We start from the raw sequence: 72,089 nt of genomic DNA on the forward strand, positions 1-72,089 counted from the left end.
GGTTATTTTGTCAAGGATCTGTTTTCAGGCCAGATGCTCTTCCAAGGGCCATCTAAAGATGGACTTTATCCTATCACTTTCGATTCTACTACCTCAACTAAATCGTCTCTTTCACCTTTTTCAGTTTCAACATCTACTTCCCTCACATGGCACAGAAGGCTCGGCCATCCCTCCTTTCAAACTATGCAGAAACTCAAACATCTATTACCAGCTTCTTCACTCCAACCCATCTTTTGCAAGGAATGCCAACTTGGACGGAGCAAAAAGTTGCCTTTCACACCTTCTTCTACGAATGCTCCAACGCCTTTGCATACCTTGCATATCGATCTATGGGGTCCTGCAGGTGTAGATTCAATTAGTGGTTACATATACTATGTAAACATAATTGATGATTTTTCGAAATTTTGTTGGGTATTACCTATCTCTCTTAAATCTGATTTTCGACATGTATTTTCAGATTTTAAAACAAAAATTGAAAATCTGCTTGCTCAATCAATAAAAATTATTAGAACAGATGGTGGTGGAGAGTTTATTCACAAAGAACTCACCTCTTTATTAACTTCATCAGGAATCACTCACCAATTCACATCTCCACATACCCCATAACAAAATGGGGTGGCTGAATCTAAACACTGTCATCTTCTTGATATTACTCGTACCTTCCTAATCCAAGCTAATCTTCCTCCATCATTTTGGTTAGAAGCTTTACTTACTGCAAATCACCTTATAAACCTATTACCCACTCGATCTATTGGTTATCTTAGCCCATGGGAAAGAATTTTCAACAACAAACCTGACTATGCCTCTTTGAAAGCCTTCGGTTGTTCGTGTTTTCCTTGGTTGCGTCCTTATTCATCTTCCAAACTTGCTTCAAGAAGTTTAGATAGTGTTTTCATAGGGTACAGTAGCTCTCATAAAGGTTTTAGATGTCTTCATCCCTCAAGTGGAAGAGTATACATTTCCAGACATGTAATATTCAATGAGGATCAATTTCCTTACCTTGATCTCCTGAAATGGTCATCTCCTGCAACTTCTATTTTAACTCCACCCTTGTTTCCCACTCCTTTTCCGTTGCTCAATAGAAACACTGCAAATCCCATGACTAATTTATCAGCTTCACAACAAGTTACTTCCATAAATCAAAGTCCCACTGAACCAACGACTACTAACTCAGCTTTACAGCAAGAAATTTCAGCTTTTCAACCCAATCTGTCAACTCCAGTTGCTTCACTTCCCAACACCCCTCTCTCTTCATCACATGTCCAACTACCCCTCCTTCCTTCACATGGGCACAGTACCCATTCTTCTCCTACTTCCCATATTAACCCTGTTTCAAATGCCAATTCTTTAACCCACAACGGCCAAACCCAACCTTCAGAAACTACCCACATTTCTTCTCCCATAAATTCTTCTATACCCATTCCTCCATCTTTAAATACTCCATTAATGCCACATCACATCATGTCTCCTCAAAACCAACTCATCACTTTATCTCCAGTACCTTCATCTTCACCAAATAGTTTATTACTACATGACACCCATATCTCACCCATTAATTTTGAAACATCTCTCTCACCTGAGCTTACCCCTTCTGACCCGGCTATTACATCTCAACCGTCAGTCTCTGCATCCAATATTCATCCTATGGTCACCCGAGGGAAAGCAGGTATTTTTAAACCTAAAATGTTACTTTCTACTAAATATCCTCTTCCTACTGCTCTTCTTATCAGTTCTACTTCTCCTACACCCACTTGTTACTCTCAAGCATGTAAAGACTCCAATTGGAAAGATGCTATGGCTTCTGAATATCAGGCTCTTCAAAAAGCAAATACTTGGTCACTTGTTCCTCCCCATCCATCTCAAAATGTTATAGGATGCAAATGGGTTTTCCGTATAAAAGAAAAAGCTAATGGTAGTATTGATAGGTACAAGGCTCGTTTAGTTGCAAAGAGTTTTCTTCAACAAGAAGGGGTTGACTATAACGAAACTTTTAGTCCAGTTGCAAAACCAGTCACCATACGTGTTCTTCTGACATTGGTCGTGCATTTTGATTGGCCTATTCGTCAACTAGATGTCAGCAATGCTTTTCTTCATGGTGATCTTCAAGAAACAGTTTATATGCAACAACCTATTGGTTTTAAGGACCCAAATTATCCTCATTATGTCTGCAAACTACAGAAGGCTATTTATGGACTTAAACAAGCACCTCGTGCTTGGTATGCAAAATTGGTTTACTGTCTCATGGCTCTTGGTTTTACTAAATCTCAATCAGACTCCTCTTTATTTGTGTGTTGCACCAATGGTATTATTCTTATCATTTTGGTCTATGTTGATGACATCCTAGTTACCGGAAATTCTATGAAAGCATGTGGACTTTTGATACAACAACTGGGCCTCTCATTTGCTATGAAAGATCTTGGAAATCTCCATTATTTTCTTGGGTTAGAAATAAACAGAAGTGACTCTGAAATTTTTATGAGTCAATCAAAGTATGCACTTGAGATCTTATCGAAGGCGGATATGGTTGGTGCAAAACCATGTACTACACCCATGACCTCATCCACTAAACTCTCTCCCACATCTGGAGTCCTATTAAAAGATCCTACCACATATTGAAGTCTGGTGGGGGCCCTTCAATATTTAACTTGGACCAGACCAGACATTAGCCATGCAGTCAATCAAGTAAGTCTCTATATGCATAAGCCCACGTCCGATCATCTTGTTGCGGTAAAACGAATACTTCGTTATATCAAAGGCACTATACAATTTGGTATTTCCATCACAAAATCTCCCAACTTATCTCTGCATGGATTTGCCGACGCCGATTGGGCTGGCATCCCTTCTAACAGTCGTTCCACTAGTGGATCTATCATTTATATTGGCAACAGTCCGATCTCTTGGTCCACAAAGAAACAACTAACTGTTTCACGATCATCCACCGAAGCTGAATATCGTTCTCTAACAAATTGTGCTGCTGAAGTAATTTGGATTTGTTACTTACTTCGTGACTTACATTGTTTTCTACCACGTCCTCCGCAACTTTGGTGTGTTAATGTATCGGCTATAGCTCTTGCATCTAATCCGGTCTTAATTTCACACAAAAATCAAGCATCTTGCTTTGGACTTTCATTTCATTCGTGAATTGGTTTCGTCCAACCTTATTAAACTACAGTATGTGGCATCCTCAGATCAACCGGCAGATTGTCTCACTATGAGTTTACCTACGTCACGATTTTCTATTCTTCGTACCAAGTTGAAAGTTCTTCCCAGCACTTCCACCTTGAGGGAGGATAATAGCAAATAAAGAATATATTATTATATTAGGAAATATATCTAAGATATTCTTGTATCCATACATATCATTCCATGTAACCATACTTAGAATATTGTGTATACTCTAATAAGAGTATTAAGACTATTATAAATAGTCATTGTAATCTCATTGATAAACACACTATTCTTCATTCAATCAAGGACCTCCGCGAAGAAGAATAGGTTCTTTGGAAGATCAAAGAAAAAACTTGTTCTTCCTCCGTAAAGAATTCTTCAACAATTCCGAACCTAATCTTTTCAAAACAGAGCGTACTGTACTTTTGTGTTTACGAGCCAAAGTATTTTATTTGAAGGGGTCTTACCGAAGAAAGAGCAAACTCCAAAATAGTGAATTTATCGAAATATTAGATCTTTTATAGGGATCTTCGTAATCCTATTTGCGGGAAACAAAAAGAGATATTCACAACTTTTTCCGATATTGAAGAACTTTTTGAAAATGTTGACTGTTTGGTAATTCATAGAAACCATGTCATCCTCTACACAATCGTTAGCTTCATCTAGTTCGGATTTACTTCCGAGTTGTCGACCCATCAAACATTTCAAGCCTATTTCAGTCACCTCCTCCCACATCAGGACCTCATCCAATTCCCTCCCATCAGCAGATCAGTACAGTCTAATCTATATTTAGACTTGCCTCCCTCAACTATCTTTGCATGCTTCCTCATTGAATGAACAAAATGAAGATATCTAAGTGAACCATTTAGAGAGTAATGACAGCACTTTTAGTCTTCTTCAGTGTAGCTTTTAGTAGTAGTATTTGGTATTTCCCAGTTAATATTAGTAGTTCCTTTTGCCTATACTAGCTAGTACTACTTTTGTTAGTTTGTAATTGTTTCCAGTACTATATAGTGATTGTGTAAGAGGCAGTTTCTAAAAATTGAAGAGGAGGTTTAAGAGGCAGCAATAGGCAGTTTCCAAATTGGGATGGTTTCCAATTTTTTGGCTCAATAGGCAGTTTCCAATTTTTTGGCTTATAATATATATAAATAGGGGTTGAGTGCTTTGTAATCAACACACCAACACAAGCAACAACAACTCTTCTTTAGAGAGAGCTAAAGAGAGAGAGCAAGTGAGAGAGAAATTTTTTGTTCATAGTTTTGAGCGGTGTTTAATTTCTCGGTTGTCGAAGATCTAGTATAGAAGGTTAAATTCTATACGGTACCATCTTGGGACGAACTTGCGGGCTGTGTTAGTCGTCTTCATCTATCCTTCAATAAAGATTTCTTGTTCGCCCGAGGACGTAGGCTTTAAAGCCGAACCTCGTTAAATTCTGTTCGCATATTTGATTTTGGCTTAGCTTTTAGATTAATCTTCATAATCGGATCAATTTCTAGGATAGGTTCGATAGCTTCCGCGACTTTTAGTTATAACAATTGGTATCAGAGCCTTGTTGAGATTGAACGAAGAGAAGATGGGATCGAGAAGTGGTACGGTCAAAGCAGGGAAATATGAGATAGAGAAGTTCAATGGGAAAAACGATTTTTCTTATTGGCGGATGCAGATGAAGAATCTGCTAATCTCGCAGAAATTACACAAGACGTTGACGGGAAAGAAACCAGGAGATATGTCAGATGAGGATTGGGAAGAGTTAGATCTCGAAGCACGGGCTACCATTATGTTGTGTCTTGAGAGGGATGTGGCGTTCCTAGTAGACGAAGAAACAACGGCGGCGGGTGTGTGGTTAAAGCTAGAAAGCAGTTTCATGACGAAAACTTTAACGAATCGGGTCTACTTAAAATCCAAATTATTCACATGTAGAATGGAAGAGGGTTCTTCTATTCAGGAATATGTGAATAGGTTTGACAGGATTATCTCAGACTTGAAGGATATTGATGTTAAGGTTGAGGATGAGGACCAAGCCCTCATATTGTTACTTTCATTGCCTAAATCCTATGAGAACCTTGTTCAAACTTTGATGCTTGTTGGTGATAGTCTAAGCATAGAAGAGACGAGAAATTCGCTATTAGCGGATGACCTTCGTAAGGTTGCTACTAGCAGTATGGCGTCGGGTGGAGTAGACAAAGAACAAGCACAAGGGTTGTTTGTAACGAGGGGGAGGAGTAATGAAAGGGGAATGGGAAAGGGCGGGAAATCTAGATCCAAATCTAAAGGCTCTTTCAAGAAAACGTGCTTTAGTTGTGGTGAGCTTGGCCACTTTAAAGCGGCTTGTCCAAAGAGAAAGTTGAAGCAAAAGAACGAAGGCTACAAGGAGAAACAAGAGATGCAAGAGGCGAGATATGTGTCAGAAGAGGCGGACGAATGTTTCTCGGTGACAGAGGTGTCTGAGAAGATCTTCGATAAGTGGATGCTTGATTCAGGGGCGTCACACCATATGTGCCCAAATAGGGAGATGTTTACTACCTATAGGAGTATAGATGGTGGTACAGTTATACTGGGTGATGATAGTATATGTAAAACTGTGGGACTCGGAACAATACGGATCAAGATGCACGATGGAGCGGTGAGAACATTGACGGACGTAAGACACATACCCGATTTGCGGAAAAATCTAATTTCCCTTGGTGTGTTGGAGCGGAACGGCTGTAAGATAATTATAGAGAATGGCTCCATAAGAGTCGTTAAGGGTTCTTTGGTGGTAATGAGAGGTACTCGTTACGGTAATTTATACAAACTTTTGGTGACAACAATTACTGGAGATGTAGCGGTAGGAATCAGTGGAAGGGATCCAACGGCTAGTACGAGGCTTTGGCATATGCGCCTTGGGCATATGTCAGAAAAGGGTCTATCTCTGATGTGCGGGAAAGGCTTGTTGAAGGACATGAAGAAGCCTTGCATGGAGTTTTGTGAGCATTGTGTGTTCGGGAAGGCACACAGGGTGACGTTCTCTACAAGCAAGCACAGGAGCAAAGAGGTGTTAGACTACGTACACACCGATGTCTGGGGACCGGCAAAGTTACCTTCCAAGGGTGGTTCCAGGTATTTTGTTACATTCGTTGATGATCATTCGAGATTTGTCTGGCTTTATTTTTTGAAGCATAAGAATGAGGTATTCAACACATTCTTAGTGTGGAAAGCAATGGTTGAGAACAAAACTGGTCGAAAGCTGAAGACGTTAAGGTCGGATAATGGGACCGAGTACACGGATGGGGCATTCAAGGAGTTTTGTAATCAGGAAGGCATTGTGAGGCACTGGACAGTAGTAAACACACCTCAGCAGAATGGAGTCGCAGAGAGATTGAACCGTACACTACTTGAGAAGGCTAGATGTATGCGCTCCAATTCGGGATTAGGCGTAGAATGGTGGGCGGAATCTGTTGCTACAGCTTGTTATATTGTGAACAGGTCTCCACATTCTTCTTTAGATGGCGGCATACCTTACGAGGTGTGGTCAGGTGAACATGCAGATTACGGGAGACTTAAGGTTTTCGGTTGTACGGCCTATTACCATGTTAAAGGTAACAAACTTGACAATAGAGCAAAGAAGGCAATTTTCTTAGGATATGCTACAGGAGTCAAGGGTTATCGGCTATGGTGTACGGAAGACAAGAAGTTTGTAATCAGCAGAGATGTGGTGTTTGATGAGTCATCTATTGTAGCTATGGCGAAAGCTACGGTGCCTAGTTGTGGTGATGTTGGGTCTACTAAAGCTCAAGTAGTGGAAGTAGAAGCCGAAGACCAACGGGTTTCTAGGAATCATGATCAGGTGGAGCATCAGGATAATACTCAGGATGAGGAAATTGATGAACCCGATCATGAGGAGGTTCAAGGGGAAGGTACACAAGTTTTACAACAACAGCAGCAAGATGTTTCGGTACACACTAGGCCGAAACGGTTATATAAGCCGGTACAGAGATTAGGGTCAGACAAACCTCTTAGGCAATACGGGCAGGCAAATTTGGTTGAATATGCACTCTCGGTGGAAGACGACGAGCCGGTCACCTTCAAACAAGCTATTACCGCGGCGGAAAGAGAGAGTTGGTTGGTTGCTATGCAAGAAGAGATGGAGTCTCTTCACAAGAACCAGACATGGGAGGTTGTCCCATTGCCCGAAGGGAAGTCTGTTATTGGTTGTAAATGGGTGTACAAGAAGAAAGAGGATTCTTCCGAAATCAAGGGTACAAGGTATAAGGCAAGACTAGTGGCCAAGGGTTATGCACAGAAAGAAGGGGTCGACTACAATGAGATTTTCTCACCGGTCGTGAAACATACTTCTATTCGGGTGCTATTGAGTATTGTTGCTCACAGGGATCTTGAGCTGGAACAACTCGATGTTAAAACCGCCTTCTTGCACGGAGATTTGGAAGAAGAAATCTATATGGCTCAACCTGAGGGATACAAGGTTGAGGGCAAAGAAAATCAAGTATGTCGTTTGAGGAAATCTCTTTACGGATTGAAACAATCCCCTCGCCAATGGTACAAACGATTTGATTTTTTCATGCTAAAGCATGGTTTTCGCAGAAGTGACTATGATTGTTGTGTATACATCAAAAAGCTTCGCGAAGGTGACTTTATTTATCTCCTTTTGTATGTGGATGACATGCTTATTGCTTCTCGAAGCATGGTGGAGATAAATAAGTTGAAATCTCAACTCAGTCAAGAGTTTGAGATGAAAGACATGGGCGCTGCAAAGAAGATACTGGGAATGGAGATTAAGAGAGAGTGGTCAAGTAAGAAACTGTACTTGAATCAGAAAGGTTACATCGAACGAGTAGTTTCTCGGTTCGGGATGCAGAATGCGAAGGCGGTGTCAACACCTTTGGCACCACACTTCAGGCTCTCGGGAAAACAATCTCCCACTACTACGGTGGAGAAGGATCATATGGATCGTATACCGTATGCTAGTGCAGTTGGCAGTTTGATGTACGCTATGGTGTGTACTCGTCCGGACATTTCACAGGCGGTCAGTGTGGTTAGCAGGTTTATGGCAAACCCGGGGAAGACACATTGGGAAGCTGTGAAGTGGGTCTTGAGGTACTTGAAGGGTACCGTTGATACGGGTTTGTGCTTTGGTGGAGACACATGTCAGGTAAGCGGTTATGTTGACTCGGACTATGCTGGCGATCTAGATAGAAGACGATCTACTACTGGTTATGTATTTAGGGTACATGGTGCTCCAGTTAGTTGGCGATCGATGTTACAATCTACAGTTGCGTTATCTACTACGGAGGCCGAGCATATGGCTATGGCCGAGGGTGTGAAGGAAGCATTGTGGTTGTGGGGTCTTCTGGATGATCTAGGGATTAAGCAAGAGTGCGTGGATGTATGGTGTGATAGTCAAAGTGCGATCCACTTGGCGAAGAATCAGGTTCACCATGCTCGCACTAAGCATATCGATGTCAGGTATCACTTTGTACGAGATGTCATAGAGGAAGGTGATGTTTCTCTCATGAAGGTACACACAGATGAGAATCCCGCGGACATGTTGACTAAAGTGGTGACGTGTAGCAAGTTTCAGCATTGTCTGGAATTGCTGCAAATCGGCTCGTGTTAAGTTGCCCGAAAGGGCGTAATGGCGACAAGGTAATCTTTATGTGAAGGGTTGGTAGAACTACGGTAGGCTTGATCCTGTAAAAGGGTACGTAGGCAACCATGGTCATATGGTGCAGTCGGATGAAGTTACAAAAGGAAGATATATCCTACAAGGAGTATCCTGGTGTTCGTCCAAAATTTGAAGTATATCAAATTGTGTACGAGGTGGAGAATTGTAAGAGGCAGTTTCTAAAAATTGAAGAGGAGGTTTAAGAGGCAGCAATAGGCAGTTTCCAAATTGGGATGGTTTCCAATTTTTTGGCTCAATAGGCAGTTTCCAATTTTTTGGCTTATAATATATATAAATAGGGGTTGAGTGCTTTGTAATCAACACACCAACACAAGCAACAACAACTCTTCTTTAGAGAGAGCTAAAGAGAGAGAGCAAGTGAGAGAGAAATTTTTTGTTCATAGTTTTGAGCGGTGTTTAATTTCTCGGTTGTCGAAGATCTAGTATAGAAGGTTAAATTCTATACGGTACCATCTTGGGACGAACTTGCGGGTTGTGTTAGTCGTCTTCATCTATCCTTCAATAAAGATTTCTTGTTCGCCCGAGGACGTAGGCTTTAAAGCCGAACCTCGTTAAATTCTGTTCGCATATTTGATTTTGGCTTAGCTTTTAGATTAATCTTCATAATCGGATCAATTTCTAGGATAGGTTCGATAGCTTCCGCGACTTTTAGTTATAACAGATTGTATATATAAATAACGTGTATCAGTGTAAGTGTTTAAATATACTATATAATTTTATTACCGTTTTCTCTTTTCTCTAGAGTCTTATCTTATTTGGGGTAGTTATTTTCTATTAGCTTCTGCTCTGCCTCATTCGTGGTATCTGGTTTTGTCTTTTTTCATTTATTGTATTAGTTATCTAGTTTCATCTTAGCATGACATATTGTTATTCGGCTCTTGCTTGGAATATCCAAGGATGTGGAACTTATGTGGCCATCAAACATCTCCACCTCCTTGTAACTCAGAATCAACCTGATTTTATCTTTCTTTCAAAGACTACAGGAATAAAGAAACCACTTTTAACTACCTCAGTTTTTCGAATAATTATCACCATCATTTTGTTAACCCAAATCATACTGCGGGAGGTCTCATTTTATTGTGGAGAAAACATATTCATACCTTTATTATGTATGTTGATTTCAACATGATTCATACATACCATTACCACCCAAATATTGACCAAAAAATGTATTTGACTAGTTTTTATGGCCATCCATATACCTCAGGGAAGTTAGAACCTTGGCATAAGCTCAGTAACCTTGGTCTTAACATATCCGACCCTTGGGTCATTATAAGTGATCGTAATACTATTCTCCCGCCAATTGATAAGCAAGGATATTCCTCCAAGTTCCCTCCTAGTGCTCACAAAATTAATTCTCTTATTAACAATTTAGGTCTCCATGATATACGTTTTAAGGGTTCACCTTATACCTGGTCGAATAAGCAATTCTCGCGCAATTTTATTCAAGAGCGTCTTCACAGATCTCTTGTTAATCCCCCTTTTTTTTTGAATTGTTTAGCGTGTGCCTCGAACCCTTGACCTCTAGGTGGAAGATTATACCTCTTACAACTCCAACCAAGGGTTGTTGGCTCTTGTTAATCCCCCTTGGTCCATGCATAACCTTCGTTGTTGTTTATATTACTTGCCCGAAATTGGTTCAGACCACTCGCCCATCATTTTCAAACCCGAATCTAAGATCTTCTCCTCCCCAAAACCCTTTAAATTCATTCATACATGGATGTTACATCCTGATTGCAAGGCTTTCATTGCTAAAAACTGGACACAAAATATTCCCTCAGATCATATTCAACAAAAACTTAGTAAACTCAGCTTCAAGCTCTCAGACTGGAATAAAAAAGTTTTTGGCCCGATTGACACTCAGATCAATTCTATAACTCGTGATCTTCCTAATAATATCCAATCGAAAGAGTATCATAAAAAGTTTAATGAGCTTAAAGATCTCTATAGGCGTTAACAGAGTCTCTGGAAAAAAAATCTAGAGATTCTAACTTTCATCTAGGGAATCAAAACACTAATGGTGTGTTTGGATGACGGAATCATGAATCCGCGGATTCTCTAAGTAATATTCTTTGGTTTGTTTGGCAACTAATAAGAATCCTATGATTTATTTTCATTTGAGTATTTTTTTACGCTTCTTTAAAAAAAATATTGAAGAAACCTTGTTCTCGAAACTCGTTTTTTCAAATAACGTTTCATTCCAGAACCCTCCGTTTTCTTCATAATTTTTTTTTGTTCGAGAATCGTTTTTTTCAAAAAAAAAAATTCATAAACCAACTTTTTTTTTCAAAAATAGTTTTTTCCTCGAAAAACGAGTTTTCGGTAATTAAATAATTATTTTGTAGAAGAAAATATTTTTTTATTTTAAGTTCTAGGTTAACTAATCCAAAATCCTAGCAAATTATAGGGGATAGAGTGGGATCTTGATCCAATACAAATTTTGGAATTAGAAATTCTTAGGATTCAAGAGTCCTAGGATTCTTGGTAGCCAAATAGACTAAGGATTCTTGATTCCTTCTAAATCCCACTTTTAATAAGAATCTTACTTAGGAATCCTGCAACCAAACACACCATAAGTTCTTTCATTCTCTGCCCATTAATCGCCAGCGTAATAATAGGTCGTTTCCATTCGAGACAACAATAACGAATGAACTTATGATCTGGACAAAATTCATCACATTTCCATGATCATTTCTCTACCATCGCTACTTCATCTAATCCGATCATGTTTGAGGAAATTGTCAGTTTATTTAAACCTCATATTTCTCAAGTTCAGATGATTTACTTATAGCCATTCACTCGGACGAAGAAATTTGTAAAACCATTCAATCTCTCAAACAGGAATCAGCTTCGGGTCTTGATGGCTACCCACCTTTCTTTTATCAGACATATTGGGAAACCATAAATTCCGATATTATTCATATGGTTCAAAATTTTTTCTAAAGTTCCATTCTTCCGTATAATTGTAATCATACTCATGTTTTCCTTCTTCCTAAAACCAAATCTCCTCAAACTCCATCTGAATTTCGGCCCATAAGACTTCTCAATACTACTTATAAGATTATCACTATGATTCTGGCTGATCATCCTAAGCCTCATCTCAATGAAATTATTTCTCCTTTCTAATGTGCTTTTTTTTCCGGGTAGACAAATTACTGATAATATTATCATTGCATATGAATTTCTTCATTCTTTCAAAAAAGTTAAAGGTCAAAGTAGTTAATTTGGTCTTAAGCTTGACATGTCAAAGGCTTTTGATAGAATAGAATGAACGTTCTTATTTAATGTTTTTAAGCAGTTAAATTTCTCATCTCATTGGTGTAATCTTATCGCAGTTTGTATTTCTTCTCCTTCAGCGGTCAGTCTCATTAATGGCATACCAGGTCCAACCTATTATCCTTCTTGTGGGATTCGGCAAGGAGACCTATTATCTCCTTTTCTCTTCATTCTATCGAGGGAAGGTCTCAACCGCCTTCTATCTACAGCTTCCTTAGATAAATCTTTCACGGGGTCTCTATTAAATCCATGAAATTGGATATCCATTACCTTCTCTTTGCAGGTGACTGCATCATTTTTGGGAAGAATTCCTTTTATGATATTCATAAGCTAAAAAATATTCTCTCTCCTTTCTGTACTGCCTCGGAACAGATGATCAATTTCAGCAAATCTAGTATTTTTTTCTCTCATAATACGCATCATAAATTCAAAAGAATTATTACTCGTCGTCTCAAAGTCAAAACTAATCAATTCATTGACAAATATTTGAGAGTTCAACTCCACATAGGCAAAAAGAAAATCTCGGTTTTCTCTCAACTTATTGACTCTATCCAGTCCAAACTCTCTCTTTGGCAGAATAAATTTTTGTCTCAAGATGGTCGCTTTGTTGTCATATCCACAATAGCAGCAACTGCCCCCTCGGTATCAGATGCAATGTTTTGCGATCCCCAAGGACATTTGCAAACGCATTGAGATCTCTCAAAGATCTTTTTGGTGGGGAAGGATTTTAAGTCCAAAATCGCATGATCAATGAGTATGATCAATGAGTCTAGAGACCAAAGATAATCTGAAATAGAAAATAAATCCACTCAAAGTAAATTACATGTCTATCCTTTCATTCTCTTTTACTATCTAACCTATCCTAAGTTAAAAAAAAATAACCTAAAATAAAATATACCATAATATTTAGAGATTCATTAAATGATTTCCTCAAAAACAAACTTTCCTTCCGGAAAAATAGTTGCCTTTACCGTTTAGCAGAATAATTTCTTTTATAATTCTATTAGAATTGGGCAAAAGCAAACCGAAGAGAGAGAGAGAGAGAGAGAGAGCATCGTCACTTTCTAATATATGAACTAGGTTTTGATTTCATTCATCATCGACGCCCAAATTAAACCGAGTGAAAAAGGTGAAAGCATCGAGTGGGAGAGAGAGAGAATCGATTGATGGTTTCATTCATCATCTACAGTAGTGAAGAGTAAGAAAACACAAACGTTAAAATAAAATGTTAAAAATGTTGTTAGACTCGATTAGAATCAACCTATTGTAACAAATTCATATCAGATGGTAACAGAATCAAGAAAATGCTAGTAAAATACTGAAAATGTAACAAAAACAATTTCACATAATATATTTTCATTACTAAAAAGTATTTGTTAACCTATTATAACAAATTCATAAGATGCTAGCAAAATATTCTTGCTTTTTAAACTACTGTATTCAAATTTATTCAACCGATGCTAATAGAATGTAAAAATTGCTATTAGAATCAATAAGATGCTTGCTAAATAGTATTTGTTTTTTAAACTACTTTATCAAATTCATTCATCAGATGCCAGTAGAATGTAAAATATGCTAGTAGAATCAGTAAGATGCTAGCAAAATAGTTTGCTTTTTAACCTCACAAAAGAATTTGTAGATGTTTAATTGGATCGAGGTAGAGATAAAAAACAAATCACAAATTCATACTTTCTTGAAGTTCAAGGAACAGAGAGTTACAGAGAGAGAAAATCGTTTTTGGGAGAGAGCATCTCGTTTTAGGTAAATGTTCATTGAATTGGTAGGTTAATTTAGACAAATATCAGTTTTGGAAATAATATATTTTCTTGAATTCAAAGAACATATAGTTACAGAAAGAGAAACTCGTGTTTGGGAGAGAGAAACTAGTTTTAGGTAAATATCCATTGATTTGGTAGGTTACTTTAGAAAAATATAAGTTTTGGAAATAAAGATTAACATTAAATATCCACCATAAATATTCTTTCATAAAATTTATGGAAAGAATAATTGTACTAACTCAACCATTATAAACAACCTTTGGTTTACCAATGGTTAAAAAATATTTATGAAAGGGCAAAATTGAGAGAAAATTAAAGGATTGATGCATGAGATAGTGAATTTTTGGACTTATTTTACATTTTCGATTTATTTTGGTTTTATTTTATTAATTGATTTAGGAGTGGATATATGACTAATTACCCCCCTTATTTTTGGACCTTAAACTCAATAATCCAAACAAAAACAATCCACTACAATAACTAGAAATCTATTTGTTCCTTGAAAACCACAGGTGGTCAGGGATTTCGAAATTCTCATTTCGAGAATCAAACATTATTAGGAAAACTAGCTTGGAGATTCAAAACTGAACCCTCTTCTCTCCGGATCAAAATTCTTAGATCTAATTAACGTATAAAAGATAACAGTTGTCTCAGAGCAAAAGCACATCATTTTTAGATTTGGAAAAATATTTTTAAATCTTTTGATCTTATAAATGTTACATTACGGAAATTCATGATGGTACAAACGTTAATATATGGACGAACCCATGGATTCCAAACATTTGTCCACCGGTTATCGATTCCAAAAATTTTCAATTGACTAATTGACTGAAGTTTCCCAACTCATGATTGAAAGTAATTGAAATTTTTAGATTCTTCACGAAAATTTGAACCCTATTCTGGTAAATTCTATTTTAGCTATTACCATACATAAGTATGGGCCTGATCAGATGAAATGGAATCATACCACAAATGGTATGTTCTCAATTGCATCTCTTTATAATCAAATTATGAAAAGTAATTCACTTACTTCCATAAAGGTGAGGTGGCATTTCATATGACATTTAGATGTGATTCTCAAAATCAAATTATTTCTCTGGAAATGTTGTACTAATTCATTTCCCGTTCTTCATAATATTGCGCGTTTTCTTAGAAAACCTAATATATGTCAAATCAGTGGAACACATTAAAATTATAGAACATGCCTCATTACAGTGCAAGCATTCTCGACGTGTATGGTTTTATTTTAACATTCATTTGGAAAACATTATGTCCATCTCTGAATGGACAACTACTTGGAAAACAACATTGAAAGACAATAACATTATTCATTTGCAATTATTTCCAATAATTCTCTAGAATATATGGAAGTCTCGATGTAAGGCTCAGTGAATAGTAATTCTAAATTATCTTAAATATCGCTCCAAAGAGAACCATGCCAAAACACATTCGGTTTCTAAATCATTAGATCATTGGGTACTACGTCCTTGTGACCATTACAAAATTAATGTAGGTGTCTCATTTCAAACTTATATCAAACCGATAGGTATCAGAATAATAATTCGAGATCATAATTCCTGTACAATAAATACTCGTTCTATCAAATCTCGAGCGAAGAGGGGGAAGGCAAAATTTTTTTAGAAGCTATTGGGTAAGATCGCTTGATGGGGACAACATCATAATTGAAGCAAACAATCAGTCTATCATTTCACGGTTAACACACAACAAATCCAACATGCATTGGACTTCACACGCCGTGATAACAGAAATAGGAAAATCCAAGAAATTTTTCAACAGTAGATAACATAATTGGTTTGTTCATAATCTATTTGTTTTGTTATGGGTGTTACCGTGTTCATAAAATAAAATAAAATAAAATAAAATAAAATTTCACCCAAAAAATCCACCTAAAAATCCCAAAAAATCAGAAGTGGGAATTAGTGAAACACAAAACCCTAGTTCTCGTCTTCTCTCATCCCTCTCTCTCCATCAGTGTGAGTTCATCTTCTCTCTATCTCTCCAACTCTAGGTAGTCTTCTAACTCTCTCTCTCTTCGTAACACTTTCTCTCTCTCTCTGAAACGAAAGATTATAGATTCGTAGAAGGTACTTACTCTCTGCCACTAGTCACTAGTCATTATATATTTATATGTTAATTCAAAAGCTTCGCGAGTTGTATATTTATCTTATCTTGATTTCTGAATGTAAAATTTGACGACTTCAGTTGATTTCATCTTAACTTTTATCTGTATTAAGGTTCGATTTCATCTGTATTAGGGTTTAATTTTCGTCATAGATTCATATAATTGGGGTCTTGGTATTACAATTTCATCTTAGTAGGGTTCGATTTCATCTGGACTCATCTTATTAGGGTTCAATTTCATCCGTTAGGAATTGATTTCCGTTAGAGATTCAATTGATTGAGGTTATGGTTCGATTACATCTTGATTCATCTTAATAGGGTTCTATTTCGTCCAACTGGATTCATCTAATTAGGGTTTGATTTGATTATTTCGATTCATCTTATTGGGGTTGTTTTAGCTGGAGTCATCTTTTTTATGTTTGATTTCATCTGGATTCGTCTTCCTTTTTCAGGATTTGTTTAAGGTTTGGTGATCGAAGCACCAGCATTTGGGATATCGATATCAACTCTGCACTTTTGCACAACTAGGGAGCTCGTTCGAAGCCCTAGTTTTCGAGAGAAGGATGTCTGGAACCATGAGTAAGCTTGATTCCTCCTTGTTTTTATTGTAATTGAAGTTTGATGTAACTTCTCGTTGCATATATCAGATTAGGTTCTCATGAGCTTTGATTCTCTTCCTATTTTAGATTAAGGGTTCAGAATCTGATTGACATATAATAACTGTTAATGTTATTCTTATTATTGTTCTTATTCTTGATTAATAGATATTGAGGACGATATCCAGAAGAGCATCCAGTCCTTGGGGTTGGAATCCGCAGGTAGTAGAAATTATCTTTTAGTTATGTTCTGGTGGGTATTCAGAGTAATTATGAATTGATTTCATGTAACTTTGTAATGCTTTTCGATTGATTTAGATGATTACAAAGACGAAGAGATGACGGTTCCTGAGGAAGTGAAACCTGAAACAATCGAAACATCGGAAAAGATGGAAGAAGGTTTTGTTTTTTGCATTGTTTGTCTTCTTAGTTGCATATGACCATACACTTTTATGCAGAAGTCTGTCTCACCGATGAAATAGTGCTTAGGGTATTCTTGTTGAATTATTATCTTTATGGCTCTGTCACACAGAATAGAGCTATATTCATTTTAAGATTGTTCATTTATACAAAATTATATAAACGTTGGATTAATTCATCTACTGTTTGCACCTAGACTGAATTATTCATGGGCACCATATCACTCAGGAAAGAGTCTGATTAGAGTAAATTTCACCAGCATACAGAGAATAAGGTAGTTTTTGTAGGTAGTAGGTACTAGTGCTGATCTACGTTAAAATCAGAAAATAATAATTTTCTTATAGGATTACTCTAATGGTTCCATTCGGGACTGGCATATATATCGTTATTCTTTTTCCTATGGTCGAGAATATGGAGTTACTTTTCTTATTAATAACTCTTGTTTTCTACTTTTATCTACAGATAATATTCAGGATGAAGTTCAATCTACTAGTCAGCCATTGCAGGAGGAGCCTAAAGGTAATAATAGTGATTTGGTTTGCCTTTGTGCTGTTTCCATTATTTGGCTTCTATACAAGTTCATCAGCATGACGTAATTTAACGCGTCTTATTCTGTTCTGCATTTCTTTCAGTTAAAGATAAGGAAGTGACCGCTCGAGTGGACAATGTTGAAGAAGTAGAAGAGGTGGAGAACCAGAAACGACACTTGAATGTTGTGTTCATTGGTCATGTTGGTAAGCAGTCTATTGAATTGGTTTTACTTTTCCATAACAAATGTTAATCTCATATGAATGCTGTCAGTGCTATTTTTTTTTTCTTTTTGTTTGATACTTGCGTGATTTTTTTGCCTTAATTGTTTATTATTTATAGCACTAAAATAATGTGTTGGGTCTGTCTGAAATGCAGATGCAGGTAAATCAACTTGTGGGGGCCAAATTCTTTTTCTTAGTGGCCAGGTGGATGACAGGACAATCCAGAAATATGAGAGAGAAGCGAAGGAGAAGAGTCGGGAAAGTTGGTAAGTTCGTTGCTTGTTCCAGAATTGTCCACGTTTAGCTTAATCTGATGTTTCATTTTACTGTTATTAATATACAATGGAAATGTCAAACTACTTTATACTACAGATTGTGTTCACCACAAAATTTCTGTCTGCTCCCGTGAGTGATAGAGAAAAATGGATATTTTCGGGGGCTCACGTAATAGAGCCTGTTGCACTTCCAAATTAAGATCTATCTAACATGGATGGCTGTCAGCTAAAGTAGTCTGAAAACGGTACAAAGCAATATTGTTAAATCGTAAATCTTTAGTGAATCGTTTTCTATTTAAAAATCGTATTGTAGTTTCATATCGTGACTCATAGTATTTAACTATCATAATACTAATACTATAGCTGTAGACTCATATTCGTATAATAGGAAAAACTTGTTTGTTCATTTGGAGTTAAAATAATTGCACAATATCTTTTTAGTTTATTAAATAATATTGTTGACCTATGAAGAAAAAGTCGGGACTTATCCCTGATTTCTCCTGAGTACCCATCTTGCCGACTTGACTAGGGGATCAAAACCCTAGTCCTATGGAATTCCGAGTAAATCCCCGACTTTGCCCAGCTAGGACCGAGTCGACTAGTAAGGCCAGTCGGATTATTTAGCTGACCCTTTTTTTCAAATCGACAGAGGTGGGTTTAGGGTTTACTCATTCGGGTTCTTCACCCTTCCTCTCCCATCCAAACATCATTCTAACTAGAGTGAAGTAGATTTTGAAGTTTGCTTCCTCTCCAAACAAGATTCAAGTTTCTCTCTCTATCTTCTCAATTTTTTTTTACTATTCTTTATCTCTCCAGAATTCAGATTTTGCTGATTGTTTCTAAATACACAAATAAATGTTAGTTTTTAGTTTTTTGCACTTCATTAATATTGTAGAACTTGTTGATAATTAGATGTGTTCTTCTTAGGGATGAATTTTTAGTCTTTATACTTCACTAAAGCACAAATGCTTATATTTATACCTATATATAATTATATATACAAAATAAATTATATATTTATATTCTCCGACTAGTTCCGCGTAAATACGACTAGTAGCGACTAAGCCTAGTCCCGGGTCTGCCGATGACCGACTATTCCCCCTTGCCGACTTCTCTAACATAGTTGTTGACACAGTTTACTGGAGAGTAGAGGTCACTTGTGGTAAAGTTCTCTTTAATGTAAATCGTGTTCTCCATGAACTACGTGTGTGGTTTCAGTTTCGAACACTTTTGAAGAGACAATAGCAAAAACAAACAAGATACATTCCCTTGGTTTCTTTTAAAAACCGCTGGTTTCTCTTCACGCCAGGACATCGTTTTTTATCTTCAGTTTTATGCCTATAAATCGTGGGTTCAAGTTGAGTCCTACTATTTAGGGTTTAGTCACTATTGAAGGAAGAAAATCGTGCGATTCAGCCAAGAAACAATTGGTTGCCCGATATCGTTTTTTTGCATGACTTGTACGATTCAACTCGTAAATTGTACGATTTTGACATCATTGGTACGAAGTGTAAAATGCAACGACCTAAGAGAATCTCCATAGGGGACACAGCTGTATGCGTGTATCTTCTTGAAACTTTGAAGTAAGTGATACTTGAGTATTTGCTTATTCATAAGGAAGTTTCTTTTGAAAACTTTGACTGAATCTTTATCCAAAAAGAATTTCATTTGTTACTGTTAGTTGCAGTCAATATGTTTTATTCGATTAGCAGTTTAGTTACTACCAATACTTTCTTTGGGTTCTTTTTGTTTTTTTGTTATCCTTCTAAGGTTCATTTATTGTTCTTATGTAACTGTTTTGACGTGAACTTAAATCTTCTCTCGTCTACCAGGTACATGGCATATATAATGGATACTAACGAGGAGGAGCGTGTTAAGGTATGATGTGTGCTACCGTCTATTATGGTGTTCAAACTGTTCCTCGCGGCATGTCTCTTACTTGAAGATTTTCGCTAAAGCAAGACTTCACACAAAAGTCTTAGGGGGTCAAAACTTTTGTCTTTGTTGTTTTTTACGGCTTTGCAAAAGAGAGACTATACTTTCTCTGTTCTATCATATTTGAGATTAGTAGATACAGTATCAGTAGTTGCTACCTATATGGATGAGTTTTGGGAGGTTTCAGTATGGCCCCACCCCTTGCCTCAGTCAAAAATAGAAAAAAAATCCTTTTCTGCTGATTGGGCACATCCACGGATCATTTATAACTCATATTCATGATTAGGCCATGACATATGTATCGTTTTGCTTCACAATTACAGGGAAAGACTGTGGAGGTTGGTAGAGCTCATTTTGAGACGGAAAATACTAGGTTTACAGTCCTTGATGCTCCGGTAACCTTTTTATTCTCTTTATCTAGTTCTTCTTTGCCGGCTGTCTCAGTTATCACTCTTTTAATAGTCAACATGTATTTCTTAAACCACATAGATCCATATATGGACCATATTGAAGGAACACTCGACAATTTAGTTTGTGTTCTTATTCTAATCCTTTATTAGTTTTATAGTAAAATTAAATAGGACGGTTAGTGTGTTTGTTCAGTCTGTTAGGATAGATCTGAGTCGTTCCTTCAACTTTTGTATTATTTTCCAATGATCTATTCATCTTTCTTTTGGATCCTCAGGGTCACAAGAGTTACGTCCCCAATATGATCAGTGGAGCATCTCAGGCTGATATAGGGGTTCTGGTAAGCATATCATTGTGCTTCATAGTTCTCGAATTTGGGTTCATCAATTCGTTAGTGATATGAGTGTTGGGTGTGTAGGTGATATCTGCCCGCAAAGGGGAATTTGAAACTGGATACGAAAGAGGTGGGCAGACCCGTGAGCATGTTCTACTTGCTAAGACTTTGGGTGTGTCTAAGTTATTTGTTGTTATCAACAAAATGGATGATCCTACTGTGCAGTGGTCCAAAGAAAGGTACTATTGACGTGTTTTTATGGTTTTTGTCTCTTCTTTTTTCTTTTCTTCTGACCCTTCCCTCTGTTTATGGCATTATGAATGTGCAATATGTCTAATGATTTTTATGCTTTTAATAGGTACGACGAAATAGAGTCAAAGATGACACCTTTTCTTAAATCTTCGGGTTACAATGTGAAGAAAGGTAATTCTTCATGCTGACATGACCGTGCTATTTTCTGTTTTATTTTTATCCACTTAGCTTTAGTTTCTTAGTGAAACAAGAATATTCCTATATCTGTTTGACAAATCATGCTTGTAGCGTGACAAGCAGAAAAGTTAGAACTGTAACAAATATGTTAATCTAATTGAGCCATATACTTTATTATTTCCTTATCTTTTCTGGTGGAAATAAAATGTTTTTCCCGAGGCCTAGGTTAGCGAAAATTGTAATAACCTATTTTTCACCAAGAAGAGTTATTCTAAAGAAAATGGTAGTTACATCTGGGGATGAAGAGTTTGGTAACTCTCACTGTGAAGTCTTGGTACTCCATGTCTCCAATACAGTCTTGAGAATAACAGTTTATCAACTGAAGACGTTAGTTTCTGTAATCATTTTGGAACTCTATAGTATCTGGAAAACCTTCTCCAAATGAAATATTTGCTTAAATGACAAACTTGTGGGAAGTTTGTTCCTTTCTGTACCAGGAACCAAAAGGTTTAACAAAATACGCAATATATGGAAGTCAATTACTTCTCACAATATAAATAGAGGTGCCTCTAAAACATTAGATATTTATCAGTGGACCAAGTAAAAGATTAGGAGGACGTGCCTTGTAATTAGGGTGGTGCCTTAAAAAGAACTGCAAAAAGGCCCATTTATTTTGCGCACCGGTGGGCCATATGGGCCACATTTCTTTCAAGTAATTCGGTTGTCTGCCTAGATATTTACTGTATATTCCATTTTTTAAAACCTTTTGTAGATGTCGTATTTCTTCCTTTATCTGCTTTGAATGGTTCAAACATGAAAACTCGGATGGATAAGAGTGTTTGTTCTTGGTGGAATGGCCCATGCCTTTTTGAAGTTATGGATGTTGTGGAAATTCCTCAACGAGATCCCGATGGTCCCGTCAGGTGAGCTTTACTTGCTGCTGAGTGTTTTGTTCCCATAATCTTCTTTCTGTTTGTAAATGATGCAATCTCTGACTATACTAGAACTATGTTGTTTCTTTACATTCCATTAACTCGTTTGAAGTGTGTCTCACACTTGCGTGTTTTATAACCTCATCTTTGTCAAACATCATACTCGACTAAGTGGTGTCCTTGAGATATTATTTTATATATGATTAATCATAATCATCTATCTATAAGCTAATTTCAAGAGGCTTTAAGTTGTTTTATATAGACTGCGTCAATTGGTTATCATGTTAATGTGGTACACATACATTTATATTCAGGATGCCAATTATTGACAAATTTAAAGACATGGGAACTGTTGTGATGGGAAAAATTGAATCTGGAACTGTACGTGAGGGAGATAGCTTACTGGTGTTGCCAAACAAGGTATTTTCTTTTTATTTCACTTCTCTTGAATCTGTTATATGCAGTTTGTAGCGGATATAAATCTAACACAGTGAGTATATAGGCTGCGGTGAAAGTGCTTGCTGTGTATTGCGATGAAAATAAAGTAAAGCGGGCTGCACCTGGTGAAAATGTCCGGGTCAAATTGTCAGGGATCGAAGAGGAGGACATATCTGCCGGTTTTGTATTGTGTAGTGTTGGTAGGTTCTTAATAACTTTCCTATTGGTTACTAGACTCTTTTTTTCTTTATCCTCTTCATCTGCACGTTTAGTTTACTGACTGGCATATTTTGTTTCTTTCAGCTAAACCAATTACAGCAGTCACTGAGTTCAAAGCCCAACTACAGATCCTTGAGTTGCTTGACAATGTATGTAGGAATAAATTTCTAGTGGTTTTATCTTCTTACCCCTTACTGTTGTCCTTCATCTGTGAAAATGCTTCTGTGTTTCTTGGATTTTCTGGATTGTGGAAAATTTGACCCGTAAATTTTCATTATTCCAGGCAATTCTTACAGCCGGCTACAAGGCTGTATTGCATGTCCATTCTGCTGTTGAGGAGTGTGAGATTGTTGAGTTGCTTCACCAAATCGATCCAAAAACCAAGAAACCAATGAAAAAGAAGATTCTTTTTGTGAAAAATGGTGCAGTGGTTTTATGCAAAATTCAGGTTTTACTCTTCAACCTTTATCGACACCTTTAAAACCACTTACATATTTTCATTGTATCTTTGAAATTTTATGTGTTTGATTTTGTTAATGGGTTCACCCAGAGACATACTTTCTTTCTCTCTCTTTATCTATTACTAAAGAGTTAAGTCATTTTGTTAATGTTTTTATAGGTGAGTAACTACATATGTGTAGAGAAGTTTGCAGATTTTCCACAGCTTGGACGATTTACCCTCCGTACTGAAGGTAATAAAGTACTTCAACTTTTTCTCTTCAAAATATGTCATGCCCTGTGTGCCTACCGTTCTGAAATTAAGTTTTTTGTGCAGGAAAAACAATTGCTGTTGGAAAAATAATTAGCATATGAGGACCTGTTTTTTCTCTTTAACATATCCTCCTATGAAAGTAAGTGGTACATTATTTGTTATCCCCTGACCTAAAAACAAATCACTGTTTTGGCTCATGTTGTGTTTTGACCTTACCGAAAGTCAGGCTATGGGGTTACAACGTTTCGTCTATAATGTTGATGTTGTAACAGCATGAAGATTGACCTTAACTTTACTCGGTCATCTGTTGATGTTGTTACTTGTTAGTGTTAAGATTGGCTCCAACCTTGTCTATTCATGTCGCTATTGAAACTTCATTAAGATCGACCCCCAACTGTACCAGGTTTCCATGTTTAAAGTGGAGTGTGTTCAATTTTGTTAGTGTTTGTTTATTTTCAAAACTAATTTGTTTATGGATAATACCTTCCAACAAAAAAAAATTGTTTATTACCTGACTTTTGTGAAAGGCTGGTTTGAGTTGATTTTTGATCCATCTTAGTTGGATATAAAATAATTCTATAGCCCTTTGTCTGAAAGGACTATAGCACTCCTTGCGAAAGCAAGTCAGGCTTAACTAACTTGTTTAATTCTGTGTTCTTGCATCTTGCTTCAGAATCTTCTGTGAGATTGGGGATGATAGATTGAATGGAGGCGCAACGTTGATGGTTATGTGCGCAATAGGCCGAAACATGACATTTAAATGAGATAAGCATACCGAGATTCACTTCTGTCCAAAGCTTAGTGGTAAACCCTCTTGTGGTAGTTATATTTTGTTAAGAAATGTGTTTTTGTAGGGATTGGTTTTCGCCCATTTTCGAGTATCATTTGCATTTTTCACGGATGAAATGTTTTTATTTTCTTTTAAGGGGAATTTAGCATTACCCCGCACCACTTATTTCCAATTAGAGACGTACTTTTTTATTTAGAAATTTGTGATACCTCTTTTTTTGCACATAAAATACAAAAATAGTCTCATCCTTATTATATTCTCTCTTCCTCATACTCCTGACGGTAACGTAACACTTTTACTTCGATCTGTCTGTGATTTTTTTAAAATTTGCAAATATATTTAATAATTTAACTTCTAACATTTTGATTGTTCGTTCAGTTCATAATTTCATTTTTTATTTGCATTTTTTGAATGTACACATTTATAATCATAGAAAGAAAAATAGATATCAAAAGGTCTCTTTCGAAATTGGTTACATTTGGAAACATCAATTTTAAGTTAAAGCAAAGAACGATTGGGAAGTTAAAATTTTTTGTATGGAAATTTACAGTTTTTGCTTGAACTGTTGAGGTTTATTAATTTTAAATGGTAGATAAATGTTGTTGGTAAAGTAGGAAAAAATGGATATGAGAGAGAAAAGATATATACAAGAGAAAAAAAATATAGGTATAAGAATATCAGCGATGGTAGCATTAAGAGATGTGAGAGATCAAAGTAACGAAGGGTAGACCATGTAAGAGTCTATGTTGAGAGATCAACGTAACGAAGGGTAGACCATGTAAGAGTCTACATTGAGAGATCAATGTAACGAAGGGTAGACCATGTAACAGTCTAAGAACTCAATGTAACAAAGGGTAGACCATGTAATCCAGGATCTACGTGTCATTTACATTCGATGGTATTTTCTCTACTATGTTTTATAATCTATATATTATTATTCTATGTGCAAAGATTATTGATAAATTAAGCTAAAGGGGATGACTTCCAAAATTGTAAGTCTCATCTGACGTTGATGAAGACTCCTTTTCCCCAATTTTTTAGTCCATGTCTTCGGTGCCTTGAGCATTTTTCCTTTCTAGTTGCCTCATCGTCAGTTGATAACCTTTGGCTCTAGAATACTGTTACTTCGAACTGCATTCGTTTTCTCGACCCGTGTACATATAAGGGCTCCAATGTTGAACCGTTTGCAGTTTAGATCTATAAGGACTGTAAAGCACAGTCATACAACACTTTGGGGTGCCCAATAAAATTTCCCATGTCTAATAAATCTTTTTTTTTTTTTTTTTTGGAAGTCGACTACGATCTACGTATGTCGTTATATTTGGCACTTGATACATCATAGATGTGATCAGCTTGATAACCGGCCACTCAAACACTAACAAGACCGGGCCTATAGCCCAACTAGACATGGCCTAAAGCCCAACAACATTATTTACACCCTAATAATTCCAATTCAAATAACCAAAGGTTCCACCTTCTCTAGGATTCGAACCTGGGACCTCCAGGGCTTTCTGGAGTTTATGTCAACACCTTGGGACCACTTGGGCTACCAACTGTTGACCCATGTCTAATAATTAGATAATAGTTTGAAACAACTACGTAAGAGTCTATCGTTTCATGTTTTACATTTGTGTTTATGCATCACGTGTGTCACTTTCTATTATATTTTGGTTCTATCAGTTTTTCTTTGAGATCTCGAAAAAATATATCAATATTTAATTTTGCATACGTTTTTCACAGGGCCGACCCTGAGATTTTAGAGACCCGAAGCGAGTTTTAAGAATGTGTTCCCATGCGTTTCACAAGAAAAAGATTTGTATATTAGAACTTTCTACATTTTTCTTGCACATAATGTCAGGTTTAAACATGAAACTTGTGTTCATAACTTGTAGTCTGAATCGAATAATCTAATTGATTTACTCAGAAAACGGTATGGTTCGGAGAGAGCCCTCGTCGGTCCTTAGTCGATTTTCCGATCAAGTGGTTCAACAAGGAACTTGTCAAGACAGTAGCTTGTTCAGTTTCCTTTCTTTTTTAAACCGAAAAAAAAAAAATTAAAAAACGATTTTCAAAGAAAATAGCGCAAAGAAATTTGTACCTTTTTTTGGTGCTTATGGTGGTTGTTGTGGTGGAGGTTTAGTATTGATGGTGGTTTGGGTGTTGAAGTTTAGCAGTGGTGGTGGTAGTGGAGGTACATGGGTAGAGGCTTAGTAATCTTGGTGTTGGTGGTAGGAGTGTAGACAAAAGCAATTTAAAAGAAATGCAATTTAATGGTGGTGGTTGTGGTGTTGAAGTTTAGTAATGGCGGTAGTCAGTGACGTGGCTGAGAATTCGGGGGCCCGGTGCGGAAAAAAAATTGGGGGCCCTCTCTCCGGTAACATTAAAGCGTAAATTTCTATTTCAAATGTAACACATTTAGCAAAAATCAAAATGGACTACGTTAGAAAACATTTTCTTTCCTCATATGAATCTAAGTTGTGTATTTTTTGTTCTGAAAAATTTATTTAAACAAGAACACATGCATCGAAGTAAACTTATTCTATGAATGAAAGAACAAGTATTACACTTTACGATTAGTCTTTAACTATATAAACTAACCTAATTCTAGTGGAACAAACAAACCTAAATCTACTTTGATTTTCTACTATTAATAGTTGGTGTTGTTATTCCTAATAGTTCGAGAAATAAACAAAAAAAGAAAGGGAAAGGAGAGAGTTTTGACTTGTGACCTCTTGTTTATTTTGTAAACTGCTTACCAACTAAGCTACTCATTTTTTTTGAATTATTTTACATTGTCTAGCTATTAGACTTGGTTCAGAATTTAGGGGCCCTTCGGACAAAGCAAAAATGTCGTAATTTGAGCGGGGCCGGTGCGACCGCACCGGTCGCACCCCCTCAAACACGCCCCTGGCAGTAGTCGAAGTAATGCTTGAATTGAACCTTGGTTGTTTGGTCTCTCTTACAAGTTTGCTACCAATCAAGCTAAAATAAATTACTTGTTGCCTTAGGTAATCTTTGCCTCTTTGGTATACATATAAAATAAATGGCGCCCCTTAACTATTTTTTTTTAGGCTTCACGTGAGGCCCTTTGGCACTGGGGTCCTAAAGTAAGGTTTGCTTGCTTGCATCTTAGGGTCGGCCCTGGTTTTTCATGGATTCCATGGGCTCTCCTTGCCATTGGAGTGAACTTCCTTCTTGGAAATCTAATAAGCAAATTCACAATGATAGTGATAACCATGTGCTTAAGAGGGAGGGTCCAATTACTGTAACAAAGAGTGGTGGACAATTGAACTACTTAAATTCTATAAAATGCAATTCGACAGTCCTAAACTCAATAACCTTCAATTCAACTACCCTAAATCCCATAAACTTTAATTCATCTACCCGAAACCTTATAAACTTCAATTCAACTACCATACTATCTAACTACATAATTCAATTCTTTACCTATATATATATATATATATATATATATATATATATCTTTTATTTTTTCATCTCAAACTACACCAAAATCGCTTCTCTTCTACTACTACTACTTCTTCTTCTTATTCGTCTAATCAAATATAAGTATTTTGCTAATTATCGTGTTTGAAAAAAAAACTAGGTGGACATATAATTTCGCACCGGCTAAGTGGAAATCCTGGATCTGTCCCTAGTTACGGAGACATAGATACCATTTTCGCATTAGGTGTGGAGCTGATTTTCGCAAATATAGAGCAGAGCTCTCACAAGGGGTGAACTAGTTTGCCTTGAAGCCAGAGCAGAGTTCAAGGTGAAGGAGATGCCCTTCAATCAAGGAAGCAATGTGATCTATTTGTCGAATAAGACTAATGATGGAGATCATCAAGTCCACTCCTTTTAGGGATTGTAATGTTTAGATACAATTGGACTACGATCTGTGACTCATTCAGATGAGTCGCGACTAACGACGGTCAGATCCTACAACAGATTGTATAAAAGAGTGTCGACTCGATCAGAAGATCTGACAAGAAGGAATAAGATAAATAGCACGGATAAGATCCGACGAAAAAGTATCCAAAGGGTCCAGCTAAGAGCCGGGGCAATATAGCACATTGCCGAGCCAAATGCCCTGGCTATGCTAAAGTGACACTATGTGGCCTGACCAAAGCATGGGTTGACCCCATCAGAGTCCCATTATTAATGGGACTCCAGGCCGACCACATTTAGGGAAATCCTTGATGGGATTAACTCCAACATGGGAATCTAAATTTAAAAGGAGCTTTACTAAATCTATTTCTGGTCTTTTTAGGAATCCTATTCTGAATAAACATTCTTACTTTAGAAGTCTATATAAAAAAAACATGGTTTAAATAGAAATAGTGTAGAAAATTCGTAGAATTCAAGTTCACTCGTGTATTGTTTTATAATAGTTCCCTAAAACGAAATATCATTCCCAAATCTTGATCCACCACTCACTTTTTTTTTTTGTTGAAAATCCACCACTCACTTGATAAGACATCTTAAAGAAATCACTGAAGTTTTCTTCGACTTTCGAAAATCCGCTTGCTTGAATATTCAAATTAGAAATAAAAAATCTCCAAGAAAGAACATATTTTTTTCTCCTTACTCAAAAACCAATACCTAAATAATCAAGTGTGAAAGATCAAAACTCAAGATCATTAATACTATATAGATCAACTCAAACAATACAAATATAACAACAAATGGAGCTAAATTAACAGAGAAGAAAAGTAAATGTCATGTGTTTTCATAAAGTCTTAAAGTTAAAAACATCTCGTTTTTTTAGATTTTCTCACGTTTAGCTTAGTTTGGGTTCCGTTGAACCTATGGACCGAATCAGCTGAACCAAACCAAACCATGTTCATCAAGTTGCTTGGTCTTTTGATCGATCGACTTCAATTAATGATTTAGTCAAAACGTCATTAATTGGTTTGACTTAGGCTCGAGTCAAAATTGTCGACAACCAACCACTAGACACCTCTGGTTTTTTTAATTAAATTAAGGACTAGGATTATTAATACAAGTAAGCCCTCGTTATCTTAACATGTTTTTCTCCCACCAATATTACTTAGGTTGTACGGCGGTTCAGTTACCGACCTTTTAGCCCTATCCGCAAGCCAACCGAAGAATTCGGTGGTTGGACAATTTAATCCGAATCCGTCCATTCGTTTTTTGGTTCCGTTACCGAACCAAATTATACCTGAACGGTTTGGTTTGGTTAGATAATCGGACCATAGGGTTAATACTTCAACAAAAAATTTAACTTCAAAAACTAGGATTTTTTTTATTATATGATACTTTTTTTGTTCTTTGATTAATGATATATTATTTGGAAAAGTTTGATGTGTTTCTACGTACTGACTAAAAAATTTAATTTCTCCCATTTATCACAACCATCTTTATACACTAGTCAGACAAACAAAAAATCATATATGTATACACCAAATCAAGCCTTTCGGTTATGACCTTTTAGTTCCGAACCAATCCGAATAACTTTTAGTTCAATCACCAAACTGCCTTTGGATCTAATTGTTTTGGTTGAATTTGAATACTAAATGTAGATCCCCAATATAAATCACTAGATAAAACATCATATGTTAGTACTATACATATATTATAACATACCGAAATGGGCACCTGAAACACGAAGGTGGGTTAAGCCCGACCTAGTTAAACGGGTCGGACTCGGGCTCGGGTTTTGAAGTTCTACCCAGCATCTCACCCCAGCCAACCTATTAATATTTTTCTGACGTAACCCCCTTTGTTATGTCGTCTATTTACCCAATAATACCTATGTGGATCATGTATATGTGATGGTTGTAGTGGTTGTGACCAAGTGAAATATGGTGATGACTAGTTAAAGGGCGTGTAAAATAGATTAATAAATTTGTAGATACTAAATGTATTTTGATATTTTTTTAGTATATATATACTAGGTGTCCACCGCGTCCGTAAGACGCGGTAGATCCCTTTTGGCTAACACCTTCATGTATGAGCCAACCTAAAATATATGACCTTGCTACTCATCAATTGTGTAGAGTATGCTTTTGTGGTGCGTGTATACTGGGATCATGCATAACCTAGACATGTATGTATCGCGACACATACACGTCTAGGTTATGCATGATCCCAGTATAAACACACCCCTAAGACATACTCAACCAAATCGATGTGTAGCAAGGTCATATATTTTAGGTTGGCTCATACATGAAGGCGTTAGCCAAAAGAGATCTACCGCGTCCGTAGGACGCGGTGGACACCTAGTTGTTAAAGGAAATGTATAACTTGCATTAGGATTATGAAAAAGAATTATCTTAATTTAATTAAAAAAAATATAGTACAAACGTTAAAAAAAATGGTATTAAGTGCACTATTAACTTTTAACCGGCTCATTAGTATTAAATGCACTATTAACTTTGATATGAAATAGAAATTAGATTAGATATTTATAAGATTATGTGAATGAGTTTTAGAGAAATGACAATAGATGATCAGATAATTACACCATTCAAACTTCATGGATATTACAACAAAGAGAAAATAAAGAGAAGATAATATGAATTGCAAACTAACAAAATAAAAAAAGAATGGTAAATGAAATAGAACAGAAAAAAAAAGCAAAAAAAAGTAAAACAGAAAACAACAACGGATCTTCCAGTTCTTTTTCTTTATTTTCCTTTGACTTGGTTGTCAATCTTCCAATTTCTTTTTCTTCATTTTTCTCTGACTTGGTTGTCAATTAATTGTCATTCTCGTATAAAAATATAAAAAGATAAATATTAATCACCAATCCAAACCAAAATAAATCTTGAAGGTTAGCGTACATGTACATGTACATAAAGAAAAAGAGAGGAAAGAACACCACCTAAATTAAACATTCAAATAGGAATCCACACTTAAACATTCAAATAAGAATCGCACCACTCTTGATATGTTTAAAAATTGTGAGCCACCACTTTATCCTTCTAGAAATGATTTACATGTGAAGATTAACTTAAACCTAAAATATGTTTAACAACTTGTCAAGAAAACAAATATGAGAGCCTAAAAAAACCAAACAACTAAGAAAAAAAATGAAATGAGAGACAACCCAAAAGAAAAATACTCATAATCGGTAAGTTATATAGTGCGAGAGTAGTAGTTATATCCAGAAAGCAGTTAAATTAATTTTTTTTAATAAATTTAAACTGTATTAGTAGTGGGAGCACAGAGATTAGTGGGAGTAGAAAGAAAAATTGGTGGGATTTTTTTTTTGTTTATACAGGATAGGGGAGTTTAACAGTTGATTTAACTACTTATCTTTTTTTCTTTCAAAAAACTATCTGATAAGGAAAACGTGGGATAATGAGTTTTGAGGGAGAGAATAAACGGAGAGAAATTGGGGGAAGTTAAGATGAGTTTGTGACTTCTCGTCTAATTTCGCGACACATGAACAGCAGGTTAAATAACTTAATTTTCAATGAACTTCAACCGTTTGATTAAAAATCTACACATGATAATCAGACGAACGTGAATATCCAAGAGATAAAGCAACGGTCCACATCAAAAAACACCATTGTGTTTTATATATTTGTGCCCAAAGTGCCATTTTCTTGACTAGTGGAAACCATTGATTTCGACGGAAATATTTCAAAATTTATTTCTTTGACAAGGCATTGTTAAGAGAAACTTAATTAAATTTCAGTTTTGAGGGAAATTTTATTAAGCATATAAATAAAAATATTTTGGTCACTTCGACCGAAATTTTTCGAAATTTTATTCCTTGGCGAAAATCTGATACCCGACCGCCTAATACTCGAGAAACTCGAAAGACTTGACGGGTTTGGACAGGTTTTGGACACTAAGATTTTTAAAAGGCCAGCGCTTTGGGGAAAGCTAAATAGTTTGGGGTGTGAAATTTTAAAGGGAATATGCAAAATTTTGAAAAGTTTCCGGGGAAACACATTTTATGGGGAATATGGTTCAATATAAGAAACTCTCCCCCTCACCTCCCTCCACCTCATCTTCTCTCTCCACCTCATCTTCTCTCTCTCTTCTCCGATCGGTATGTTCTTCAACAGACCGGAACTCCGGCGAAGGGAAACCCCTTCGCCGGAGTTTCTAGAGAGAGTGAGTGAAAAATTGTTTTTTTTTTTTCATGGTCGCTGGCCGGAAAATTTTCAGGCCGGCGACCTATCGGAAAAGAGAGAGAGAAGATGAGGTGGAGAGAGAAGATGAGGTGGAGGGAGAGAAGTGAAGTGGAGAGAGAGAGATCTGAGGTGGAGAAGCTATTTTGCTTTCCCCCTAAATAAAATTGTGAAACAAAATTGACCAATTTTTGACCAAGTCTTCACACCCCGGAAACTATTTAGCTTTCTCCAAAGCGCTGACCTTTTTAAAATAACCCGTTTGATTAAACTTGAGAGTCCGAATGTACATAAATTTCCAAAACTTGACCGACCCAGTCCAATCCGATGAATGATGTTTAAAATCCGACCTGCCTGAACCTGATCTATTCCCACTCCTACACTGGAATGGCAAAAAGGATCATGTGAGGTCTCGTGGCCATTTTTATTTATGTTCATATAATATCAAAATTTAACTTGAGATTATCAAATAAAAAAACGTAACTTCAGATTTGTGATATAAAAAATTAGTATTCTATGAGGTGTGAGAGAAAAATATGGCAAAATTTTTAGCAATAATATTTTATTTCTAAATAGTAGAACAAGAAAATGACAAAATTCCTTAACAAAAAAGAAAATGACAAAATTAAATTATTTTAAATTCATAATCTGTTTAATTTCTTTTCTCATGTCAGGAACACATGAATTTTTTTTTTTTTTGTTGAAAATCCATTGCATTAATGAATTAAGGAGTTCTTACAATACATCTGAACGAGAAAATAAGGGATATTGTGCCAAATTTTAGTACGGCTATACTTTCTTGACCATTTTGCCAGTGAGTCTGCATGGGAGTTGGCTGCCCTGTTAACGTGGTGAAATTGGATAGCCTCGAACGCTTTGCTTTTCTCTTTGATTTTCGTGATGTGAATCATCGATTGCCATTGTATGGAGTGTCGACTGTTGCGTAGATGCTTTATCAGATTGTCGTTATCACTTTCAATGATAATCGAGCTGAAATGCTTATTTGCTGCCCATTCAATCCCAAGCAGGATAGCCTGAGCTTCACCTTCTTCACTATTCTTGGCTCTAGTGGACTTGATCTGAGCTTCAATAAATTTGGCCCCGCTATCATGAGCTATCATACTGAGCCCGACCGTTGAAGAGATGTTGAGAAAGGATGCATCGACGTTAATCTTGATAGTATTCTGTTCCGGTGGCTGCCATTTTTCTCTAGTTTTATCCTTCTTCCGTTTCGGGGTTGTGTTCTTATTCGGATAGTTTTGTATCATGTGGATAATTTTTGGGATGTCATTGATTTCATGCTGAAAGTAGTGGTCACACCGCGTTTTCCACAGGATCCAGAGGATAGTAGCATAGTGTATATTGTTACTAGTATGACAGTGTTCGGCCTGCTTTTCCCACGAGAAAATCCATTCTTCGATAGAGGCAATGTTATCGGTTTTGATGTTATAGTAGAACCATATATTTCTCGCTATATCACAGTGTAATAGGGCATGTTCAATAGATTCTACTTCGCTACAGTTCGGGCAAGTTTCGATCTTATCGATATATTTCCCTATTCTGGCTCTGACTGGGAGAGCCTTGGTACACGTTTTCCAGATAAAGTACTGAATGCGTGGCACCACTGGCAATGACCATATAAAATTCCAGTTCTTTAGATTGGAGCTGTGTTCAATATTCCTAGAGCTTAAGTGCTGATACATTGACGAGACTGTAAATTTACCTGATTTGGAGAGTTGCCACTTTAATTGATCTTGACCTTCAGAGTCCACTGGAATCGACTTTATGAGGTTCTGGGTATTTTCATCGAAGTTCTCTTTCAGGATCTCTAAATCCCATTGATTGTTGCTTATGAGCTGTGAAACTTTAGTTAAATTGGAGTTGTTATTATTCACGATATAAGTTTCTTTTTCAGGGATCCATTTATCCGTCCAGATGTTTATATCCCTACCTGAGTGAACTTCCCATATAGCTTGCTCTTCAACCAAACCGAAGTGTTTCCTTATATTTTTCCAGGTCCAGGAGTGATGCGCTTTAGCCGGACCTCGGGTATCTTTGTTCGGGTAATATTTGCTTTTGAGGAGTTTAGCCCAGATGGCTTCCGGATTATTTCTCAGCCTCCAAGCCATTTTCGAGAGGAGCGCTGTGTTATCTAGTTCTGGCAAGTGGATGCCCAGTCCCCCTTCTTTTTTGGAAGTACATATATGAGGCCAAGCCTTAGTGCGAATACCTTTAGTCTTACCCCACCAGAAGTCCCGCTGGGCGGCCTTGATGCTTTTGCAAATCCCCTTGGGGATGGCAAAGCATTGCATCTGATATCGGGGTACAGCCGCCGCTATGGTTGAGATTACAACCGTGCGACCAGCTAACGATAGGAAGTTGTGATTCCATTTATTGAGCTTCTTTTTAATTTTATCCAGGATGTCTTTAAACACCGTGGTTTTTTGAGGACCGATGAATAGTTGCGAACCCAAATATTTTTCAAACGTTGATGCATATTTTACCTTGAGTGCTCTCATGATCAGTCGTTTGAACTTCGGGTGTGAGTTCTTCGAGTAGAATATATTAGATTTGGCGTAGTTGATCATCTGCCCAGAAGACTCACTAAATACCTGCAAAATACTTTTAAGAGTGTGAACATTATCGATAGAGTTTTTACCAAAAATGATGCAGTCATCAGCAAACAGCAAGTGCGATATCTCCATGTCTAAGTGATTGGTGTGGAAGCCCTTGAACTGATCCTGATTATGCCTGTTGTTGTTATCCATGAGCATCCGGCTAAGGCCTTCCATAGCCAAAGCGAAAAGGAAAGGTGACAGTGGATCCCCTTGTCTAACTCCTCTCGTAGGGCGAAAAGTAGACCCGGGTCTACCATTAACCAGCACTGCCATAGAAGAGGTAGTAATACAGGTTTGGATCATCCTGATCCAATGCTCATTGTATCCTAACTTTCTCATAATATTCAGGATATAGTTCCATTCTATTCTGTCGAACGCTTTGGACATATCTAACTTAAGTCCAAAGTATCCCGTTGCTCCTTTAATTTGCTTAAAGGAATGGATGATCTCCTGACCCATGATGATGTTATCCGTAATCTGTCTTCCTGGAACGTAAGCCGCCTGGAATGGGGATATGACCGGGTTGAGAGTCTGCTTGAATCTATCTGCCAACAGTTTAGTAATAATTTTATAGGTAGTATTGAGTAAACTGATCGGTCGATAATCCGCCGGAGTTTGCGGTGTAGCCGTTTTGGGTATAAGACAGATGTGGGTATGGTTAATTTCGGGAGGGAGGATCGCTGAAGAGAAAAATTCCTTGACCATAGCATGTATATCTGAGTTAATAGTATCCCAGTTCGACTGATAGAAGTGCGGGGGGTAACCGTCCGGACCTGGCGCCGCTTCTTTTTTCAGATTGTTGATAGCCCAGTCTATCTCTTCATTGTTTGGTATGACCGTGAGGGCCCTGTTTTGATCATCAGTGATAGTGGGGTTGAATAGGTTCAATGTATCAGGCTCTATGATAGGATTGGTGGTGGTACTGATGTGCAGGAGATGAGAGGTGAAGATTTCCTGAATCTCTTTAATGTCTTCTTTCCAGTCCCCCTTACTGTCTTTGATGGCGTTGATCTTATTGTTTCTGTTATGTTGGATGGCTTGGGAGTGAAAATATTTTGTGTTCTTGTCTCCTAACTCGATGAAGTTGTTTCGCGACTTTTCCTTCCATATGCTCTCCTGTTGAATATATAATCCTTCCAGTTCGCTGCTCATTCTGTTGTATTCATCTTTGGTTTTTGCGTTAAGGATGTTAGATGTGATCTGTTTTATCTTGTTGTCGATATTCCCAAACACCTGCTTGTTCCAGCGGGTAAGGTTTCTGCTCAGTTTTTTGAGGTCCCACTAAATGCTATGCTGACCTTTGATGTGTTTTATATTCTCCCAACTCTCCTTAATGAAGCCAGAGCACTCTGGGTGGGTCATCCACGTCCTGATAAATTTGAAGGGTTTTGGATTATTCGGATGCTTCGTAATGTTATTCAGGAAAATCGGGAGATGATCTGAACCGGCAGCTTCTAAATGAGAGACTCCAGAGTGTGGGAACCGTTTCAGCCAATGAATTCCATTGGGAACATGAAAGACAATATCCCACCAACACTAATATTCTCCTATTGTTAGTAATTTAAACCTAGACAAAATTTGATGTCCATTGAACTTAAATTCGTTCCAATCCATTTATGGACTTTTTTTTTTTTTTTTGTTGAAATTCCATTTATGGACTTTAGTCCACTCGAAATAACAATGGGAGAGATGACGTTCATGATAATTCCTAGTGTGTTGGAAAAACTATGAGATTTCTACTAATATTGTTGTTTTGATTCAAGGATCATTCAAAACATGGTCGATGTGATAATATAAATCGACAAACAAATTCATCAAATTTGAACCAATCACACAATATCAGCTAGAATGATTGTTACTGCCCCTCGTACTTCTGAAGCTTTCCTGTCACTATTTTTTTAGTTTTGATACAGAAATACGATTTTATTATCTATTCATATATAACATATTATCAATAACTATACGTGTTGGTTCGTAGCATTCTCTGATCATAACATACTGCAAACAAGAATGGAAGTCTTTCTTGATTAAAACCAGTTTTATTTCGAATTTGAAGAACTAAGTAGGAGTTTCTTATAGCATTATGACATTTCATAATACAATATGAATATTTACAAAAGAAGGTTTATATGCATTTCATATCGCATGAAGATATTCCATAACGATTGTTCATAATATGTCGTGGTAAAAACGACTTAAGGGATTCCTCAAAAATGACATCACGTTATAACTTTGTTCGAAATATTAATAATTGAAATTATGTTATTAATTGAAACTACCTGGACAAAATGCTGTTTTTTTCCCTTTCATGTTCTAATTACGTTTTTGGACCATAAATCCCACTTGACTCTATTGGTTTTAAGTTAACTGTATTGGTGTTAAGTTTGCGTTAACGTCTTAAAGTTAAATCTAGTCGTGGGTAAAAGACAATGGAGTGAAATTAAAATTCTTTCGAGATTCAAACCATACAAATATTATTCAAGTTAACTCTTAAGTTAATTTAGCAACTCTTATTGAAATGAGAGATTTACATTAAGGTCAAAATGAAAATGTACTGAAGGGTTATATATGTGTGGGAGGTTGACTTATCTCATAACACGAACCTTTGGAGAGAGCAGGGGCGGAACCAGGCAGGGCCGTCCCTAACATTTGAGAGGCCCCAAGCGAAATTTAAAATTGGGGCCCTCAATAACGCATGTTAGAAAAAATAAATGAAATTTTTAATAATGCTTAGAGGAGGGTTTGAACCCTTAACTTTTTGCTCAAGTTTTAAACACCTAACCACTAAGCTACAACTTGATTTTTGTTTAAAATATAATAATTATTTTCAGAATGACATACAAAAATCGAAATAGGAGGCCCTAATAGGATTGGGCCCCAAAGCGACCGCTTTGGTTGCTTTGGGCCCGGGCCGCCCCTGGAACCAGGATTTGTAGCTAGCCGGGGCAGGCTTTAATATGATTTATTAAAGAAAAAAATTAAAAAAAAACCTATTTTAGGATCTATTGTAGAAGCTGATAAAATTTGGAGGTCATTTTTGTGAATTACCCATATTACAAGGGCAAAATAAGAATTAGTTTCAAGAAGGGTAATCCTAAAGACGCCCCCAACAAAGTTTAAGGGCACCTCTTTCCTAGAAAAAACTTTGACTTAATGGAGGCGCCTTTCGTAGTTACTGTGAGCGTGTTTAACAATTGTCAAAGAGGAGCCATAAAAAATCAAAGTGTTTCGCAGATCATGGGAGTCGAACTCATTTCCTCTGGTGCCCAAGTCACAGTCCCAACTACTGAGCTACTAGCCCAACTCTGTTACATTCTTAACATGAAATTATAAAAACCAGCCTGGGCCACTGCCTAGGATGGTCTTCACATAGGTTCGCCTCTGGGAGAGGGAACTTAAAAATCAATATATAAGACAAAGCAGGCACCGATAAGTTCATAAGTCACTAACTAGGGCGACTCTAGAATCAATGTCAACTCACCTCAGCTAAAAACCACTTAAAAACCACTTTTTCAGTTAAAAATTTTCGGCTTCAACTCACCTCAGCTCAGCCTCAAAAATCAACTCCAACCCCAACCTCTCTTGAGGCCTAAAATTTGAATTTTTAATTTCTTAATTTACTTAATCAGTTCGATAAAACAACATTAATCACAACTAATAATTGATTAAAAATTTGCATCTACTTAAATACGACTAAACAATGATGACTATTAAAGATAACTAGAAGGAGTTTCTTGGGTTTTGTGGAAGACCGACTATATAAGCTTCTCACGTTGCCTTAAGCATTCGTGCACCATCTTCGTCGAGAGTCCTAACATCAATCATCAGTAAGTTCACCCCATATTGATCTCTAGCATGTTGCATTTTTTGGTTCTTGTATTGTTGTTGTACTCGTAGGTTTTCTTGTTGAACCCATAGAGCTTCACCTATTGTTGTTGCTCTCCGGCGTGCTTCTTCGTCTCTCTTTTCTCAATATCCCTTCATCAGAGCTTTTGAAGAACTACCGACTTCTTTGTTTTTAGCGGTAGAATTTGTAGAGTTTTCTCCAATTCTTGCATTTTCTTTGGCTTGTTTACGCCCAATTGGTCATTCCTCCGATGGATTGGTAGTAGAATCTCTTTTGCCGGATGTTGACTCTCCTAGCATGTTTGACATCTCTGTGTTGCGTGTCATCAAAATTTTGTAAACACGTTAGAATCTAAAGTCTTTTGCTTTATGATTTTTTTTATACATTTAAAGCGTTATTTGTAACTGAAATAAACAAAATTTATTTTAAGTTTATATTATGAAGTCAAAAGATAGAAATGAAGGGATTAAAAGTTTGAAAAATTACACAGTCATAATCGTTTTTCCCGTTTTTTGGAATTTTATTTACTAGCCTCAAAGTACAAATAAAGCTTTTGACATTCAGAGTTTATATCACTGAAATTACCACTCCTGTATGAACGTTGTTTCTTCGCATGCTCATTATATTCCGCCGCTTTTGCCAAAATACTTTATATTTCTGACCATTTTCGACAACCGCACCAAATGTGTTTTTTAAAAAAGAATTAGTAAGTAAAATATATTCATCCTGTTTATACGGCACCCGTACAATTATCTTGGTTGAAGTCGTGTTTTGTTGCCTACAAAAATCACCAAAAATTTCATCTATTGTCGAAGGAACGTGTGGAGATGTTTCTTCATCATCATCATCCCTTAATTCAAGCGACGGGGAAGTAAGAGACAACAATTCCATATAACTTTGGTCGAACATTTCGTAAACATCTCTGGAATCCATTATAGAAAGATCGAAATTAGGGACTAAGTGAGAAAGATAGAAAGAAATTATAAGAGGTTAGAGAGAAAGAAATTGAGAGACATAGAAAGATATTACAGTGGTTGAACCTATTTCTAGTCGTTGGATTTGCTCCAACAACCAGAGATGATCCCCAACATGATCGTTAGGGTGTCCCCAACGGTCATGTGGGGGACTTCAGCCGACCCAATCTGTTGGTTCGGCTGAAGATTAAAGTGGGGCGCTGAACTCAGCCTCAGCCACCATCGACCCAAGTTGGAGATGCTCTTATTCACTATGACGGGCAGAGCCATCACGGCCCAACTCACGTGGGCCCACTTAAGTAAATGATAAAAGAAGATCTATATGTTGATAATATACGTTATTTAAAATCAAAATAACTTATAATGATCAACCACAACCAAAGAAAGTGTTTATGGTGAATTGTGCAATGTTAGAGAAAGAATCTAGACTAGTATTTTTTTGAGTTAATTCCTATTTGTCCCCCTACTTTGTGACCAATTTTCTTTATGGCCCCCTACTTTTCATAAATTCAAATATGACCCATTTTTTGTGTAAATGTCATAAGTACCCTTCCTATATATGTGTTTTTCAAAATAAAATTATTTCCAAAAAAGAAAATTCACCTCACTTACACCTCACATCTCTCCACCTCACATATTTCTCCACCTCACCTCTCTCTCTCTCTCCAACTCACATATTTCTCAGGTCGGAAAATTTTCCGGCCGGCAACCTAAACATTAAAAAAAACCTCACATCTCTCTCACTCTAAACACCCCCTTCGCCGGAGTCGTCAACTCTTCAAATCAACCTTTGAATCAACAACTACAACTCCATTAAAATTTAACCCACATCACCATCTCTAATTGACCTAAATTATTCATTCCTTTTCAAATAAAAAACCCATTAAAATTTAACCCACAAACATGAGAATCCCAAGCTACTAAACTCATCATAGAAATATTTTGAAACTGTTTTTGAACTTCAGTAGCAGTTTCACTATTAATCCCCCAACAATAAGGTTCACTATTGTTCTTCAAAATCCCACAAGAAAACTCTTTTCCACAAGTAATTGATTTAAAGGTTTCACCTTTTTGTGGAGAATAAAACCCTAATCCTAATCCCAATCTCAATCTCTCGCCTCTCCACCAACAATGAACCATCCCTGTTAATTTCTCATGTTTGTGGGTTAAACTTTATTGGGTTTTTGATTTGTAAAGGAATGAATAATTTAGGTCAATTAGAGGTGAGAGAGGATTCTATAAACCTCTTATCAATAACTACAACTCCATCAACAACAACAAGAACTTCAACATCACCATCAAATGGATCAAAAGATGCCAATGTATTTCATGTCTGTTTATCAAACCCAACCTTATAATCTATCCGTTCAATCAAATATGAATGAATCAACGAAAGTTTCTTCAAATCGACCTCCCACCCCACCATGATTTCGACATCAGTTGGTTATAAAGAACAACCCACTAATCTCGGGTGCTCGCCTCATACGACTACCCAACCTAAACCTGAAGTGGGTTCAAATGTTTATAGAGCAAATGCATCAAGATCAATACTAACTCCTCAGATCAACCACACGGGTTCTGATCAGCAACAACATTATTGTTGAAAGTGAGCTTTTAAACCAAATTTGGGTTTGGGCCTACTATGAAATGTGGGCTTGAGTAAATGATTTAATCAAACTAGAAGGGGTAAAAAAAAGGCTCATGAAATTAATTAAAATGGTGTAGAGAGTTCTTTTGTTTGACTAGTTCAAGAACAATCTAGAGAGAGAAAGTAAAAGGAGAATAGTGTAGAAGAAACTTGAAGAAGAAGATATATATCTAGTATGAATCTTGTGTTTAAGGTAAGAACTAACTTCAATATCTAGTTTATTATTGTGAGAAAATTTTGTATGATTTGCTTATGAGATTGTGTAGATCTTAAGAAACTTTATTATATGAAAGTATGTTGATGAGAACCTTTTGAGTTTATTTGATTGTATTGATGTATCTACACCTCTAATCTCCAACAGTTATGTGAGTTACCATCAAATGCATCACCCATCTCAATCTATAGCAGCAGCTTCTGCTGCTAGTTCTCCTACTTTTGCATATGAGTATTCAGATCCTGCTCATTCCCAAATATACTACAGTTAACCAGATCGGTCTGTTAACGACTCCGGCGAAGGGAAACCCCTTCGCTAGAGTGCTTAAATAGAGAGAGAGAGTTTTTTTTAATGTTTAGGTCGCCGACCGGAAAATATTTCGGCAGGCGACCTCGTCGGAGAAGATAAAGGTGAGCAGGAGAGAGAAAGAAGAGTGAGTTGGGATCTCCAGTCACATAGGTTGGGTTTCCGTTATGACTTTACTCATTTACTTTAGGCAAAAGTCTCATTCCCCTTGATGAAGCAATTACTAGCTCTCTAGATAACCCTTTTGTAAATGGATCCGCTAGGTTATCCTTAGATTTGACATAATCTACTGTTATGACTCCTTCTGAGAGTAATTGCTTTACTGTGTTATGTCTTCGACGAATATGTCGTGACTTACCGTTATACATTTCACTATGTGCTCTTGCAATAGCTGCCTTATTACCGCAATGTATATTTATTGCAGGCACCGACTTAGTCCATATAGGAATATCCTCCAGGTAGTGTCGCAGCAGTTCTGCCTCTTCTCCTGCTTTATCCAGAGCAATGAATTTTGAATCCATTGTCGATCGAGCTATGCATGTTTGCTTTGAGGATTTCCATGATATGGCAGCCCCACCCAGTGTGAATACGTATCCACTGGTTGACTTGGTATAATCAGTATCTGAGATGCAATTGGCATCCGCATGTCCCTCTAATACTGCTGGATATTTGCTATAGCCCATACACTTTAGTCTGTCTCAAATACCTGAGTACCCTTACTATATCAGTCCAATGTTCTTTACTCGAAATGCTAGTAAACCTACTCAATTTGCTAACAGAATAGGCTATGTCTGGATGTGTACAATTCATCAAGTACATTAGACTTCCGATAATCTGTGAGTACCTTAGCTGGTTTACTCCTTGACCACGATTTTCCATCAAATGCACGACCGGATCTATCGGCGTCCGAGCCAAACTCTTATCATTCTTGCTAAATTTTTTTAGAATTTTCTCAACGTAGTGAGTCTGAGATAATTTTATCCCAGAAGAGCTTCTAGATATATTTATTCCGAGAATGACTTCAGCTCGACCTAAGTCTTTCATGTCGAAATTCTTCGACAACAGTTGCTTAGTCGTTTTTATGACATCTATATTATCTCCCGTAATAAGCATGTCATCTACGTACATACATAGGATTACACATCCTTTAGCAGTGACCTTAGTGTAGACGCACTTGCCACACTCATTTATTTTGAACCCATTTGATAACATTGCTTGATCAAATTTCAAGTGCCACTGCTTAGGAGCCTGTTTTAAACCATAAAGCGACTTTACTAATTTACAAACTTTCTTCTCTTGGTTGGGTACCACAAACCCTTCTGGTTGAGTCATATAGATCTCTTCTTCCAGTTGTCCATTCAAGAAAGCTGTCTTTACATCCATTTGATGTATTTCCAGATTGTGGACAGATGCTATCGCAATTAGCAATCTTACAGATGTGATTCGAGTAACAGGAGAGTAAGTATCAAAATAATCTAGACCTTCTCTCTGTTTGAATCCTTGAGCCACAAGTCTGGCTTTGTACTTGTCGATTGATCCATCTATCTTCAATTTCCTTTTGAAGATCCATTTGCAACCTAATGGTTTGCAACCTATCGGGAGATCTACTAACTCCCATGTGTGGTTATTCATGATAGACCCAATCTCACTGTTCACTGCCTCTTTCCAAAAAGGAGCTTTTGGAGTTGACATAGCTTCTCTGTATGTCTGAGGCTCACTTTCTAACATATAAGTTATAAAATCAGGACCAATGGTTTTTTCTACCCTTGCCCTTCTACTCTTTCGAGGCTCTTCGAACTTGTCTTCTACTAGATTTTTATCTCTTTCAGAGATTTATGTATTTTCTTTATTTCTGACACTTTTTAGAGATTTTTCCTCCGTTCTAGATTTACATGGAAATATATTTTCAAAGAATTCGGCATCCCGTGATTCTAAGATTGTATTATATGTATATCAGACTTGTGAACCAGAAACCTGTATGCACTACTGTTTTCTGCATATCCAAGGAAAATACAATCTATTGTCCTTGGTCCTATTTTGACCCGTTTAGGTAAAGGCACCAGGACCTTGGCCAGACACCCCCACACTTTAATGAATTTAAAGGATGGTTTTCTGCCGTTCCACAACTCATAAGGGGTTCTAGTGAGGTAACTTATTTAATAAGTAGTTGGCCGACAATATTGCCTCCCCCCACAAGTTCTGAGGTAATCCAGAACTGAGTAATAAAGCATTCGTCATCTCTTTCAGAGTTCGATTTTTTCGCTCTGCTACACCATTTTGTTGAGGTGTATAAGGAGCAGTAGTCTGATGAATGATGCCACTTTCGCCACAAATTTCAACGAAAGGGGATTCATACTCTCCGCCTCTATCACTTCTCAAAATCTTAATTTTTCGATTATGTTGATTTTCAACTTCATCCTTATAGATTTTGAATTTCTCTACTGCTTCATCTTTACTTCTTCACAAGTAAACGTGACAGTACCTTGTACTATCGTCTATGAAGGTAATAAAATACTTTTTACCCCCTCTAGTCTGAACCATTTTTAAATCACATGTCACTGTGAATTAACTCTAATGGTTCTGTATTTCTTTCCACATAATGAAAAGGAGTCTTTGTCAATTTAGACTCTACACATGTTTGACATTTTTCCGAAGAATTAATATCACACTTTGGGATTAAGTCCATGTGCATTAACTTTCTCAAAGAGTTATAATGAACATGACCTAGTCTCTCATGCCAAATATTACAAGAATCAACAACGTAAGCTAATGTCTTTTCTTTATTAATAATATTTGGAGTTACAGTTGCAACATTCAATTTAAAGATCCCCCCACATAAGTACAATTTTCCCACATACATTCCATTTTTGGATAAAACAAAATTATAGGAAACAAATACAAGTTTGAATCCGTTCTTGCTTAGGAGCGATCCAGACACAAGATTCTTTCGAATGTCTGGTGCATGCAGGACGTCAGGGTTACTTCTTTTCCTGCTGTGAACTTCAGGATCACTTTCCCTTTTCCCTGAACTTGACTTGTTGCGGCGTTTCCCATAAATAATGTCTCGCCTTCTTCAAGTTTGGTATAAGTGGATAACATGGCTCTATTTGCACAAACGTGCCTCGTGGCCCTAGTGTCGATCCACCATTCTTTCGGATTTCCAACTAGGTTAGCTTCAGAAATAACCACACACAGGTTCATATATTGAAACTTTTCAGCCACGTCTTCGATTCCAGTAACCATTGCACGCAGGTTCTCGACATCTTCATCTTCAACAAAAGAAGCCTGATGCTTAGCTTTCTTTCTCTTGTTGATCTTGTCATTTTTAGAACGACAATCTTTGGCAAGATGCCCCTTCTTGCCACAGTTGAAGCAATTGCCGTCGAAACTCTTCTTCGTCGGCTTTCCTGAGCCCACTTCACGGCCCGAGCATTTCCGCTTTAGTTTTGGTCCCCCTTCGATGACGTTTACTTTTGAAGCATTTGAAGACTTCTCTGTCTTCTTCTCTGCAGTACGACTATCCTCTTCTATTCGAAGTTTGAGGATGAGTTCTTCAAGGCTCATATCTTCATTTTTATGAAGAAGGTAATTCTTGAAGTCTTTCCAACCCGGAGGCAATTTTTCAATCATCGCTCGAACTTGAAAGGTTTCATTTGTTACCAACGATTCGGCCTTTAGTTCTTGAATAATCATCTGGAATTCTTGGACTTGGGCTATGACAGGTTTAGAGTCAACCATTTTAAAGTCCAAAAACCTTCCAATGATAAATTTCTTCACTCCTGCAGTTTCGGCTTTATATTTATTGTGTAGTGTGTTCAATAATTCTTTTGCACTATCAATCACACAATACACATTATAAAGCCCATCATCCAACGAATTTAGAATGTAATTCTTACATAAAAAATTACTATGTTTTCAGGCCTCTACAACCGAAGTATGTTGGATATCTCTACCTTCTCGAAGGACCGGTTGGTCTTCAGTCAGATATTTTTCTAACCCTAGAGTGGTTAGATAAAACATCATCTTCTGTGCCCATCGCTTAAAATCGATGCCCTTAAACTTCTCTGGTTTTTCGGCATAGGCAGGACCAACACTTTTCATTGTGGCTTCACCAGTTGTTGCCATCTCTATTTCTGTCTCACACAGAAACTTAATGCCATCTCTATTTCTGTCTCACACAGAAACTTAATTCAGTATACCGAAGTAAAGTTAATTGTCTTAAGATTGTTGGTTTCGGTGTACCGATTCAACGAGTTAACTCAACGAGTCTCTAACCGAATCACTGATGAAACTGGTTACTACTTTGATTTTATTTGTAAATCAATCAAAAACACTTTCTTTCCAAATTAATGGAGAAAAACTAAGGAATAGAACAACTCAATATCTTTCGTAATTCTAACCGATAATGTCTGTTATCCAGAACAGATGATTCGTAGTCGAATCTCATAATCGATTTAAGATCGGAAAGAGGAATTATATTCCTTCTGTGTTTACTAATTTATTACTTAAAATCAATACACTTCTGATTTTGTAAAATCAGAATGTCTTTGATTAAGAAATCAGATAGACTAAAAAGAAAAAGAAAAAAATCGGAGGATAAGGAGAAGAAGATTTTTAATCGAGGCAAGGTATTCCTCTTTCCTCAAGACAATTGACGCCCTATATAGTACCAAACAGTTACCGACGTTTGTCTCCCAGGATACAACGATTACCTTTCGATTCAATGGTACTATGAATCAGAAAGCAGTCGAACTTGAAAGTATACTAACCTCTGACTTAATGCAAATGGACCAAACTTCTTGCTTATGATACTCCTTGAAAACTCTGCTAAATATTTATCTTAGACTCTCTAATATGATCTTCTAACAATGCTTGATGCTGTGGAAAAACAGATTGAAATTTGGAGTTCATTTGGGTCCTATAAATAGGTTTCGAATAGACACATGCATTTGGGACATTTCTGTTGGTTAAGGGACGCATCTGTTGAGAACTAAAAGTGACGCCTCACTTAATTCCCTACAGTTCGTGTCATTTGAGATTTGGACCATCAGATCGCTCTCAAAAACTCGGAAGCAACGCCATCCATTGGATCTTGAGACGTATACCGAAGGTAGCCCGACATCTGAAGGAGATCGACCGTTAGATGAGGACCAGGGTTATCCTACTCCGTGCCCGACACGGGATTAGCGCGAGCCGTTCGATGAGAGCGGATTCAACGCGCGCCGTTAGGTCTGAACTTGCGCTCCTTGCGCAAATGACCCTCAAACCAACATTTCTTTATTGTTGTTTGGTCCCTAACTTAACTAATTTCCGTCCAAACTTCAGACTTGAATATCTCATTCATCCGGAATCGGATTTGAGTGATTCTTGGCTCTAAACTTAAGAGATCGACGAGACGAACGCAATGGCGTGCTTCATTTCTGAGTTTGACGACTTGAACCGATCCGAAATCCGCTCCGATTCCAACAGAAGATATATCAAGGTCAGAACATTGAGTTTCATGTATTTAGGCCACTTCTTGTAATTATCTTATTTTATTATAAGATAAATATTATATACTTTCGTAGATTATTTGGGAAATTTAAAAAATTTCAATTAATCTATAAATATGAGTTCGGTTGCATGTATAACTCATTCATTCATGTCAGGCCAATATAACAAATCATACCCACAATTGTTGTGACTATTGATAAATCCCCTATTAGTTTCTTTCCAAGACGGACACTTTCAAAAATCTGTGTTCTGACTTGTAGGGGTAATGAGATACACAAATAACGTAACAGATCGAGAATACAAGATCTAACTATCAACAAAAGTTCAAGTTATTTTAAGATCTATATAGTTTAGTTTTATTTATTCTTGATATCTCTTGTAATTATCTAATATTATTATTAAATAAATATTATCTACTTTCCTAAATTAGTCTGTGAACTTAAGAAACTAGAAACCCTATTTTTTGCTCTATAAGTATGAGTTGGCTTCTAGGTTTAATTCATCTAGTTATGTTCGACCAAAATAATGAATCAAACCCACGATTACTATGACTATTAATAAATCCATTATTTTCTCTGTAGATGTAGGTTAAGATTGTGAGGGGATCTTCGACTAAACCACATTACGTTATCGTGTCAACTATGTCAGTTTAAATTTCCGATTATTACAGAATCAGTGAATCTTACATGGCGTTTGTTTTCTTTCTTGTAATACAGTAGCCCACTACTTAAGCTGCTTGAGTAATAATTTTACAGCACCATGGAATCAAAACAATATTCCCGATCCAGTTGTCCAGTGTATTATTCCATTTCAGATATTTAGAAAATATATACATGGGTGGTTCTAAAGGCCCCGGGCCAAAAGGCTGTTAGCGGTTAGGCTCTATTAGCATCAGGCCCAACAACCAATTTCTCTGCTAGCACCGGCCTCATCTGTAAGCAGTCGACCTCATCTAACGTAACCCTAACCTCCATCTAAATGTCACAATTTATAAATCAATTTGGAGAAAAACCTTCATTTTCTCTCTCTAAAGCTCAAAACCCAATCTCAAATTTTGCTCTCAATTTGGAGAAAACCCTTTCACTCTCTAAGTGTTAGAATCAACAATCATTTGATGAAGACAGATAGTGATGAAAGATGAAAATTTTAATTTGCCCTAAAAATCTATTGGACGGACTGAACCAGTCCGAGACCTAAGAGGACCAAACGGATCACCTGATCCGGGACCTAAGAGGACCAAATGGATCAGCTGATCCGGGACCTAAGAATATCGATGATAATAGATCTTTACTTATTTTAAAAAGATGATATGACACAATTGAAAGATGAATATCTCACTCGGATTGATGGTTCCGTTTATTTGCGTGGCCGCCGGTAGGTGTCGATGTGGTTGTCGGAGAATGTCGGTAGTAGTGCAACCTAGGATTTTGTTTTGGAAGAAGAAGATAAAAGAAGAAATCGGATGTGAACTTCACTCAAGCTAGTTGACTGGGTGCTTAAAGAGAACTCGGGTCAATAGTCATTGCCCGAGTCAACGAAATGGCCGCCCGCTAACATCCTTTTGGCCAGGTGCCTGTAGAGCCACCTTATATACATTCTTATTAAAAAACACACAAAATGCAGTTTGAACTTTAGTATCCATTTGTTTTAGACTTATCTCTCATTTAACTTTTTAGAATGAACTAATGCAGAATTTTGTATTAGAATCTAGAAGACACAAATTGTACAAATAAGGCAATACCAATATGAGATAAACTTAGTGTTAACAGTATGATACATTTATATGTGGTTGATTAAGTATTAAACCAAATTTAATGAGAAGAATGAACACATATTTCCTTGAACATGTCTCCTGAATTTAATCAATGAACCAATCATGTGTTTGATTAAATGCACAAAAGTTGAATAAGTAGTCTTACCTTTTAACTATATTATACACAAGGTAAAACCCATATGTATGTAGATGATAAATGAACAACACTATTACTTACTCTCTCTCTCTCTCTCTCTCTATGTCTATCTTTAGAGTCTAACCCTCTATCTTTGTTTCTCTCTCATCACCAAATCAGACACTCCTTTTGCTTGGATGCTTTTTTCTTTCTTTACTTTTAAAAGAAGAAGGGAAAGGGTATTGAGATTATCAAAACAAAAGGATTAGAAAAGATAGTAAGAGTGAGAGAACAAAAAATTAAAATAAAGAAAACAAAGAAAAAAAACCAATAAAGAAAAGAGGGTTTCACTTGGTTTGGGATGATAACAAAGGGAAAAGACAGAAAGTGATACGTCAGAGTATAAGCCTGTTGGTTTGGTTTGTGTTTGTGTGGTGTGGTTTTGGTCTTTTTGAATGCTTATTAGAGGATTACAGTGAGGGAGGAATTCTTCCTCTCTCTCTCTCTCTCTCTCTATACTTTCTCTCTCTAAATATACTTTCTTTTTTCATTATTCTTACTGAGATCTTCTCCTTGTCTTTCTGCAATTTTTTCATCTTTTAGCAAGTAGATAGCTAGTCTTTGTAGCTTTAGTTTTCTTCAATTACATAGTTTTAGAGAGAGAGAGAAAGTGAAAGTTTTGAATATGGAGCAACAAGAGGAATAATAAGTTGTTGGTTTTTCTTGGTTTTTCTTTTCATGACTCTTGTCTTATCTTTTTCTTTCTTGGTTTGAAGATAAAAAAGAAGAAGCTTGGAATCATCATCTTGGATTCTACTCTTCTAAAAACCTAGAGAGAGAAAGAGAGAGTGAGAAAGAGGATGGTGTTTTTCTATTTGCAAACTTCAACTATATACTATATCATGTTGATTTTCTCTCTCTTAATTCTTACTCCCTTTTGTGCTTTTCTAGAATTGGGTTTTGTCTTTAGATCCCAAGAAGCAGTTTAATCTAACTTCCCCATATGATGAAGTCATGATGAAACAAACAAATATAAGATCTTATATGAGTCACAAGTCATGAGCAACAAACCCTAGAATTAATTTCAGTCAATCTTACTATCTCTCTCTCTTTCTACCAAACCCTAAAGTACTCACCACAAAGTATGATGAAGGATATGTTACTTCAACAACAACAACAACATCCATCACCTACTGCTGAAAACATGTCAAATTTGACATCAGCATCTGGTGAAGCAATTTTATCTTCATCATCTCATCAAAGTACTACTACTTCTCAAACAGCTCCTCCATCAATGAAGAGAAAGAGAAGTCTCCCAGGAAACCCAGGTCTCAAATGATCATAATTTGTTATCAAATTTCATGTTTTAGTAGTTCTGATTCTGTTTTAATCAAATTTACAACATGGGTTTTGATTATTATTCATTTTTTTATGGAATTTGAATCAGATCCAGATGCAGAAGTTATAGCTTTATCACCAAAAACTCTAATGGCAACAAATAGATTTATATGTGAGATCTGCAATAAAGGGTTTCAAAGAGATCAAAACCTTCAATTACATAGAAGAGGACATAATCTTCCATGGAAATTAAAACAAAGATCAAGTCAAGAAGTGAAGAAAAAGGTTTATGTTTGTCCTGAAGTGGGTTGTGTTCATCATGAACCATCAAGAGCACTTGGAGATCTTACTGGAATTAAGAAGCACTTTTGCAGAAAACATGGTGAAAAGAAGTGGAAATGTGAGAAATGTTCAAAGCGTTATGCTGTTCAATCAGACTGGAAAGCTCATTCTAAAACTTGTGGAACAAGAGAGTATAGATGTGATTGTGGAACCCTTTTTTCAAGGTATGATGAATCATCAATCTTACCAACCCATTTTCAAAAAATAAATAAATTAAACCCTCTTTAAACAATCAATTAAGAAATTATTTCCACCATCACTTCTTCAGCTTTTTGACTGTCTACTAGTAGAGAGAGACTAGACAGAAGAATTTAGTTTTTAATTTGTTTCTCTATGTAGCTTCATTTAATGATTCTAGTAGACACCCATAAACAAGCTTCATTTAAGAGAGAGAAAGTGATTGACATAGTGAGTATATAATCACTATAGAAACCTATGTGACAACATCTACCATGTCTTATGTTTAAAGGGGAGAAAGCCAAAGAGAGACCTAGAGAGAGAGGGAGAGAGAGAGAGGAAGAAACAAGATAGAGAAAAACACTATCAACTCATGCATATGTTCCTTGGAGTCTATTTTGCTTCAAGAATTGGTAGCATTATCTTTGTGAATGAGAGAGTAAGAAATCCAAATATAGCAAGACTATTCTGTTTCGACCGAGAACATATACTCGGTTTTAACAAGATAACAAATACTCAGAAAAGAACCATGGGAACAAGAGATTGATAGAAGTATGTGGTTAGTGTGATGGTATTTTAGCTTATTGACTGAGTAAAATTTTAAGCACCATTATTTTATTTTATTTTTAGCTCTTTTTGACAGTGTTTTTGGGTTGCAGGAGAGATAGTTTTATCACACATAGAGCTTTCTGTGATGCTCTAGCAGAAGAAAGTGCAAGATCAATTTCAGGAAACCCACTTCTGTCTTCTTCTCATCAATTACCATTACAATCCCAATTCAATAACCATCACCATGATTTTCATCAAACAATCTCATCAATCAAAACTGATCAACACCACCAACAACAACAACAACATGAGAATTTCAATCTAAGACCAGAAATTCCATCATGGTTATCTTTTCCACCACCACCTAATACTGATCATCTATCTTCTTCTTCATCATCAATGTTTCCTACAAGATTTGATCAAGATTTTTCACATACCCAAACTTCAATTCACCATGACAATCCTGAAACTGATAATCAAGGTAGTAATATTACTCTTAATCTTCCTCCTTATCAAGCAGCTTCAGTTTCATCACCACACATGTCAGCAACTGCATTACTGCAAAAAGCTGCTCAAATGGGTGCAACCATTAGCAAACCTTCATCATCATCAACATCTGCAACAATGGTGATGAATAGTATCAGTAGAGGACCCCACCACCAAGCTCACATGTGTAATGATAATAATACAACTGCAGCAGCAGCAGCAGCTGGTAACCCTAGTACTACTTCTGTTACTACAACTGGAACTGGTTTTGGTCTAGGTTTGTCTTCACATGATCAAGAGATAGAAAATGGTAATTTTGTTCATGGCTTGACTACTTTTGGGAATAATAAAGCTGATTCAACTGTTGGGTCTGATGGTTTTATGGACCACCACACTTCTCCAGCTGCAACAAGTGCAAGAGCTGCTTCAGGGGGAGGAGAAGGACCTCACCCTTCCTTGTTTCAAGATATGATCACTTCTCTCTCTTCTGCAAGTGGGTTTGCTGGGTCATCCTTTAATCAGGCATTTGGTGGTGGTGGGGATGGTGGGATTTTGAATTCAAACTCCAAGAGCTTAGAATATGGGAAGAACCCTAGTGAGTTTAATTTCCAAGAATCAACAACAACCACAAGTACAGTACCAAGAAATCATGGTAGTGGGAATAATGATGGAATGACTAGAGATTTCTTGGGTTTAAGAGCATTTTCTCATACAGATATTCTGAATATGGCTGGTTTTCATAATCAATGCATGAGTACTTCATCTTCTCATCATCAAAATGAGCAACAACAACAACAGAACAGAAAACCATGGCAGTGAAAAGTTAGATTATGAGATAGCTTAAGCCTTGGATTTTTCCTACTCTTTATGGCTTCTTTTTCCAAGTCATATCCTAGCTAGCTATTCTCTCATCCACTCAAAGGAATCTCTCTCTCTCCCTCTCTCTATCTCTCTCTCTCTCTCTAAAATTATAATCTTATAGTTTTGTATGAATGATGGATCTCATGCATCATTTATTGTATGAATATTTTGTTTGTTCCCTTTGTAATTCTTTTTAGATGTGCTTTTGTATAATAAGAAGAACATGTGAAAGAGAAAAGCCTATCATTTTTGTCTTTCTTGCTCCTTTCTCAGCTTTTAATTTTTATTTCATTTAGGCTTCATGTAGGATTCAATTATAAGACTGTTAAAGCAGGAGCAGTATCTCCATCATTCAATTGAATATGGATCCATGTCAAACCTCATTTGTGATTGGGAAAATTTTTTGTGATTGGGAAAATCAAAATTTTCCCATACTAGTTTACTTTTGTTTGCACTAGTCTTATAAAGAGTTGGTATATGCCCGGCCAATATCCCGCCGAGTCCCTACCGAGATACTTAGACGGGCATGATCTAGTGAGAGAAAGTCTGAACCGGTCAAATACTCCGGTCGGGATTCAGCCCAGATATTGACCGGACATAGCATCACTACTGTTTAGATTTTGGGGAGAGAGTAAGTCACTTAGAGGCGGTTGAGTGTTAAGAGCATCTCCAATGCAAAACTCAAAAAAAATCTCTATTAGTCTTATTTGTTGAGTTTCAATTGAGATTCTCACTCGTAGGTGGCGAAAATAGAGATTTTCAATTCTTATATGTCTCCTGTTAGAGAACAGTAGCTAGATATGGTGTAACTCGAGTGTTAGCAAATAAGGAATGTCTACATAAAAGGTTGTTATAAAGTTGTTAAGAAAGTTGTTAATTCTAACAACTTCTTAACTAACTCTCTCTCACCTAAAATAAATAGTATAAAAGCAGAGTATCATTGTAATAATGAGTTGATTCGATTTGAAGAAATAAACAAGTCTTCTACTTTTCTTCTCTCTGAGTTTTATGCTTTCTAACATGGTATCAGACTAGGTCAGAAAACCTAAATTCCGCCATTTTTTTTCTCATTCTACCTGAAAGCTTTCTCGTAGATAACAAGTAAGTAAATTTCATCTTCTTCTTCAGTTTTTCCTCTTCATTGTCTCCTTGTTATTACTGTTATTCGAGTGAAAATGGATTCTCCTATGTCTTCATCTTCTCCAAACTTCAATTCCAACACAAATATTTCAATTTCGAACATCTCCAACTTTATTTCTGAAAAATTAGATGGTGCGAACTATCTATTATGGAAGGATCAGATAGAAACAATATTTCTAAGCACAGATCTATTAGGTTATGTTGATGGCTCAATCCAAGTACCAAACAAGTTTATTATAGAAGGTGGATTAGAGATTTCAAATCCATCTTATATTGCTTGGCGAAAGGCTGATGGATTTGTAAAATCATGCCTAAAATCTACCTTTACTAGATCAATATCTTCTGATGTTCTAGGTTTAAGTACTGCTCGTGATATATGAAAGTTCTTAGAACTGATGTTTATTGAGGAATACGAAGCTAAAATTTCTCAACTAAGAGAACAGATTCAAAATGTCAAGAAAGGAGATCTTTCAGTATGTGATTACTTAAGGAAGATAAAATCATTATCTGATGCTCTAATTGCAGTTAATGATAAAATTTCAGAACAAGAACTTTGTAGAATAGCCTTGAAAGGCTTAGGAAAGGAGTTTAGGCAATTTGTAATTGCAACTCATCAAAGAGAATCCAAAATCTCATTCACTGAGTTAAGAACAAGGATTATCCATCATGAACAGTGGCTGAATGCTCAAGAAAGTGATGATTCATCTGAATTAGCGTGTATTGCTAAGAAAATTCCCTCCAAAAATTATTATCAACAACAAAATCCAAATCAGATGAATACAAGGATGAACACAAATTATCAATATCAAAATCAACAACAAAGAAATTATCAAAATCAACAGCAAAGAAATTATTAAAATCAGGAACAATACAACTTCAATAAACCAATTCAGCACAATCAATACAGCAATAAACAAGTGCAACCTGGAGAAAGAGCAGTGGCTTTCGATTTTACTACCATACCTTGTGGTATTTGTAGAAAATGGGGTCACTCAGCTGCAAAATGCAAATTTAGATATGCTCCAGATGATTCAAACAAGAATTACAACATTTATAACAGCAATAACAATAACAGCTATAACAATAATGTGTATAATTCTATAAGGAAGTTTAATAATCAACCAGGACCAAATTTTGCCGGTCTTCATCTCTATGAAGAAGGTGAATCCTCTGGTACAATCAAAGAAGAAGAAAGGTTAACTGAAGAAGAAGCTTATGATGCTGGATTTGGCTTCTCTCAAGAAAATTATGAGTTTGAGGAGGCTCATATGGTCAGTACTGTTACAAAATCGACTGATCAAAAGATTTGGTTAGCAGATACAGGAGCTACCAGTCATATGACAAGTGATGATGCTTCAATTCACAATAAGAGAGCCCATGTTGGTTCTGAATCAGTCATGGTTGGTAGTAGGGCTGGAAAAAAGGTCCGAAATCCCGCGGTCCGGCCCGTTCGGCCCGAACCGTGAGAGACCGATGACCGAAGCAGCCCCGCGCCGGGCTAACCCGGCCCGATATATCGGGCTAATAGGGCCGGGACTCGGACAGGTTCTCAATTCCGAGTCCCGGCCCGTTAAGCCCGTCCGAGTCCCGGCCCGATAGGTTGCCCGTTTATATAGCCCGATAAGTTACCCGTTTGTAGAGCCCGAATAGTAGCCCGTCGGTAAGCCCGAAAGTCCGCGAGTTTTTCTTTAATCCAACGGCTGAGATTAAATAATATCTCAGCCGTTGGATTAAATCAGACCACCTATAAATACCCCCTCTTCTCAGGGTAAAAACCCTAATGCCTCTCACTCTCAATCACCGAACCCTATCTGCCTCTCTCTCTCTCTTTCCGCCGCTCTCTCTCTCTTTCTGCCCCTCTCTCTCTCTCTCTCTCTTTCCGCCCCTCTCTCTCTCTCTCTCTCTTTCAGCCTCAAACTATTATCTCTCTCTAGTATCTCCATTAAAGAACACTAGGGTAAGGGTTAAACATTGAAGTCGAAGTCTCTCTTTCGCATCTACTTTTGCGAACTCGAAGTTTATTGTTGATCGTCCTTGCCTTGGTGCTTCGAAATATGGTTAGTACATCTGAAGGAGTTGAAGGAGATGTCCTTCGACCAAGGTGACAATGCGAACAATTTGTCGGATAGGATAATTGATGTGGAAGATCATCAAGTCCGATTGATTTAGGGATCGTAGAGTTGTAGCTAGAGACCAACTACGATCGTCGAATTACGAAGTAATTCGCGGCTAACTTCGATCGGATCCTACAACGGGTTACACATAAGAGTGTCAAATTGATCTAGGATATGACTAGTGGGAGTGAGATATAATCATGGGAGTGTCCCATAAACATATCTCATAGGCCTAAAAAGGAATTAGGCAAAGATAGTACAAAAAGGCCAAAAACAGGGTTTTTGGGCCTAGACCGATTCGGGCACTTTTAGGCCTCGGATTGGGCTGATTTTTGGACGGACGTTTCCTTATGTTATGAACATTAAATCTGCCAATTTTGGCTGGGTTTGGACGTCATCTCCTTAGGGAATTGAGAAAATACCAATAGTTGCTATTTTCGACTATTTCCCTAAATCTTATTCTAAAGGGTGTTTTGGGAAACCTAAAAGGAGGTGGATTCTTATTAGGGTTCTATATAAACACTCTTAGGGCAGAGAATAAGGTGTGGAATTTCTCTCTAAGCTTTCTTACTCTACCACATCAAGTAGAGAGGAGAAAGTGAGCTAATTCCCATTACTATCAATCTAGTCAAAGAAGAAGGTGTTCTTCTTTTCCAACCACCATTGGTGTGCTAGCTATACAACAAGGTGGGAGATCAAATTGATTGCTCGTGTCCCAAGTAGAGGAGCTACACTTGAAGCTCTTGGTCTTCTTCAATCAATTCAACTAGTTCGAGGGAAAAGCGATTAAGGTAATCTACTATCTCCATTAGATTAATTACTAGTTTTGCATGTGATCCTGGGAATACTAGTGTAGACATTAGATGTCATATTTCCGCTATAAACACTAGTAGAAGGGTGTAAATCCCTACAGTGGCGTCTGAGCCTCTTGCCATTAACTAGTTTTTGCTAAGAATCGAACTAATTAATATGCTTAATAGTTTGAAAATTGAGTTTATAAAAGTATTTTAAAAGATGTTTTTAAAAAGTATTTTAAACTCATAATTTGATGGGATTCAATAAATTTTCAAATTGAGAATCAAATTGATGATTAAAAGTGTTTTAAAAGACTCAATTTCATTGAATTTCAAACTAATCCATGCTTGATTATGTTGATAGTTATATTTAAAAAGGTTTTAAACATAAAATTTGATTAATTATGAATTGGATTCAAAGATTTTTTCAAAATTGATTTCAAAATTGTTCTTTGAAAAATTTCAAAAACCTAGATTTTGATCCAAAATTGGTTTGATTAAGAGTTGTTTTTAAGTTTTGGAAACTTTTGAAAAACAAAATTTTGGAATTTTAGAATTTTAGAAGTGTTCTAAAAAGAGTAGTTTTGACTTTAGGAAGCTCTCAAAACAAATTTGGAAAAATTTAAAAGTTTCTAAAAGTTTTAAAAATTTTTAGAAGTGTTCTAAAAGGAATTTCAAAAATTTAAGAAAAGTTTTAAAAATTGGAAAATAGCAACTTAGAGTTGCATAAGAAAAAAATAAAATAAAATTTTTTCTTTTTGGAAACTAGGGTTTTGAAAAACCCTAGTGTCCGGCCAGGAAGCTTCCTGGCCGGACCAGAAGCTCCTGGATGCGTCCTCTGGACGCGTCCAGAGCAGCTGCTGAGACGCGTCTTGAAGACGCGACCAGCAGCTGCGACAGAAGCTTCTGGACGCGTCTTTGAGACGCGTCCAGAGCAGCTACTAAGGACGCGTCTTGAAGACGCGACCAGCAGCTGCGAAGGAGCTTCCTGGACGCGTCTAGGACGCGTCCAGAGCACTCGACCAGACGCGTCTTGGAGACGCGTCTGGGAGGTTCTGGGTGTCTCGGACTAGTCCGAGACACCTAGTGCTGGTCCGGTCCAGTACCAGACACGTCTAGGACGCGTCTGGTACATGGACTAGCGTCCTGGCTCCGGCCAGGACGAGACCAGGCCTTGATAGGCCTCGGCCAGGACATGCCGGCCCTATGGGCCGTGCTATGTCCGGACCTTGTCCGAGCCCTTTTTGGGCTTGGGCCGGGACTTGTCTAGGACTTGTCCCGGGCTTTTTCGAGGCTTTTCGGACCACAAAAAGGGACCATCATTCGAGTGGGAGTTTTTGCCAAAAATTATTTTCCGATTCCAACCAAATAATTCCAAAATCAATCCGGGCCATCCAAGAGCCCAAAACGGATTTCTCTTTAAACTGATTTATGAAATCATTAAGAATCGAACCAATATTTTTTCCGAAATTGACCCGGGCTTTCTCGAGCCCAAAACGGAGTTTTTCTTAAAAGATGATTTTAATCATAAAAGATAAAACCGGAAAGCACCATTAGTTGAATTCTTCGAATTTAGACTTAAGGTCCGCAATGTGACATGTGATGTCAACAAAAGTATCTCCCAAGATAGTCATGCATATATAATTCTAGCCTTGATATATTATATGATTGCATGTGATGTGAATGCGGGAAACTAGTATGGCCATAGATTTATTTCTTTATTCTTGTTTTAAGCACGGATGGGTGCATGCTTTGTAATTAATTTTAATTTCAAGTTTATACGATCTGCGAATCGTTAGAGTCTTGTAATTAGAGTTTAGGGTCTATGAGTCCATTGAAGAAACTCGAGGATGAAATCCAAAGGCGAGTGGGAGAAATCAATGGAGGTTCAAAGATGGCGATCTAAGATGAACCAAAAGGCGAAACAAGAAGAAAACCAAAGGAGATTAGATCTTCTAGGTTAGGGGCCATACTAGGATCCATGTCTGCTTGATTTACTTTCTCGCGCGCATTTACTTACTTATTTACGCTTTATGTCGTGGATGTTAGGTAGACTAAATAGTTCACTATAACAAACGCCAGACTAGCGTAAAATTCCCCAAAACGTAATCTTGAGTAATCGCCTATCCAGATTAAGACACTCGTTGCGCCCTTGTTCGAGGAAGGTGGGTCGGCCTTCGCAGAGTACCTCCTCTACCTTGGGACAATGCGGGTAGGTCTATAGAAGAGGCCTACACGTCTAAATGGTTCTACTCAACGAGATCAGCAAGAGAGTCTTGGATACTCGAGGCAAAAGGATAGATTAGTCATTCATTAATGAAATCTATCAACCAAGAGTCATAAGGTATGATCAGTGAAGTAGTTCACTCACCTGGAACGACGGAGTCAAAGGGTAGGGCCTTCGTCCGCTTTACTCCGAAGAACTGGGGTCTTGGAATCACTTATTCAATCGGGGACGATTTTTATTGAATAATGTGGGAAAACTAAGTTTTTTCAAAAACGATAACGAGTTTTAAAACTTTGCCATTTCTTTATGTAGAATTAAGATGACACATCACAAACGATTTCAACATTGAATCACACCTAAGGGAGGTGCTGATCCACTTCCTAGAATGGAAGAATGAATCCGAGAATAGTTCTCAGATTCAAAAGGAAGGTCACTAGAATACCCAATCCCAATGTTGACTCATACAAGAGAAGGTCAAAAGCCATTTGCAAGCAATCGTATAACATTCTCTTTGGAAGAGTAATGAATGCTAGCATAACCATTAAGACAAACTAAGGAAGAAATTCCTACAGAAGTCATAAATGGAGAGGTACGAGACCTCCAAGGCAATCTGAAAATCATCCTAAGGGAAGACAACAGAATACATCTATCACCCAATTCAATATCGATTGAACAAAGATTGATAATGACCTTAGATGAGTCACTCAGGTTGTTACAAACAAACTGAGCAGAACATACGGGAATATCCAGTCTAAGAAAGGTTTTTGAGATTTGGTACAAAGAATCTAAGAAAGAGATCTTGAGATTCAAAAGGGCAAAAGGATCAGTCAAGTGAGACAAACATTTGATCAAAGAAAAGCAGTTGCCGAGTACATGATCAAGAGTATTCCTCATTACTGTGAATGTTTCTAAAACAATGGCTAGACCATTTAAAAGGAAACTACCTTTAGCACTTGGAGGACAAAAGGAATGGAATTATGAATTCCGGTTCCGTATCCTTGCTAACAAAGTTAAAAACAAGTATCGTAAAATTCCTTCATCAGGTATTTAAGACCAGATGAGCGGCTCAGTGGGAGCTTAAGGGAATTACATACTTGACTAAAAGAAGTAAAGATCCAAGAGGGAGCAGAAGCAGTAATGCTAGGGATGCTGAAAGGGATCAAAGTCTTCTTTTAGACACTGATCTAGCTTAGAACTTAATAGTGATTATTTTGTTCTTCTAGAAACATATGATGTTTTAAACCAGTGGTAAAATTAACTGAAGCTTAACATTGATAATGGCTAAAACCAAGAGATTCAAACTCATTAAACTTCAGCATTGTCAATTAGGTCTTAAGGACTGAATTGACAAAGTCACCCTTTTCAAAAGGCATAGAGACTGGTAATCTATTAGGACTCATACAGTGTTATGCAGACCTATAAGTTTACTTGCAGAAGCTAACGAGAGAAACTTCAAATACGTACTCTGACAACTTCATGAAGTATGGAAACGTACAAATCATAAAGTATAAGTCGGAATGTTTGAAAGGTTCAAACAAAGTACAAACCGAAGTAAAAGAATCATTTTGACAAGAGAGTTTAAGTCATCCGATTAGATTGGAGTGATAAAAACTTGAGTCAAATACTAAATAACCATCAAAGGAGTTGAGAAAACGTTCCCCAACTCGCTCCATGGAACACATCTGAGGGATGGTGGATTCAGTGGGAGTAATCGAACATTGCTATGCATAATTCGATCAAAGATGGGTTTAAGCCAGTCTTCCGAATATTTTGGGACATATTCTATAAACGATTGTTTTCACACTTACCAAAGTCCGTCTAACAGCTAAGCTTGTAAAAACATTACAAAATTAGCTAAAGTCTGACGCAATTTCTTTAGAAGAAATTTGGGCTTTTTCCACAAGCAATCAAGAGAACAAAGTGTTTGTTGCTCATGATAGTATTCTCCTAATAATTAGCACACCTAGTAGTCTGGGAGAAAAGCACTAATTATTACAAGAATAAGTGGGAGAAAAGTACAAGTCGATTTAATTCGATCATGAAAAAAAAATCATGAAGAGTCATGAAGAACAATCATGAAAACTTGTACAATACGATTAAATTCGACCAAGAGCAACAAACTGTGGCTCCTCGGAAAAGGAAAGGTTAAAGATATGATCTTGTAAACCCACCGCACAAAAGCGAATGTCATTCGCAGGAGAACTCTCAAAGCGAGTGAAAGTGTCTCTAAAGGAATATCTCAAAGTAGTTGAGATAACTCCAAGTTGTTGTTCAGAAGCCCTGAAAGGTCAAAATAAAATCTTAAAGACTCAAAAAATAAAGGTTATTGCTGAAGAGATAAAAGACCTGCGCAGAAACGGAAACTGACTCTAGATTTTGGCTAGAAGCCAAAATCATCGTGGAATCCATATCTTGTCAAGACATGAAGCTTGATAATTTAAGTCAACAGAAGACCTAAATTGGTTTTCCAAAGTAGAAAACTGAGAAGGATGGAAACATTCATGTTTCCCGAAACTAGACAAGAAGAATAAGATTCTTCCAATCAAGTTATGTCCACAAGCATGCTTCAGAAATCTATCGACGGATTAAAAGCACGCAAGAGTTAGAATCTTCGATTCAAAAAGGCAATCAAAGAAGTTTGATTCCTGAGGAATGAAGAAAATCTTGAATCACGAGTTTCAAGAAGGTAAGTGGGAGTAAACAAACCTTCCGGGTCCGTATGCAGAGTACATACAAAAGATTGAGTACGACATAAGGTGTTGTATAACAGTAACGAACTGACTCAATAAAGGACCACACACAAAAGGATAAAATGCCATTTTGGGCATCTGAAGATCTATAAGCATAGATCAAAAGGATGATAGGATTAGAGAGACTCAGTACGCTGAGATGCTTGAGATCCGAAACAGAAAATCTAAGACTCGGAAAGTCTAAAAGATTTCGACCCAAAAACTCATGACAGAGGGCGTTGCAAAACTCGGAGTCTGAAAAGACACCGATGAGCTAGCACGCATGAGAGAGACATTTATGTTCGAAAACATAAAGTCAATCATGTTGGACATGATTAGCATTTAAACATCCGAATTCGGATTGGAAAACCGAAACACTACTTAGTACATCCTAGAAGGCTAAAGGATGAAGTAGTACAAAAATTGAACATGTCATCGTAGCAAACTTTCAGACATGGAAGGAAAGTAGGCTAAAAGTTTTTAAGCCGGAAACTGTTGCAAATACTACACAAAGAATTAAAAGCCTTAACTCTAGTAAAAGTTACTAGATATTATCAAGGTTGAAGTTAGCAATCTTCAAATTAATTGATAATAAGCAAAGTTTAAAACCGACTACCACGGTAGTCAAACTAAACTGTCACCTAAGACATAGTATGAGATTCATACACAGTCTAGGGCATGAGGTATAATTTTAAACCTCGACGAGTAAAACTGAGTGGGTAAAAGGAGTTTTACGGAAGAGGCTCAGATTTACAACTCTCGTTATCAGAAATAATAGAGTTATTTCACAAGTCGTCTAAATTTGGTTTAGTATTTAAACGACAGTCCATTGATGATAAAACATTCCGAATAGGTTTGTCAGATACGTGATCTGATGAATGAAACCCTATTAAGTGAACTTGGAATATTTATTATCGAATCCCTGGTCCAGGTCATTGCATGGACAACAATGACTCACGAAGACTAGCACGGGAGTCGATGGGATAGCGCAGTTTCATGGGCTATAGGAATAGTATATTCTATTCGACTACGTGGGTGTGTAAAAGGTTTATACACTGGATGACCCTCAAATGAGAAGTACATCACTCGTGATGAACGTCAATACTTCTCATAAAGACAATTGGAGAGATTCCTCAAAACATGAGTGCTCCACTCATCTTATGTAAGGAATGCCCGACTTTGGTTCCGTTAAACGCCGCGCCGTAAAAGGAGGTTATAAAGGCGGATACTGGGAAGGACAGGATAGACATGAAGTTAAGTGGGAGTGCAAGAATGGATTGTGTCACCCTAATCACATTAGGTACAAAGTGTCTCAAGGCCACTTGATGAGTAGCAACTGAAAATGCGTGGCCGCGCTCAAACGGATTAAAAGTTAATCGTTTGTCTTTTACAGTTGTACTCGGATATCAAGAAAGTCTGAATGACGTGACGTATCAGATGGGATACTAAATTGACACGGGAATCGAGGCATTGCACTTGTTCTAAGTCCAAGTGGGAGTCTGAAGGAGTTGAAGGAGATGTCCTTCGACCAAGGTGACAATGCGAACAATTTGTCGGATAAGATAATTGATGTGGAAGATCATCAAGTCCGATTGATTTAGGGATCGTAGAGTTGTAGCTAGAGACCAACTACGATCGTCGAATTACGAAGTAATTCGCTGCTAACTTCGATCGGATCCTACAACGGGTTACACATAAGAGTGTAAAATTGATCTAGGATATGACTAGTGGGAGTGAGATATAATCATGGGAGTGTCCCATAAACATATCTCATAGGCCTAAAAAGGAATTAGGCAAAGATAGTACAAAAAGGCCAAAAACAGGGTTTTTGGGCCTAGACCGATTCGGGCACTTTTAGGCCTCGGATTGGGCTGATTTTTGGAGGGACGTTTCCTTATGTTATGAACATTAAATCTGCCAATTTTGGCTGGGTTTGGACGTCATCTCCTTAGGGAATTGAGAAAATACCAATAGTTGCTATTTTCGACTATTTCCCTAAATCTTATTCTAAAGGGTGTTTTGGGAAACCTAAAAGGAGGTGGATTCTTATTAGGGTTCTATATAAACACTCTTAGGGCAGAGAATAAGGTGTGGAATTTCTCTCTAAGCTTTCTTACTCTACCACATCAAGTAGAGAGGAGAAAGTGAGCTAATTTCCATTACTATCAATCTAGTCAAAGAAGAAGGTGTTCTTCTTTTCCAACCACCATTGGTGTGCTAGCTATACAACAAGGTGGGAGATCAAATTGATTGCTCGTGTCCCAAGTAGAGGAGCTACACTTGAAGCTCTTGGTCTTCTTCAATCAATTCAACTAGTTCGAGGGAAAAGCGATTAAGGTAATCTACTATCTCCATTAGATTAATTACTAGTTTTGCATGTGATCCTGGGAATACTAGTGTAGACATTAGATGTCATATTTCCGCTATAAACACTAGTAGAAGGGTGTAAATCCCTACAACATCATCATCATCTCTATGTGATTTTCCATTAAAGAAAAAGATTTAGGGTTTTTGTATGGTTATAAACGAAGGAAAGAATTTTGGGGGGTTAGGGTTTGTGTTCTTGAAGTTGTCTTAATTAGGGTTCATGGTTACTGTTATTTCTTGTTTCTTTTTATGATTTTATTTTATGATTTTATGATGTGTAGTATTTTTTTTCGATTGGATCTTCTTTTCTGATTTTTTTTTTCTTGTGTAGTTTGATTAACCATTGATTAGGGTTTTCTAAAGTTATCTAATTTTGTTGTTTTCAGGAAGCTTCAAGTAATGAGATGTAAATTTTTGAGTTCAAAATCAGACTATTGTAAAAACTTGGTGTTCAAGTTCATCCATTAATTACAGGGGTTTGTAACTGTGATATTAGTTGAAGATGTAAATTTTTTTGATGAGTAGAAGATGATGATTGATATGTTGCTTAATGAAGAAGAAATGTAACTGTGATATTAGTTGTTTATTTTTTTTAAATTAGAAATGGTGTTAATTAGTTTAATAATGTAAGATTTAATGATGATGAGCATATTTAATATTCGTTTTTTTTTTATATTAGAAATATTAATGGTTTAATTATATTTTTTTTTAACAAAATAACCGAGCCCGTCCGGCCCGAGCCCGTTGGAACCCGCTCGGGCAGCCGGGCTCGGACGGGCTACGGACACTTAGATGGCGTGTTTCGCCCGGCCCGATCCGCCCGAGCCCGACACTTTGAAGCCCGAGCCCGTCCGATTCCCACCCCTAGTTGGTAGTGGTTCCTGCATTCCAATCTCAAGTATGGGTGATACTACACTTATTACCAAATCATATGATTTTGATCTTAAGAATGTGTTGATTGTCCCAAATATTAAGAAAAACTTACTGTCCATATCTAAGTTTACTAGGGATAATCAATGTATGGTTCAATTTTCTCCATGGGGCTATAAGATTCTAGACATTTGGTCTGATAAAGTTCTATCAGAAGGACCGGTTGTAAATGACCTTTATCCAATCACTTTTCAAGTAGATACAACCTCTGTTCATGAAGCTCATATAACTCAGGAAACAACATCATCCACTATCTGACACAATATCTTGGGTCACCCATCTGATTCTACCTTGCATTTGCTCATGAGGGATAAGCTCATCACCTTTGCTTTTAAACCTCAAAAGGGTCTCTGTCATTTTTGTCAATTAGCAAAGCACAAATGTTTACCATACTCAACCTCAGAAAGTTACACAGAAGCACCTCTTTATCTTATACACTCAGACATTTGGGGTCCATCTCTCCTATCAAAACACCACATGGTGATAGGTATTATATACTTTTCCTTGATGACTACAACAGACACTTGTGGATTTATCCTTTAAAAGTAAGATCAGACAGCTTATTGTGCTTTAAGAGGTTCAAGGCTGCATCTGAAAATCTCTTCAGCACATCCATTAAGTACTTTCAAAGTGATGGTGCTCCTGAGTTATCAAAAGGAGAATTCAAAGCCTTTCTAGATGATTGTGGCATATTTTTCAGAAGCTCCTGTCCATATACACCACAACAGAATGGGAGAGCTGAAAGGAGAAATCGACAAATCACTGAAGTTGGTAACACCCTTCTTTTTCAATCTCATTTACCAAAGGAGTATTGGTTTGATGCATATTCTACTGCTGTTTTTCTTATAAATAGACTTCCCACCAAATTACTTAATGGTAAATCACCTTATGAGGTTCTATTTGATAGGCCACCTGATTATTCCTCACTGAAAACTTTTGGTTGCCTATGTTATCCCAACTTAAGTCCCATCAGACAGAATAAACTTAGTCCAAAATCCACTATGTGTGCCTTTTTGGGGTATAGTATTCATCACAAGGGTTATAAATGTCTTGATGTTGATACTAAGAAGCTTTTTATATCTAGAAATGTAGTCTTTGATGAGAACATTTTTCCTTTCTCCACTAAAGAGACTACTATTGCTTCTACACCTATTGTTTCTAAACAGTTAACTCTCCCACATCATATTAAATTTGGTTCTGTTTCCCATTCAAATGTGTTAACTGTTGAAACATCAAGTGTAGTACCAGCACCTGTCACAATTCCCACTACTGTATCTGTTCATCCTATGAGAACCAGATTAAGAGCTGGTATCACTAAACCTAGAAAAATACCTGATGAATATGCACATTACAGCAGTTATCCCTCTTCCAAGTGCCTTTGTCACTTTGTTACAGCAGCTTCCTGACCCAACAACTTATAAACAAGCAGCCACTGATCCAAATTGGTGTAAAGTAATGCTTGAAGAATACCAAGCCTTGTTACAAAATAGAACATGGTCTCTTGTACCATCATCTTCCTCCATGAACATTCTTGGTTGTAAATGGGTATTCAGGGTCAAGTACAAGGCAGATGGTTCAGTGGAAAGATACAAGGCAAGGCTAGTTGCAAAAGGTTTTAATCAAAAGGATGGCTTGGACTACTCTGAGACTTTTAGTCCAGTTGTTAAGGCCACTACAATCAGAATTGTGCTTAACCTAGCTATCTCTCATGGATGGGATCTTCTTCAGCTAGATGTATCAAATGCTTTCCTTCATGGGATTCTAGAAGAAGAGGTATTCATGACTCAACCCCCTGGTTTTATTGATCCTGTCTATTCTTCCTATGTGTGTAAATTGCACAAGAGTCTTTATGGTTTAAAACAGGCTCCTAGAGTCTGGTTCAATCGATTTGCCTCTTTCTTACTTACACTTGGCTTTAAGAAAAGTGCAAATGATCATTCAATGTTAATCAACACAGTAGGTTCTTCTCTACAAATCCTATTACTATATGTTGATGATATCATTCTCACTGGAAGCAATTCTCATGATTTGGCTGGTCTTATTACTATTTTGAAATCTGAGTTTGCTATGAAGGAACTTGGCTCATTACACTTCTTTCTGGGTATTGAGGTCTCTAGGAGTTCTTCAAATGAGTTACTCTTAACTCAAAAGAAGTATGCTTTGGAATTACTGAACAAAGCTTCTTTGTTAGACTCTAAGCCAAGCAGTACACCAATTTCAGGGGGCAACAGACTTTATAAGATGGATGGAGAATTGCTTTCTGATCCCACCTCTTATAGATGTCTGGTTGGGGGACTTCAGTATCTAACCATGACAAGACCTGATTTAGCCTTTGCTGTAAACTATGCAGCTCAGTTTATGCAAGAACCTAGGTCTGTTCATCTTCAATTGGTGAAGAAAATACTTAGATATGTAAAAGGTTCAATTGACTGTGGCATCACCATAACAAAAGGTGACATTTCCAAGTTAGTAGCCTATTCTGACTCTGATTGGGCAGGATGCCCAGCCACCAGGAGATCAACTACTGGCTATTGCCTTGTCTTAGGTAGTTCTCTGATTTGTTGGTGTTCTAAAAAGCAGCCAACTGTGGCTAAGTCCTCCACAGAAGCAAAGTATAAAGCTCTCTCTCTAGCAGCTGCTGAAGTATTGTGGGTTTCTTATGTCTTACAAGAACTGAACCATACTGTTTCCTCACCTATTGTACTCTACTGTGATAATATGGGTGCTAAAAATATAGCAGCTAATCCGGTTTGTCACTCCAGAACCAAGCACATTGAAGTAGACTATCACTTCATTCGTGATTTGGTTACTAGTGGTCGTTTACAAATCAGGTACATTCCAACAGATCAACAACCTGCTGACATCCTCACAAAAGGTCTCTCCAAGTCAATCTTCCTTCCTCTTCACAACAAGATGATGCTTTTAGCTTCATCTTCTTGAGGGGGCATGTTAGAGAACAGTAGCTAGATATGGTGTAACTCGAGTGTTAGCAAATAAGGAATGTCTATATAAAAGGTTGTTATAAAGTTGTTAAGAAAGTTGTTAGTTCTAACAACTTCTTAACTAACTCTCTCTCACCTAAAATAAATAGTAATAAAAGCAGAGTATCATTGTAATAATGAGTTGATTCGATTTGAAGAAATAAACAAGTCTTCTACTTTTCTTCTCTATGAGTTTTATGCTTTCTAACATCTCCAATGCAAAACTCTAAACTTTTTTATTTTACTTATGTGGCATGTTATTTTTATTAAAAAGTAATTAGTTATTTTGGAAATATACGAAGACTTGATTTCTATTGGTTGAACTTTCAATATTGATGAGTTGGACAATTAGAGATATCTCAAAAGGACACTCTATTTCTGGAGTGTCCTCTTGAGATATCTATATTCCACCCTTGACACATCATCTTTGAGTTCTTAGTTGAGTTTTGCATTGGAGATGGTTTTTTAAGAAAACTCCGGAAGTCTTATGTGGCACTCCAAATTTCTAAGATTGAGTTTTGCATTGGAGATGCTCTAAGGTTTTGTTAGCTAAGAGCGTCTCCATACAAAACCCAAAAAGATCTCTATTCATCTTATGTGACAATTCCCAATTGAGATTCTCACTCTTAGATGGCGAAAATAGAGAACCTTAATTTTTTTTGTCTCCAGTGCAAAACTCCAAACTTATCTTATTTAGTTATGTGGTATAGTTATTTTTGTAAATAAATAATTAGTTATTTACAAAATGTAGAAGACTCGATTTCTATTCACTGAAAATAAAATATTGATGAGTTGGACAATTAAAGATATCTCAAGAGGACACTTTAGAAATAGAGTGTCCTCTTGAGAGCATCTCTAATGCAACACTCAATCTTAGAAACTCCGAGTGTCACATATGATTTTTAGAGTTTTTTTTGCTTAAAAACTCTCTCCAGTGCAACACTTTTTTTTGCTTAAAAACTCTAAAAGTCATATGTGGCACTAAGAGTTTCTTAGACTGAGAATTGCAATGGGGATGCTCTAAAAATACTAAAACGCTGGAGAAATCTCTATAAATTGTTTTTCATTCATGGTGAAAAGTAACTCTCCATTGTTTGTCGTGTCGTAGGTCTCACCATATGAACTGCGTACATCTTTTATGTTATTGTGATTGTTTAGTTTCATTATTTTGGTTTTTGTGGTTGTTTTGTTATTCTTCGTAACATCTAGATCTATAAATAGATAAGATTTCGGTGATCTAGGTTTCGTTAAAAATAAGTATTTTAAGCAATTTCTGGATTGCCCCTTAGTATTTTGATTTGGAAGTCTCAACAAAGAACTAACTAAGGTCTTACTAGGTTGGTTTAAACCTCCGATATAAATAGAGGTGTTTGTTATTTGTGTTTGGCAATCAAGTATAATAAAAATTGTAAAAAGGTTCAAATTATAAGAAAGTTATTCAAAATAATTCTTATCTAGCAACTATAAGAACACATTTAGTACTTCAAACTATTTATAAACATTATGTTGGAAACTAAACCAATATGAAAGGGTATCAATTTCTCTTGGTTGAAGATAATGGTTGGAAGATGAATCAAATGAGGTTTTATATTTTATTATGCACTAAATTATAATATTTAAGTAATAGTATAATTGTAGTAGTAGTTACTTATGTTATGGTATATATATCAACAAAAAAAAATGTTACGGTATATAAAAACTTAAGAGTCTTTCACTTAAGTAGATTTAATCAAGAATTATCTTGGACATCTATAAATACCCAAGTTGTAATTTGTTTCAAGCAAGAAGTAAGAAATAAAGTTTTTTTTTTTTTGTTGAGATACACGAAAAACAAAAGAACTAGCTAATATAATAATAAAGACCCTCCGGGAGATCTGAAGTAGAATGCCAAAACCAGTTGCCCACGTTCGTACGACCCCATTTCGCCAACTGATCTGCTTTGTTGTTGCCTTCTCTGGAGATGTACGTATAGATCACCTCTTTGAAATTTCCTTCCAGTTGGTGGACCATGTTCAAAAGCTTTTCTGCTTGCCAAGAGATCGAAGAATCCTCATTATGTAGTTTCTTTATAATATTTTGGTTATCGCTTTCAATATGGAGATATTCGATATGGCTATAGGTAGACCACTCAAGAGCTTTGATGAAAGCCCAACATTCGCATTCTTCTGCATTTTGTTCCCTAATATTGAAAGCCGCTGCTGCTATGAATTTTGCTAGATTGTCATACATAATACATCCAATTCCTTCCATTTCGTTCACCGTTATAAAAGAAGCGTCCACGTTAATTTTGACAAAAGGTGCCATCGGCGGTGACCACATAATAATATTGTCCCTTTATTGCTTTGTTGGATTCCGCTGGATGGTTTTTGTAGAACCTCTAATCCTGTCTATGATCAGCAATGGTTGGATATCAATAGAAGGAAAGCATGTATCACACTGAGCCTTCCAGATATGCCAGAGCACTGTCGCAAACAGACCTCTGAGTAGTGAGTGACAAATAAAGTTAGTAGAAGTAAAGAGTTTAAGCCATCTCCTTCTTCTCTTGTCTATTATTATTTCCAACAAAGTGGTATCGGAGCGAGGTTCAAAAATATAGAGAGAAAAATTGTAAGAAAAAGTTGTGAGAGATGATAAGTAGTGGTAACAACATGGTTACACTAATTTCTCGTTTCAATGGAGAGGATCATGATTATTGGAGCAACAATCTAAAAGTGTTACTTAAATCGATGGATTTATGGAGTTTTATTGAGGAAGGTTTCACCATTCCAGATAATGAAGCGGCTCTAATGATAGTCCAAAAAAATCGTGTTGAATGAAACATAAAAAAAAATATAACAAAGCAGTGTTCCATATTTATCATGCGATTGAGAACTCGGTGTATGAAAGAATTGCTAAAGCTGAAACTTCAAAGCAAGCATGGGAGATTCTTGAAATTGCATACAAAGGTGAGGAAAAAGTAAAAAAAAGGGACGTCTCCAAATATTGAGATCGGAATTTGAAAAATTAGAAATGAAAGAAAATGAAAATGTTTCTGATTATTATACAAGAGTAAATTACGTCGTTAATAAATGACATTTTATGGAAAAAATTTGAAAATGAAAGAATTATTGAAAAATTCTTCGTAGTTGACCACAAAAATTCGATTTTATAGTGGTGGCTATTGAAGAATCAAGAGACCTCTCTTCACTTTCTTTAGAAGGAACTATAAAAGCACATGAGTTTAGAATTAAGCAAAGAAATTCTACTCTTCCTGATCAAGCTCTTAAATCCCAAATTAAACATGTAGAGACCGTGGTCGTTGTAAAAAATTTCGAGGAAGAAGTTTTCGTGGTAGAGGAAGAGGTAAGTTTTACTTAAACAACATTGATGCTAAAGAAGTTACTGAAAGTTAATGTTATAATAGAGGTAGAGGTCGTGGTTATCAAAGACGAAGAGGTAGGGGGTATTTTGAATGTTAGAACTGTCATAAACCTGGTTATACTGCTAAAGAATGTCGGTATAAACAACAAGATAACTATGATGAATCTGGTTTTATGCATGAAAATAATGATGATGCAAATGAAAAGATCCACCAGAAATTTTGTTACTTGCTATCATGATACTGATGTAACTGATCATGTTTGGTATTTAGAAAGTGGAGCTAGCAAGCATATGACAGGTAACA

The 72,089-nt window shown here is 36.8% G+C and overlaps 4 protein-coding genes across 6 annotated transcripts; 2 read left to right on the top strand and 2 right to left on the bottom strand.

Annotated features, from left to right (window-relative positions):
- The first annotated feature begins 15,521 nt into the window (after positions 1-15,521).
- LOC147543676 (uncharacterized) lies at positions 15,522-24,544 on the top strand. Of its 3 annotated transcripts, none has more exons than XM_086638089.1 (20): positions 15,522-16,013; positions 16,503-16,629; positions 16,815-16,868; positions 16,965-17,045; positions 17,529-17,585; positions 17,699-17,800; positions 17,973-18,084; positions 19,926-19,971; positions 20,352-20,423; positions 20,714-20,776; positions 20,855-21,009; positions 21,129-21,193; positions 21,972-22,122; positions 22,446-22,551; positions 22,634-22,769; positions 22,873-22,937; positions 23,072-23,236; positions 23,408-23,480; positions 23,564-23,639; positions 24,174-24,544. In XM_086638089.1, exons 2-19 carry the CDS (start codon positions 16,614-16,616, stop codon positions 23,599-23,601), a joined length of 1,557 nt encoding a protein of 518 aa, XP_086494215.1. In that variant the 5' UTR covers positions 15,522-16,013; positions 16,503-16,613; the 3' UTR covers positions 23,602-23,639; positions 24,174-24,544. The 3 variants fall into 3 exon arrangements, with proteins under 3 accessions (XP_086494215.1, XP_086494216.1, XP_086494217.1); XM_086638090.1 differs by having other exon boundaries at positions 15,651-15,937; XM_086638091.1 differs by having other exon boundaries at positions 15,708-15,902.
- Positions 24,545-33,117: 8,573 nt separating this feature from the next.
- On the bottom strand, positions 33,118-36,171 carry LOC147543677 (uncharacterized). The gene has a single exon (XM_086635489.1). It carries the CDS (start codon positions 36,169-36,171, stop codon positions 33,118-33,120), a length of 3,054 nt encoding a protein of 1,017 aa, XP_086491615.1.
- Positions 36,172-44,927: 8,756 nt separating this feature from the next.
- LOC147543678 (uncharacterized) lies at positions 44,928-46,133 on the bottom strand. Its single transcript, XM_086635490.1, has 3 exons — positions 46,006-46,133; positions 45,669-45,840; positions 44,928-45,323 (listed from the first exon to the last, which is right to left on the bottom strand). The coding sequence occupies exons 1-3, from the start codon at positions 46,131-46,133 to the stop codon at positions 44,928-44,930; spliced, it is 696 nt and encodes a 231-aa protein (XP_086491616.1).
- A 3,303-nt stretch (positions 46,134-49,436) lies between these two features.
- On the top strand, positions 49,437-53,397 carry LOC147543679 (protein indeterminate-domain 7-like). The gene is made up of 3 exons (XM_086673827.1): positions 49,437-50,718; positions 50,838-51,234; positions 51,907-53,397. The coding sequence occupies exons 1-3, from the start codon at positions 50,535-50,537 to the stop codon at positions 53,099-53,101; spliced, it is 1,776 nt and encodes a 591-aa protein (XP_086529953.1). The 5' UTR covers positions 49,437-50,534; the 3' UTR covers positions 53,102-53,397.
- The last annotated feature ends 18,692 nt before the right edge of the window (positions 53,398-72,089 follow it).

Source organism: Eschscholzia californica, unplaced genomic scaffold, assembly GCF_041429995.1.
Source record: "Eschscholzia californica isolate CP2 unplaced genomic scaffold, dmEscCali1.0.p SCAF_4, whole genome shotgun sequence".
NCBI lineage: Eukaryota > Viridiplantae > Streptophyta > Magnoliopsida > Ranunculales > Papaveraceae > Eschscholzia > Eschscholzia californica.

What these genes read in the sequence shown, in the direction of transcription:
- LOC147543676 (XM_086638089.1), top strand. An exon ending in TGTGTTCATTGGTCATGTTG is followed by an intron (nt 17,801 to 17,972) that starts GTAAGCAGTCTA and finishes TCTGAAATGCAG; the next exon opens with ATGCAGGTAAATCAACTTGT. An exon ending in GGGTTACAATGTGAAGAAAG is followed by an intron (nt 21,194 to 21,971) that starts GTAATTCTTCAT and finishes AACCTTTTGTAG; the next exon opens with ATGTCGTATTTCTTCCTTTA.
- LOC147543677 (XM_086635489.1), bottom strand. Translation starts at nt 36,171, where the DNA reads ATGAGCAGCGAACTGGAAGGATTATATATTCAACAGGAGAGCATATGG.
- LOC147543678 (XM_086635490.1), bottom strand. Translation starts at nt 46,133, where the DNA reads ATGGCAACAACTGGTGAAGCCACAATGAAAAGTGTTGGTCCTGCCTAT. An exon ending in TTTTATCTAACCACTCTAGG is followed by an intron (nt 45,841 to 46,005) that starts GTTAGAAAAATA and finishes TGTGATTGATAG; the next exon opens with TGCAAAAGAATTATTGAACA. An exon ending in AACTAAAGGCCGAATCGTTG is followed by an intron (nt 45,324 to 45,668) that starts GTAACAAATGAA and finishes AAAAATGACAAG; the next exon opens with ATCAACAAGAGAAAGAAAGC.
- LOC147543679 (XM_086673827.1), top strand. Translation starts at nt 50,535, where the DNA reads ATGATGAAGGATATGTTACTTCAACAACAACAACAACATCCATCACCT. An exon ending in AAGTCTCCCAGGAAACCCAG is followed by an intron (nt 50,719 to 50,837) that starts GTCTCAAATGAT and finishes AATTTGAATCAG; the next exon opens with ATCCAGATGCAGAAGTTATA. An exon ending in TGTGGAACCCTTTTTTCAAG is followed by an intron (nt 51,235 to 51,906) that starts GTATGATGAATC and finishes TTTGGGTTGCAG; the next exon opens with GAGAGATAGTTTTATCACAC.